The 72,089-nt window shown below is 41.5% G+C and overlaps 2 protein-coding genes and 1 pseudogene across 2 annotated transcripts; all 3 read left to right on the forward strand.

Moving 5' to 3' along the window:
* The first annotated feature begins 2,542 nt into the window (after positions 1-2,542).
* LOC147427989 (uncharacterized) lies at positions 2,543-7,707 on the forward strand. The gene is made up of 5 exons (XM_086496489.1): positions 2,543-3,301; positions 4,012-4,115; positions 4,225-4,401; positions 4,496-6,276; positions 6,350-7,707. Exons 1-5 carry the CDS (start codon positions 3,072-3,074, stop codon positions 6,512-6,514), a joined length of 2,457 nt encoding a protein of 818 aa, XP_086352615.1. The 5' UTR covers positions 2,543-3,071; the 3' UTR covers positions 6,515-7,707.
* A 17,616-nt stretch (positions 7,708-25,323) lies between these two features.
* LOC147427990 (uncharacterized) lies at positions 25,324-28,058 on the forward strand (annotated as a pseudogene).
* A 17,522-nt stretch (positions 28,059-45,580) lies between these two features.
* LOC147427991 (putative voltage-gated potassium channel subunit beta) lies at positions 45,581-48,406 on the forward strand. Its single transcript, XM_086497242.1, has 4 exons — positions 45,581-46,295; positions 47,199-47,342; positions 47,457-47,621; positions 48,070-48,406. Exons 1-4 carry the CDS (start codon positions 45,708-45,710, stop codon positions 48,181-48,183), a joined length of 1,011 nt encoding a protein of 336 aa, XP_086353368.1. The 5' UTR covers positions 45,581-45,707; the 3' UTR covers positions 48,184-48,406.
* The last annotated feature ends 23,683 nt before the right edge of the window (positions 48,407-72,089 follow it).

Here is a 72,089-nt window from a genome sequence, read left to right on the forward strand (position 1 = left end):
TAAAGTGATTGCTATTCCGTTAAAATATCATCTTCAAAATTGGATAAGTAAAGAGCAGAAGGGTTTCATAAAAGGAAGTACATTTTGGATGTCATCATTTCTTTTTGAGAAGGCATAGAACACACTGAGGAAACCAACCAAGATTTTGTTTATGCTAAGACCGATTTTGGCAAGGCATATGATCGAGTAGAATGGGACCTTATCATTTAATTTCTAAAGGATTTGGATCTACGTCCAAACTTGGTTACGGGTATTAAAACTTTGCTAAAAATTTCAAATTATGAAGTTTGTGTTAATGGTACATTAATCGAGCATATAGATCTCAAGAGGCTATTCGACATGGCTGTTTCCTTGGTCCTACTCCTCTTTTCTATTGTCACAGGTCTGAACAGTCTAGTGTAGGACATGTTCGACAAGGAAAGTTCAAAGGAATACTCCTTCCAAAAGGAGATCAAATGTGTTTGTAGATGTGTGTTGATGACACTACAAGATTCATACACAATGACAACCAATCCATAAAAGAGTTTTGGAAGTGTTTGGACTCATTTTGCATAGCTTCTAGATTGGTCGCTAATCACTCAAACATTGGGGTTTACTCTTCCATTCCAAATTGGCTCAAAGAACAAGGATTTTGATTGTTAAGTATCAAATGGGTTTTGAAATAAGCCTCAAACAAAGATGGATGTGGGTGATGAGCAGATTTGAAGTAAACCTTAAAATATGGGAGGGTTTCATGTCAAACCTTCCTAGTAGAGTTCAAGCAATTGATCACTACATTGTTTATGCTATTGCTAGAGGCTTCCAAAAACATCAATACAACAGGTTTAGAAATCAGGTAGAGGACCATGGAAGGCATGGAATAGATACAAAGAAATCATTTGTCTAGATATCAACAATAAGCATAATTGGGATAGTATAAAATTCGATCGTTTCTGGTGATCGGCCCTTAATATACCCAAGGTGGAGGACAGAAAAGCTCATAATCTGTATAAAAAGGGTTTTAGAACCAAGCAAGACATATGGGATAATAATAGTGTGAGATTCTTTTCAAAAGAAGGACTTATTACTAAGTTTGGCCTTTCTACTATTGACACAACTCTTATTCACTGGCACATTGTTCTCTTTCTAAAAGGGCATATATGGAAAATTGGCTATAAAGGGATCCTTGATCTACACTATCTTCAATGGCTGGGTGGGCTCCCCCTCTTAAAATTCCTTGACTACAAACACCCACGTTGTTCTCCCTTCATGGTAAGCTAAACACAAAAGGGGATTGGGTAGGGATAGAAGGCAATGGATTTGGAAATTCACCATGCTTGGGTCAAACCTTTAATTCCAAAGAAATTCTCCCTTCTTTTGCTTATTCTCCATAAAAGTGTGTGGATCGAGGATAAAGCCCAAAATTTAGGACTTGGTTTATAGGATCTGGCAACTATGCAAGAAAATATATTTTTCATCGATTTATTTTTTGTACAGATAAGAACCAGGACTTACAAATTCTAAATCATTTTGCAAGTATTAATTGTTTACAGCTGAGGTTGCAACAAATTCTCCTAGGGGATTTAATGGGCTTCCCAACCATTCTTTGGGATACCATTTGAGCTGGATATTTATGGCATGTTTGGATTAGAAGGTGTGATGGATTTTTTGCCAATAAATAGCCTAGTGGTAGTGGTAGTGGTTGGATTGGCTCAAAGTTGCAGAGAAATGTGGTGCACTACTCTCATCCGAAAAGATAGCTTAATACCTTGAAAAATGGAGGGATTAGTGTAGTGCTGATAGGGATCCGAGAAAGCAAGATGCGGACTATAAATAGTGGATTCATTACCTGATTTGTTCCATCTTCCCCCTGCTATCCTTGGGTGCAACCCGACCCTAAACCTCACTGGGTTAAACCACTGAAATATAGGTAAGAGACTGGTCACACGGACCTTAGTAATCTGTAACTGAGAACTAAGCAGTGCTATGCATCTACGCCCTATGCAAAAGCAAGTACGCCATGCTTCATGGTCACACACAGCCTTTGTTGTGTGAAAACCGCCACATGCAAGTCAAAACAAACTAGAAACCGGCACTCTAGTGGAAAGAGAGGAGAGAGAGAAAGATATGAGTTGCAAGCTAGATCAAACACAGTCGCTGCAGGCCTACCACGTCGTCCAAAAGTTGAAAAGCTACATGTTTTTTGCCCTTTTGCAAGTTCATTCATTCCTCTTGCCTTGCATAGTTTGGCAACTATGCCAAAATTGGCATAGTTGCAAACGATTGTGCATAATAGAACTATGGTGACTATTGTGCTTTCGCATGACCAACACTGGGACATCTTATTTGTCAGGGTTACAGATAACTAGACCTCGCGTGACCACTACCTAAGCCCACATCATGTCTCACACCATCATAGGGATCTTGTTTTTTGCCGTCGTCGAGCTCCCCTCTCTAGATCTTTACCACCTTGCCTTTATTTACTCGGTGCACTTTAGTGATGCGGTTACCTTAAGCGTGCTTGATGAGAGAAAAGAAAAGTCTTGGCTAGAGCTTCTCTCTCGCACTCACTCTCTCTCTCTCTCTCACACACACACACACACACACACACACACACACACGAGAGATTGAGAACCTGGCAGTGTTCGCCACATCATAGGAGCGAGCGCTCGGGATCGAGGACAAAGATGCTATCAGATGCTTTCTTCGTTTGATTGCGTAGCTGCTCCGCTCTTTTGAGACAACCTGAGAGAGAGAGAGAGAGAGAATTCTGCAACGGCGCTACCTCCATTTGGTTTCTCATTTTTCTGAACGTGATCGGAACCCATCTTTGATCAACGCTTTTCAGATTTTGGGTCGACGAGAAGTAAGGATTTAGCCCGAAGCAGGTCAAGCCCATCAAGAGAGTGAGAGAGAGTGCGTTGTGTGGCATACAAAATGTGCACACTTCCTGCAGGAGAGTCAGCATTGAAGAAGAGGCCGAAACATGGAAGTGATGAAGCTCCGTTTAACCGTTATCTTCTTTCACATCTGATGATCTGCTCAGCGCCTGTTACTTGCGCTTGCCTGGGAAAAACGCCCACTTTGGCTCCATGGTTCTCCTGCTGAGGTTGTCACCCCTTTCAAACATGCCTCCCAGCTCTCATGCTTCGGACTTCGACTCCGAGTCTCCTCGGTTCAGTGATGCGTCAGTCTCAGGATCTGATTGGCCAGCCGAGCCTCGCCTACGAGGTTTGCGCTGGCGTGTCATGCTTGGCGTGCTCCCTATTTGCCCTACCACGATCGAGTCCCTTCGTCGTGCAGCAGCCAATGGTCGACGAAGGTTCTCTTTTGCACTCTCTTCTCTCTTGGTAGAATCCTCATGTCAAATCTGTAGTTTTTCAGGGCATCAAAGTTAGCACCAAGAATTAGACTGGAATTAAATGTTGCCGAGATTTTGTGGATATGAGCTCTTGAAAGATTCACCGCACGAGCCTTGTGTGTGTGCCCTTGGATGCCTGAGTAAGATAGCACATATGCACAGTTTTTTCTTTACCATGGCTAGAAAAATATCAGAGAAATTGAGGTCAATGTAGTTTTTGGCCTCTCTAATTTTAGTTTCTGCCAATCTCTAAGGTATGCATTGATGCAAATGTATAAAGTGCAATGATTTCCTTCAATGATTTGATTGACTAGGTCAGGGTGGTACTTAATGCGGTCTGCTTAGTTTTGCATCCACAGCAATGTAGTTTTTGGCCTCTCTAATTTTAGTTTCTGCCAGTCTCTAAGGTATGCATTGATGCAAATGTATAAAGTGCAATGATTTCCTTCAATGATTTGATTGACTAGGTCAGGGTGGTACTTAATGCGGTCTGCTTAGTTTTGCATCCACAGCAAGATTGAAAGCTTATCTGTGGTTGTGTTGGTAGTCCCACCCTCAATGTAGCCAGGCTTCAGTCCATTGATCTATTTTGTATGAAGGACCCAGGCTTATGATCATTCAATGTTCATCACATTTCTTCATATGGTAATCTCTTCTCTTGATGTTTAAAGGTATGCAGAGCTGAGGAGGGGTCTGATTGTAGATCCTCATTCGTCGGAAGATGGTCAGAAAGGGGAAAACTTAAGTGTAAACAATCCTTTATCGCAAGATCCTGGTAAGTTTACTAACCAGCAATAGCTCAATGCTAGCTTTTTTTCTCAATGCTAGCTCAATGCTAGCTGTATTGGTCGTGATGACAACCTCTCATGTTGATTGTATTGTAGACAGCATTTGGGGACGCTATTTCAGAAATGCAGAGCTCGAGAAGATAATTGAGAGTGACCTTACACGACTGTATCCAGAGCATGGAAGCTTCTTTCAAAGCTATGGCTGTCAAGCTATGCTTAGAAGGATTCTGCTCGTATGGGTGCTGGTTCATCCTCAATACGGCTACAGACAAGGTCTATCCCTAGCTTATTTTATTAATGCTTGTGCATTTTTGCGCATGATCCAATGTGTGCTTTTCTTGAGCTTGACTGATGTTGCCATCAACAGGTATGCATGAGGTGCTTGCTCCCTTGGTTTATGTTCTCCATCTGGATGTTACCCATTTGTCGCAAGTACGCCAAAGGTATCAGGATCCGTTTGAAGATAGGTTTGACACTCCTAATGAAGACCGATTTTCTTTTTGTAAAGAAGCGAAACCTGCGGCACCCTCCTTGCTTCCTCGCTCTGCCTTACATGTTTCAAGTGAGGACATGTTTATTGGTGACGAGGATTGGCTCAGAAGGGTTCACCCGGACGACCTACCTTTGGTGGAAGCGGATGATTTTGGTTTTAATTTGGAGACTATGGTTCTGGGAAGCGACAGCTATGGTGCAGAAGGAGAATTGGGGGCTTTGCTTTCTGGCAGGTTTGTGGAACATGATGCTTATTGCATGTTTGATTCCTTGTTGAGAGGGCAAGGTGCAGCTGTCGTATTGGCAGACTATTTTTCTGCTGTGAATGATGGAGGCACAGGGCTTTCTCCTGTGCTTGAAGCCTCAGCTGACATTTATCATTCTCTTGCTGCCGTAGACATGTCGTTGTACCTACATCTTGTCGGACTGGGGGTGGAGCCTCAATTTTTTGCTTTACGATGGCTGCGTGTACTCTTTGGCAGGGAGTTTGATTTGGAAAAGCTGTTACTACTTTGGGATGCAATTCTTGGTGCGTCTAATAGTGGCAAAGAGAGTGAACATCTGAGTGGTGCACGCAGGAGCTCAGCCCGAGGCTCATTCATCACGAACTTTGCCGTGTCTATGATACTTTATTTGAGATCTAACTTGTTAGCGTCATCAAATGCTACAACTTGCTTGCAGAAACTCTTGAATTTTCCCAAGAATGTGGACATCAGGAACTTGATAGAAAATGCAAAGAGGTTGCAAACGCACTCAGAAGAGCTTTTGAAGACAACACCATCTCCGGGGTCAAAACATTCTTGGCTTTCTGAGCAACGCAGTAGGAACAGCAAGCTCAAGAGCTTCTCTCGTTCTCCTTCTTTCCAAACACAAATATTCTCCCCTCTAAAAGTCTTGCAGCAACGCTTTTCCGGGTCTCCTGAAATGATCAGGCCGCCTGTACCAGAGTCTTATTGGGAGGAGAGGTGGATGAACTCTGTTTTCCCCAAAGAGCAGCCGCAAACTGTGGATGCTGCTGGCGATGGCTCTGATGTGCCGAATGTACCGCGAAGTGTTAGTGCTCCAGAGGATGTGCTGGTGAATAGTAGCCTGGGAGGCACCGGAAGGGTGGAAGGCAACCATATAATTGAGGCTTCTCATTCAGATAGCGCAAAGCTGGTGACTACAAGCGGTGATTTGGTGTCAGGTCCTTCAGATATAGAGGTCAATACTAACAATTTTGTCACTGAAGCATCAAGCACGGAAGCAAACTCCAATGGAGATGTATGTTGTACAAAGATGAGCGAAACCGCCTCGACGGGACCTGCATGTAACACCTTGGAAAGAGACACCGGGAGGGAAGATAGTGGCGAACGTGTTTGCATCCATGCGCTTGATCTGAGTACAGGTACAAGCATGAATGGCCCTTCATCCTGCCGGCCAGGCGGAGCAGCATGTTTGTGCAACTCCTGTAATGAAGGTTCTCAGGAAGGGCTGCAGCGTAGTAGACGAAGACATAGTGCCAGTGAGCTTTTACTTCCAACCAATGAGGACAGTATTGATGATGGTCAGGTCAACGAAGGCAGTTTTATGAAGGGCGTCTCAAAAGCTTTCATGGGGAGGCATTCAAGATCTAGCTTGCAGGCACTTGGCCGTGCAATGGTTGAAAGCATTCAGGTTATCATCATTTTCCCTCAAATGTTGCCACTATAGTCGCCAATATCTGAACTTTTGTTTGTTTCACATTCAGGTACTTGAGAATGTTCTACCTAGCATATGCAAAGAAGGCGGAGCATCAAAAGCTCTTGGAGAAAGTATACAAGAGACTTCGCTTGAAAATGCCAAGGGCCAGCTAACGGCTGTAACAGCACTAACAGATTTGAGAAAAATAAGCAATATTCTTCTACAAATGTAAATAATGAGCCTGCAAGGTATGCTTTGCCTTACCTTTATTGGTGAGAAGACTTTTTCATCAAAGAGGGGATGTTCAGAGGGCATGCCCCCTAACACATTGTCGGGGATACCCGTGATGTGTTCGAGTTGTAAACAATTGTAGCATACATACACACAGGGCACATCATTTGTGTCTATGGTTGTGATGGCGCATCCCAAAGATAGAGGATGCCTTTACGTTGCATTTTGGATAATAAAACAATTAGGATGGAGCTTTTTGGGGGGGGGGGGGGGGAGGGGAGGAAGGAGAGATGGTGTTAGCTCAGTTGGCGGAATTGAGCACATCAGGGTGGGAGTTCAAGTGCTTGATTGTTGGATTTGTCATATCACAGGGACAAACCATCGTGTTGGGCCAAGTAGACTCTAATGAAGGACATTCAGTAGGGCCAGTGACATGAATTGGGTGAGAGATAAATGTTATCATTATGACCTATGGGACCAAATGAAACATGTCACATGGTCTATGTCAAGCTGATGAGTGACTATGCGCAAGGAATGTGGAGAGTAGCAATTGAGAATACTCTACGTGGTTGGAGGATAGGTATGTAAGGAGTGGTTTGGGCTGAAAACTTGAGGAAAGCAAGCTTGGATGTCATCAAAATCTGAGTACTCAAGTAAGGTATGCATGATGCTCGTACTCTTGAACTTGTTGGGGAGGTGTTCCCTATCGCCCAAACGCCTTGTCTTACTTGAAATGAGTCGGAGGTAAGCTTGATTGCTGCCACGGTGCTGATTGCAGATAAGGGGATAGTTGCAAGCATGGATTGGTGAGTACGGTTCTCTCTCATAGAAGAACTTACTTTTGTAATTGGGGGCAATGTTGGTGGTTTAATTTGTTAAATGCAAGCCTTAAGATGTTTGTCACATTGATACGTTGGCGTTGGAATAAGCTTCATTCATTGTAGAGCTTAGTGATGTGCCATGAAGTGTGTGTCGTGTGCCATCTTCCAAATCATTTTCTCAACATGTATTGGGGAAGGAATAGAGCCTCATTGACTTCAAAGTTGAGTGATGTATCATGTAACAAGTTTGTTGGGCCATCTTCCTTACCGATTTCTTGATATCTTCATCTATCCAGAGCTCAATGTTTTGCTCCTATGTGTCTTGAACATTTTTGCTCGCCTCCCTTGCAATTTTAGGAAGCCAATGTTTAAAGCTTTGGTGCGTCTATATAATGTACTCTGTAATTTTGTCCTGCCCATATAGCTTGATTGCGAGGAGCATATGTCACATTTGTGTCTTCTCTAGGAGAAAGTTTGTAGGAAATGTTTTGAACATTTCTTCTTATACTCATAACCAATATAGAATGCAGAAGTTGATAAAGTATTAAAGGGATTCTTGTAAAAATTGAACATTTCTTTCCTCAATGGTATTTTTCCTAATTCAGCATTGACTCTCTTCCGAACTTATTGCACATTAATGTCATTTGATTGGCTTAAGTCAAGGGACTTGAATCTTCCCACCACTTCGATTGGCTCTTTTTTTTCACAAGCATATCCTTATCTTTTAGGTATTTATCATCACTTCACTATGCAAAGAAAAGTTTTCAAGGTGCAATTTCTAGAGTATGAGCCAAAATCATCCACACACAACAAAAGCATGATTACAAACATTACCAATAGGTGTCTTCTTGGTACGTATACTCCAGTATCATGTGCACCATATATCAATGCATAGTTAAAACCGAGTTAATGGAAGTGGGCTCCCTTGCTAAACTCTTATAAAATTTCCTCTAAATGTATCAACATACCCCTTTCTAAGAAATCTTCGAGGCATCTCCAAAGATTCTCACAAGGAACTGTATTGAAAGCTTACTTAAGAGTTCATTAAGCTACAATTCAATTGTTTTCCTATTCTTCCTATGAGAAGAGTAGCGAGATGACTAACTTGTGATATGACCTTGGTGGATTGTGCTATGACATTGGTGGAAGCTTGCTTGCTAATGAGCACCTTTGTCATTTCCTTAAGCCTAGGCACTTGAGTTGTCTTGCATTACAATACCAAATAGGTTTGTCATTAGGGTTTAACCATTGAGCTTTGTTAGTTCTTTGCATTGTTTACATCTCCACCTTTTGGTAGAGGCTTAATCTGATCAAAGTTGTGATAATCAACTTTGATCAGATTGAAGTACAAGATTGAACATTTCACAAATCCAACCACATATATCCATTCCAATATTTCTTGGTTGTACCTTGGGGATCCTTTACATGGTTGTTGGGATTGATTATTTGATTGCTCTATTTATATCCTCAAATGTGGGTGAGAGACCAAAGCATGTTTCTATTTCTTGGTTGTACCTTGGGGATCCCCTACATGGTTGTTGGCATTGATTATTTGATTGCTCTATTTATATCCTCAATGGTAAAACGAAATGGTGTGCACAAAAGAGAAACATGCTTTGGTCTCTCACCCACATTTGATTAGAATAGTATTTTCTCCAATGTACATACATATATGTGAGAGTCAAGCCACCAATGCACATACATGCATGCGAGTCAAGTTACAAATATTCTTTATACACTTTCTTTTCAAGTTTCTTCAAAATTTGGAGAGAGAGAGAGAGAGAGAGAGAGAGATGACCTAAATTGGTTTTACTCAATAATGGAGGGCTGTAACACTAGTTTGGTACCACAATCAACGTTACCGTGTCCTTTTTGTATCATCTTGTAGAAAATACCAAGGCAAAATCATAATGAACTTTTACTAAATCACATGGTGTGTGACTTGTCCCTTGAGTATAGTACATAAGAAAAACACTACAAAGTTGTTTTGAGAGTCATTATTTAACTTCAAAAAAGAGTTATTTAACACCATGTCTACAAAAGTATGTGTAGATTCTAGTATGTGGTGCATAAATCATAGAAAAAAAATCAATTGGCTCTAAATTCCATGAATATGTGGTGTTTGTAAGTTTATAGAGTGGCACATAAAGTATTGTGACAAGCAAAATTCATTGGCCCAGGAAAAAAATCATACATTATGAGTGGGTAGGACAAAAACATGCAAAAACAAGGGACATTGATGTGTCCATTTAAATTGTAAAAATATTTTTATATATCGAAAATAGCTTGTTCTTGCATATTTAGATTTTCTCCATTGGTAGCTTTAAAAAATAAAATCCATTTGACATTGTTTGGAGCATAGAAATGACCTATGATTTTTTCCAAGTTTTAGGACATTATAATGTCCACGAAACATTTCAATGTCCAGGTACCAAACTAGTGTTAAGGTGACATGGTAAATTTCTAATTGGTTTCTGCTTCCTTGCTAGATACTATAAGATACATCTCTGTTGTCGTGAAGCTCCACGTCCACTAAGAGAAAAGAAAAAAAAAAAAGGTTTTTTTTGTAGCTTTTATGGTAGAAGAATTTTGTTTTCAAATGTTGCACATGGCAATGGTTTGGTTGATATGAAAGTCGATTGGGATATTCGATGATGCAGTGATTGATAATCATACCATATGTTGTGTTTTACAATGATTCTTTGGCAAATGTGTATGCCAAATATGGTAAACTTCGGAGGGCACAATAAGTGCTTAAGGAGCTTCTTGTTCGTAGAAGATGCAATGCTTTGGTAAATATGTATGCCATTTGTTGTGTTCGACAATCCTAATTTAGGATATGTTAAATTAGGATAAACTTTGGAAAAAATAAAACTCACCCTTTGGGCTTTAAACATTTCACCTCTTGTGTAATACCTTAGCACCATGCTCGCAGGTGCCGCCAAGTTGCTCCCAGAACTTGCTAAATTTAAACAATTTATGGCAAGTTAAAACTTCACCTTAAGGCTTCCAAGACTTTGTACTTGGTGTCTAAAGAGATATTTGATGACTTGAGCTTAGCATGTGCAATCACTTTTCATTTTAGACACCTATAATTGCTCTCGATCATCTCCTTTGTCCTGTACCTTTGCTCATGGCTACTCGGGATACAATTATTCTTCTTTAACCTGCTATGATTGAGATAATCAATTAGCAATTACCCTTGCTCTTTTATGGACTTTCCCCTTTTGGGTGCATTAGCACTTAATCAATTTCACTCTTTTTATTTTCCCTTGACTTAAGTGGCCAGTTTAAGTTGGAAAATAGTTTTAGAAGGTTAGAAATCAATATTCATGACATTATCTCTCCCTTGAAATCATAGTCGTCCTCGACTATGGGGTGGAAAAATAAAGTCCACCATCACCGGCATCATATACAGACCCTGTATCTGCATCTTCATCCGCTTGTTGCTCCACAAAAGCTTGACCTTCATCTAGGCTTTGCTCACTTTCTCCATCAGCTTCTAAGCTCTCATCATCTGCAACTTGATTGCACCCTGCTACCTTTTCATGTACAAGCTTTCCACAAGAACATGCTTTACCTCTTCAATCCGCTTTGGAACCTCAACATTTGCTACCGCTTTTGCACCCGGGTTCACTTCAACATAGGGCTTATCTTTGTCGACAAGCTCGTCCACCATCGGCATAGGCACATCACAAACCGAAAACCTCCAAGAAGCATAACCAACCATAGGCCTTACCTCAATAGGCTCTTCACTTCAAACAATTGGAACCGTCTTTGGTCGGATCAAAGAACACTCCACTATCGCTGCAACATATACATAATCTGCAGGCTTCAACAAGCCCATCTCTAGCTTTCATTTTACCTTTTTGCTCTTCATCTTGGCTAGATAGACCATGTCTTCATATGCATCCGCACCGCACTCAACCTTTTCTCTAATCCTCGGATGCAAGTGCTTTAACAAGTTTGAAAACTTCAAATACTGATTGCCTTTTACCTCGGTAGTAACCTCTAACTGTTTCCAACAGGCTTAGGAAAACGGAAAAATCTTTACTTACGTCCTGGCGTACTGCCTTCAACTTTGCAGCAGCTTCTTTTGGAGTAATCACTTTTTGAAATCTCTCCAAAAACCAACTCTGCAACTCCTGCCATGAAATTCAATCATTGCTCTTTAAACCATCGAACAAAATCCTGCCCGTCCGCGTATCAGTATCGGCATGTCTGTAACTTTTCTACATCCGTCAACATATGCATCGACAATAGCCATAACTCAAAATCTGCTAACCAATCCTCAGGGTCTTCAACACCCGTAAATATGGGGCCAAAACTTGGATCCACCATCTTTGTCAGCTTCAAACTCGACCAACAAACACTATTTGACTATCCGCCAACCGCTTTCTCGGCTACCAAATACCACTTCAGACTTCAAATAGGAGCATCAGACAGCTCCTCTATGGGGGCACCAAAAGTATGGGAGCTTGGTGTTGGGGTATAAAGCCCAATGTGGTCGCCCAGGTAAGTGGGCAGGCCGCCAGGTATGTACACATATTCTTTTGTTAAAACCTAATAAGAACTCACTATGCTCTACACACTACAGTAGAGCGAGTTCACCATATCGTCGTGCTCTTCTTCTCGCACTCTCTCTCGCGTCGCACTTCCGCTCGTACTCCTTCAACTGGTATCAGAGCTCAGATCGAGGCTCGGGGTAGCATTTGCAGGTAGCCAAAGTCACCTGCTCAGATTGGAGTGAGATTTGACAGGCGAAGACACGGCCCTAATTCCTGTGGGAAAACCCAAAGGGCTTGGTGTTCTCAGAATTTCATTATGAGGTCATCTCGGCCACCGTTCGGCTTCGACAAAGTTCTGAGCATGCCATTTTCGACTACGTGGTCTCGGCGGGTGCAGATCCGACTCTGCAAATTTGGGGTTTCGGCCTACGACTGCAGGTGCTGAGGATATCTGCACTTCTAGAGTGCTGATTTGTGGCTGTCTACACAACGAAGGACGGCTCACAGTTCTTGGAGGCGTGTCACATACGACACGGACGCACCTACACACAGACTGTAGGCGACATCCACTAGTTCATCAGGTAGCTTGTGTTTGTTGCTTGATATTCCAGATTTCATCCTGACATTGCACGTACTTCCACATGGGATGTATTGTCAGAGATGATGTATGTCTGTTGAGGGTTTGCTGGCTATGAGTCACGCAACAAACAACCGCCGCAGCGGTTACAGCATACAGTGGGAAATTTGTGGATGTATGACTTTGTGGGAAGTCTATGTACTGTCAGATTTACTGCAGCCTTTGTTGAGGGTCGAGTGAGGTTTTATTGAGCTGGGGATTCTCGAATGTTGAGATCCTTTCGGTGATACAGGTCTTGGAGCGATCCCTCGAGCACCCTTAGATATGCAGCTAGGATGTATTGACTGTGAGTTAGACAGTTGGGATTGCATCTTTGCTTTACTGCCGTTGAGGCATTGTCGCAGTCTATGCTTACAGGACAGTGAGAGACAGTACAGGTGCAGGATAGATTTACCCACAGCTTACAGTGTTAGAGAGACAGTGGTTTTTTGAGCTGTTTTTGGTCTATTTTTTTAGTACACCAGGGCCATTTTACAAAGGAGACTCTGCCGAAATTTCTGCAGAATCTGAAGCTTTCTTGGTTCATTTGACAGGTTGATATTGGTTCAGAGGTCAGTTTACAGGGAAAACTCTGCCGAATTTTTCCCAGGAAAGTAAACTACTGTGAAGCGTAGTTATGGCTGGATCACAGGACACTGCTCTTTACAATATCAAGAAGCTGGATGGAACCAATTTCCCATTGTGGAAGAAGCAGGTTTGGCACGTGTTGGTACAAAAGAAGCAGATAAAACCTATAAATCTCAAGGGGATAAAACCAGAAGATATGGACGAAGATGAATGGAGCGAAATGGATGAATTGGCACTTTCTACCATTATGCTGACTTTGACAGAAAGCGTTTACTTCAATGTAGCAGACTAGATGTCGGCTTATCAAGCATGGACAAAGCTAAGTGATCTTTATGAGAAGCAGAGTGCAGCTTCACAGGTATACTGGCTTAAGAAGCTTGTTGACTAGAAGATGAAAGAAGGGACACCTATGTCCAATCATCTGAATGAATTCAACACCATCTACAGTCAATTGTCAGCTCAAGGTGTCAAGTTTGATGAACCTGTTAGAGCTATGTTCCTGTTGATCACATTGCTGGAAAGTTGGGACACTTTTCGCACAACTTTCATTAATTCTGCACCTCCAGATGGTTTGACCATAGCAGGTGTAGAAGGCAGTCTGCTTACTGAAGAAACCAACAGAAAGACAATGGACAAAGGCAAAGGAACAACCTTAGTTGTCAGGGGAAGGACCAAAGAAAAGGACAAAGGTGGAAAGAGGAATCCGTCTCGTAGCAAGTCCCGCATTGCTAAAGGCAAGAGTGACATAGAATGCTACCATTGTGGCAAGAAGGGTCACATGAAAAGAGACTGCAGAGAATGGAAAGCAGAAAAAGGCAAAGAGAAAACTGAAGACCATGGTGAGAAGAACAAGTCCTCAGTGAAGATTCAAGAAATAAATGTGACAAACACTGTTGCAGAGGATGACAGTGTAGTGTCAGGAGACATCTATTTCTTGAAGAATACAATGGACTCATCTCTTCTTACAGCATCTGATGGAAATGCACTGAGTGACTGGATTATAGACTCAGGGGCATCACTTCATGTTTCTCCAAACAAGGAGTGGTTTACCTCTTATGTGACCACTAAAGATCATGTTCGGCTAGGCAATGGGCAGACATGTGAGATCTTAGGTGTTGGAGATGTTCAATTAAAGTTTCAGAATGGCTCTTCTTTCACGCTAAAGAATGTGAGACATGTTCCCACAATTACAAAGAGCTTGATCAACACAGGTTTACTTGATGATGCTGGCTACGTCACCACTTTTGGACAGAACATGTGGAAGATATCCAAGGGTTCTATGACAGTAGCACATGGAGTAAATTCTGGAGGACTTTACATGATTTATGTATCAAATGTCTCTAAAAATGTAATCAATGTAACCGAGCAACCCAACGTTTCTTTGTGGCATAGCCGGTTAGGACATATGGCCAAGAAGGGAATGGAAATCTTGTCTCGTTCTGGTTATTTGCCTGGCTTGTCATTTAATGATTTTGAATTCTGTGAACATTGTCTGTATGGTAAGCAAACACAACAGCCACATAAGCATACAAGCAGTAGAAGAGATACACAGTTGGCACTTGTTCATAGTGATTTGTGTGGACCTATGCCTAACCTATCTCTAGGGGGAGCTTCTTACTTTATGACATTTATAGATGATTACTCGAGGAAAGTATGGGTTTACTTTCCCAAGCACAAGGATGAAGCGTTTAGTGTTTTCAAAACATTTGTGACACTTGTGGAGAATCAGAGTGGCAAGAAGCTTAAATGCTTACGCACTGACAATGGTGGAGAGTATGTTTCAAAGGCCTTTTAGGACTTTTGTGAGTCAAAAGGTATAAAACGTGAACTTACTGCTCCTTACAATCCTCCTCAAAATGGTGTTGCTGAGAGGATGAATAGGACCATACAAGAGAAGGTCATAAGTATGTTGTCTAATGCACAACTGCCAAATGGGTTTTGGGCTGAAGTTGTATCAACAGCTGTTCATCTTATAAATAGATCTCCTAGCAATGTTTTGCAGAAGGATTCAGTGGGAGAGATGGTATGGTCAGGCAAGGTGCCCTCATACAAGCATCTCAGAGTCTTTGGCTGTGAGGCATATACTCACGTTCCAAAGGAATTTAGGAACAAACTTGAGCCAAAGAGTAGAGAGTGCATCTTTCTAGGCTATGGTAATTCTGGTGAGATGGGGTACAGACTTTGGGATCTTGAATCTAGAAAGGTTATCCGCAGCAATGATGTTCACTTTAATGAATCCAAATATCATTCTAAACCAGAGAGGGTTGAGGAGATTAGAAGAGTTGTCTTCCAAGAAGATGGACTTGCACGTGCAAGACAAAATGTCAGGGCTCAAGAGGAGCAAGGACAGGATAGAGTGGAACCACAGGTTGTGGCTGAGCCTGAGCCACCTATTTTGCGTAGATCTGGACGTATCACGCGACCTCCTGATAGGTTTGTTCCATCTATGAACTATGTCATGTTGACTGATTGCAATGAGCCTTCATGTTACAAGAAAGCAGTGCAAATGAAGGAGTCCGGGAATTGGCAATTGGCCATGCAGTCAGAGATGACAGCTCTGCATAAAAACCAGACATGGAAGCTAGTTAAATTACCACAAGGCAAAAAGGCTCTACCTTGTAAATGGGTTTACATGTATAAGATCACCGCTCATGATAGTCAGCTAAAGTACAAAGCAAGGCTTGTTGCCAAGGGCTTTAAGCAAGAACAAGGCATTGACTTTGATGAAGTCTTCTCTCCGGTGGTCAAGATGACTACATTGAGATGCTTTCTTGCATTGGTTGCCATATTAGATTTGGTGTTGCACCAAATGGATGTCAAGACAGCGTTCTTGCATGGTGATTTAGATGTGGAAATTTACATGCAGCAGCCATAAGGGTTTGTTGAGAAAGGCAAGGAAGATTTGGTATGCCAGTTGTTAAAGAGTCTGTATGGCTTAAAACAATCACCGAGGGCATGGTACCATAAGTTCCACAAGTTTATGCTTTCTCAAGGCTACAAACGTAGTGAGTTCGATCACTGTCTATATACAAAGAAGGCTAAGGATGGTAGTTGGCTGATCCTTATTTTGTATGTGGATGACATGTTGATTGCTGGCAAGCACTTGGAAGAAATTTCAGCTTTGAAGTCAAAGATGGCAAAATCGTTTGACATGAAAGACATGGGTGAGGCAAGTCATATACTTGGTATGCGCATTGAGAGAGACAAATCAAAGAAGTTGATTTGGTTATCTCAAATAGAGTATATTTACAAGGTTTTGCAACGTTTCAATATGGAGAAGGGAAAGGCATTGAGTGTTCCATTGCCACCATATGTGAAACTTAGCAAACAAGATTGTCTTGTGTTTGAGGAAGAACAAACTGAAATGGATAAGATTCCATATGCATCTGCAGTGGGTAGTTTGATGTATGCAATGATTGCTACTCGCCCAGACATTGCATTTGCAGTGGGAGTAGTAAGTCGATACATGTCAAACCCAGGCAAGAAACATTGGGAGGCAGTGAAAGAAATATTGAGATACCTGAAAGCTACAAAAAGTATGCGTATATGCTATGGGAGTTAGGAGCTAAGTGTAAAGGGTTTTACAGACTCGGATTATGCAGGTGACTTAGACAACCGAAGGTCTACGTCAGGGTATGTCTTTACATTGGCTTGTGCAGCAGTATCATGGCGTTCTAGATTACAAGATTGTGTTACTCAGTCTACTACAGAGGCTGAATATGTTGCAACATCAAAGGCATGCAAAGATTCCCATTTCGCTTAAATGGGAATCAAAGAAGAGATGCCTGTGTTATATTGTGATAGTCAGAGTGCTATACAATTGGCTCGCAATCCAGTTTATCACTCAAAGACAAAGCATGTGGATGTGAAGTATCATTTCATCAGGGAAATGCTCGAGGATAAGCAAATTGAGCTTGTCAAAGTTCACACCACAGAAAATCCTGCTGATTTACTTACAAAAGGACTTCCCTCAGAGAGCTTTGCGCATTTTCGCAAGCAGTTAGGTGTAGGGTAGTACATCACTTCTCCACATCTCTTGTATATTAGCTTGTATAGTAGCTTCTCTCACACTTAAAGTTCCACATTGGACTTTAAGTAGGAGGTTGTTGGGGTGTAAAGCCCAATGTGGTCGCCCAGGTAAGTGGGAAGGCCGCCAGGTATGTACACATATTCTTTTGTTAAAACCTAATAAGAACTCACTATGCTCTACACATTACAGTAGAGCGAGTTCACCATGTCGTCGTGCTCTTCTTCTCGCACTCTCTCTCGGGTCGCACTTCCGCTTGTACTCCTTCACTTGGGTCTTCCTTCAATTTCTTCAAAGGGTGACTTTCCTATAGAAGTATGGACAATTTTATTCTACACATACTCTACTAAGGGTAAATACTTTTCCCATTGATCTCTTTGATCTACTTCTGTCACATAGGCTTTAAGCATATCAATGATAATTGAAATTGCTATCTCACTTTGGCCATTTGTTTGTGGGTGATAGGCCGAAGAGAAATTCAACTTAGTACTACCCAAATTCTCAAAGAGACCCGATCAAAATTTAATGGTCATTCTTGGATCTCTATCGAATACTATAGACTTTGGTAGGCCATGGTACTTAAAGATCTATGTTGCCCATATCATTTGATTATCACTCAATTTAGTTTGTGTCAAAAATTATTTAAGACTTTGATGGTCTGTGCGTAAAACAAATGTAGTGCCTAGGAGATAATGCTTCCAAACATCCTAGGGTATGTAAGATAGCTAAAAGCTCTTTTTCATATATGCCTAGATTCTTTTCTTGGTCATCCAATCTCCTACTTTCCTATGCTATGGCATGCCTTTCGTGAAGAAAAATAGCTCCAAGGCATCACAATGGAACTCAAAAGGCTTTGAAAGGTCTGGTAATATTAGAACAGCTTGAGAGATAAGCTCTTGCCTTTAAATTTTCAAAAGCGCCATTCTCTTTTGCAATCCATAATTTAATGTTTTTCTTAGTCAAATCATACAATGGGCCTACTATGAATGAGAATTTTTCTATGCAGTGTTTGTGGTATGCACACATTCCTATAAAGCTTCTTATTTCGTGTATATTCATTGGGATAGGCCTTTCTTTTATTACCTCCAACTTTGCACGGTCCATTCGAATCCCTGCTTAAGAGATAAATGACCTAAATAATGAATATCTTTTATAAAAAAACACTTTTCTTTTGATCAATGTAAAGCTTATTGTCTCTCAAAACTTGAAATATTACCTGAAGATGCTGCTTATGCTCCTCAATAGTCTTTGAGTAGATGATAATGTCGTCAAAGAACACTCTTGTGAAGCTTCGATGAAGTTTGAAGAGCCTTTCCATCATTTGATTAAAGGTAGCCGGCACATTGGTAAGTCCAAAAGGGAGTACCAAGAATTCATATAGACCAAAAGTTGTTCAAAAGGCCGTCTTATGAATATCTTCAGGTACTATCCTTATTTGGTGATAGCCAATTTTGAGATCTATTCTACTAAAGTACGTAGAACCTAGTAGCTTATTGAATAGATATTCTATCTTGGGAACATGAAAATCTATTCTTTATCGTTATTCGATTAAGCGCCCAATAGTCCATACACATTCTATAAGTATCATCTTTCTTTTGTACTAGTAGAATGGGTGAATAGAATGGAGATGAACTAGGCATGACCATCCCTTTTTCCACAAGCTCGTTCACATGCCTCATAATTTGCTCTTGCTGAGCCGTTGAGGCTTGATAAGGAGGCTCATTAAGAGGTGAGCTACTGGGTAGACGTTTTGTGGAATGATCATCTTGTCCCCTTTTGGGAGGTAGCTCCCAAGGAATGTCATCCATAAACACATCTTGAAACTCATGTAGGAAATTAGAAAGTTCTAATCTTCTTTAATTTCATCTTTAACTTCATTAGGAACACGTGCATCTTTCTTAGACTCCTTGACAAAAACTATGTAGCAAGAAAGAGAGATTTTCATTACTTTGTCTAAAGTTTTAGTCTATATAAGAGGTATAGTGTTTCTTGCACTATTAACAAAAAATGCAACACCCTTGCCTTGATAAGAAAAAAGACTTTTCTCTCTGGAAACTTCATAGTGACAGCCATGTGATCAAACCATGGTGCTCCTAGGATAACATCTTCATGCTTGAGTGGAGAGACGAAGAAATCTTCTTACTCCACATAGCTTTTCAAATGGAGCCTTAGCTTTCCAATCAAGAGAGTGACTGAGACCTCTTTCCCTTTGAAAGCTCCATCTACTTGCACCACATCTTCCATCTCAAAGTCATGAATTCCTACCTTGGAAGCTAGATCAATAGAAATGAAGTTGTGGGTAGATCCAACGTCAAAAAATATGAAAGCATCATGCTCTCTTACTTTTCCCTAAGCATAAGAGAGTGGTGCTCCTTTGCAATGACCTTCCTCTTTTAGATCTTCCACCATGGTCGCTCTAAGAGGGTCATCACGTTCACTTCTCCTAGGACATGCACGTGAAATATGACCTTGCTCTTCACACTTGAAACACTTATTATCTTTACAATAACGTTCAACCTATTCAGGAGAAAGTTTATTTTTACCTTTGTAGCCTTTTCTTTTGCCTTTCCTTTGTTGTTTTTGTTGGGTTGTTTTTAGACTTAGAAGAATTCTCTTTTACAATGTTCTTTCCCTTTGGCTCAGTTGACTCCTTGGCTTATGTTGGCTTAGAAGAGCCTTAAAAGGGATCATCTTCATGTCCAGCTGAAAGGGGCGAATGGTGCCATCCCACTCCACAACCCCTTTGAGGTGCTGCATGAGAAGAGATCCCCTGACCCTGAGGAGCCTCCAGGTTCTCCTAGGGCCACAAATACGAGGACCGGGGATGAGTCAGATGTTGAAGAGTTTGTTCCTCTCTCCCAATGATGGAAGCCCTGGATATTCAGTCTTGGAACGTGAAAGGATTGAAGACCAAAAAGAAGCATGCCCTCTTCTGGGAGGAAGTTAGAAAGGAGAAGGAAGTGTGGTGTTGGGCCATTCAAGAACATCATCTTGATGGTCGCAACAAAAGAAAACAGGCTTTGGATAAGAAGTTGTTTTTCTATGGAGAGGGAGTCCTCTCCATTGTGGACAAGGACCTCGAGCCCAAAGTGGTCCCAAACCACCCATTTGAGAGTTTAGTGGAGTCCTCTCCATTGTGGACAAGGACCTCGAGCCCAAAGTGGTCCCAAACCACCCATTTGGGAGAGCCCTAGAAGTGAGAATTATGTGGGCAGATCAGCCTATTACTATAGTAAACAATTTATGGCCCTTGCAATATGGCCCTTGCAATGCAAAGGATAGAGCCAAATTATGGATGCACCTAAGGGACTCCCCTATTGAAGGAAAGTGGTTTCTGATCGGGGACTTTAATATAGTGGAGAAGAGCAACGATAGAATTGGATCAACCAGTTTGCTGGCAGACACTGAAAAAGCTAAATGGTTGGGTCTATGTGAGAAATGGGCTTTGATGGACCTATGGGAGGTGGGACCCTGGAACGACATGCTAGGCTTCACATACACAAGCCTTCAGTATGCCCGCACGGCTTCCCGCCTTGACAGGTGCTACTGCTCTCACCAGGCTGATTGGGTCCCGTCGCTACTTGAAATGAAGGTGGTACTAGCAAAGAGCATGTTGGACCATATACCATTACACTTGAAGCTACTTGTTATAGGGGCACACGTGCTCAAGGACCCTCTGTTTAGAAGTCTTACCAAGAAAGCCCTGAGCATAATACTCAATAAAGATGGTAATCTTGAAAGACCTAAAGCTTGGGACCTCTTTTCCTGAAGTATCCAAAAAGCAATCAAAATCTTGGGCCCTCAAATGAAAAAGGCTCGGGACGAGCAATGGAAGCAGCTTGAAGAGGAGGTTGCTAATCGGACTCTTAAAAAAGCTTCTGGACTAGCCTCTGAAGAAGAACACAAAAGTGGCTGGAAGAGAAAGCCAACCTGGCTAAGCAGAAACTCGAGGAGGTCAAGAGGGCGAGACTGATATCCCAAGAGACCTTCCTCCAGCCCGAGGCTACTAATCAAGCACATTTTTTAGGGCCGTGGCTAGGTTGATGCTTAATCACCTTAACCAAATCATTGGACAACCAGAGATAGGTTCTCAAGAGGTGGATGAATCCAGAGCAACTTTGCTTGAGAGTGTCAACAGAAAAGTCTCCCAACCTGAAGCCACTTGGCTTGAGATGGCCTTCTTTGAAGATGAATTCACGCTTACCGTTGCAAGCTCTTGGCAAGGAGAAATCACCTATTTGGGATGGTCTGACCACTGAGTTCTTCAGGGAGTTCTGGGAGGACCTCAAGGTCCCCGTCACATGTATGGCTAACGAGGCCCTAGTTAAGGGGTCCTTGGATCTCAATGTGAAAAGAGGACTTATCAAGCCTATCCCAAAATAGGTGTGTTGCTCGCAGCTTAAGCACTAGTGTCCCATAACCATGATGTCGGTTGCATAAAAAATCATTGCCAAGGTAGTCACTCTTAGAATGGCACCCCTCCTTGACAGAGTCATCTCCCCTCATTAGCACGGGTGTATTTATGACAACATATTGACAACCATGGTTGGCATTGAGTACGCAGCCTTTACGAAGCAAGAGTGCATTTTGCTGCAGCTAGATTTGGACAAGGCTTATGATAGGATTGTGTGGTCCTTCATTGAAGATGTCATGAAATCATTGGGCTTAAGGCCGCGCCTCTGCCAGCTTATAGACACTCTGGGTGAGGGTGGCCAATCGGAGCTCCTCTTCAATGATAGAATTGTAGGCTCCTTTGAGGTTAAAAGATCAATTAAGCAAGGATGCCCCTTGTCCCCACTTCTCTTTTCTATTGGATCACATCCTCTATTAACGATGCTCAATGCTGCTGTTGAGCGGGGGGAAATTCAAGGGTTACCTCTGCCCAGTAACAACTAGCTCCTGGCCAAGATGTCTACGGACGACTCCCTCCTCTTCTTGAAAGCCTACCCTTAGATGCTCAAGAAGGCCCTTGAGATTGTGCATACCTTTGCTGTGGCTTCTGGGTCAAAGTGTAATATTGAAAAGTCGAGACTGATCTCCCTGGACGGAAAACGACTCTTTTGACCCATTGGTTTGGTAGGGGGAGATTATGTCTAAAGGTAGGATATTTAGGCACTTGGGGCCCCCCTTAGGGGGGTGGATGTTATGCACAAGCAAAGGGTCTGTCTAGTGGGTCCTTGAGAAGATTTAGAGTAAAATGAGAAGATGGGAGTATGTGTTGCTCCCCTTCCAAAGTTGAGTCAGAGTGATTAACTCTTTTATGATTCCTTATATTGCCTTCACTGGCCCGCTCCTCAAAATAGCCAAATGCAAATGGAAGGAGTTTCTAAAACCAATTAAAAGATTCTTATGGAGGAACAACACTAAAACCTCGACGTCATGGCAATGGGAAAAGTGGGAAGGTATTGCTCGACTGGTGATCCAAGGTGGCCTTGGAATTCTCAACCCTAGTGTTCGTGTTGAAGCCTTGTGTGCCAAGTTTGTGGTCTCGATTGCAGATCACTATCATGACCAAGGATATGATTGACAAGGCCAAACTTATCTCTGAAGGTGGGCAATGGAAAGGGATTGAGATGCATATCAATTTTCTAGCCCTTGGGTGGGCTAGCTTAAGACTGAGGAGTATCATAGGAGAGCTGGTGTGAAAATGCAACCGAGCAACATGGGCACTGGAATGGGGTGAAGTTACTAGATACTTCCAGAACTCCATCTTGCACTGGTCCCTCTGGCTGTCTAAAGCTGTTGGAGTTTCCTTGAACCCTTATTGGAGTGAATTTGCAAGAAGGATTATTAATAAAAGAACTACAACGGCTAAGCCACTTATGGGATTGTAATAGCAAGTGATGGAAATCCTCAGCCCGGGTGGTTGCCCACTCAATGGAACTGAGCATCTACTTGCTAACAAGGTTGTAGAAGGCCTGGACCATGTTTTCATGTGGATATGTGAATCTACTTTTGAGTGGAAAGCTTGGAATGGCCAATGAGCAGCCGGTTTTCTAAGCGCCATACCAAGGGCATTTACCAAATGTTAATCCATGAGGCAGATTGGTTCGTCCCTTTAAACAAGCAGTGGAAGAAGCAATGGTTGGAGGCTCGATGGGTAGACGTCGCGAATAATATCTGGAATCTGCAATGGTCTCAGTTTATGAAGATATTTTTATGGAAAGTACTCTGGGGGCCTTGCTGATAGGCGTCAAGATCCAAGCGCGTGGTATCGAATCCAACAGATGTTTCGTGTGTAGATTAGCTAGCGAAGACCTTTTCCGCCTTTTCACGGAATACTTGGCTATTAGAGGCCTTGCAAGAAAGATGTGCAAATGGATACAAAGGACGTGGAAGATAGGGTTTTTCAAGAAGGATTTGTGCCTTGGTGACAAACAATTTCAAAGTTCTACACGACTTATTTGCACTCAAATTGTCAGATACTGCTTCTGTAGTAACATTTAGAAGTCGAGAAATGGTCGTGTCTTTGATAACGACCTATCGGAGGCTAGCTTCTCAGAGATTGTACAAGAAATCAAGGCGTTACTATATATGGTATGTAAAACATACAGCTCGGAGGATTGGCTTAGGGAATCCTACGCCATCCAGTCATGCCTTGCATAATACTAGGTTATTGTAGCTAAGCTCGGTTTTAAACCTCTATGCCTCAAGGCTTGGCCTGAGCTAGGGGCTGATTTGTAATCTATTGGTGATTCTTTAATACAATCACAATTGTGAATTTTGCAAAAAAAGAAAAGAATGTGTAACCAAATGGTGGTTAAAATTGAACATCACTCCTCATAGCTGGCCAAAATACTCCAAGTCTCAAGATCCGTCGCATAGTTTGATCTTCCGCAAAGTGAAGTCCTACTACAATAATATGTACTTGACTTAGGTATTGGGTTTTCTCCTCAGGATTAATGCACAATAGCAATATTCCATCTCGATTTCTTTTGTATAACCTTCTAGCTAGTAATTGATACATAGCCAACTGCTCAATTAATCCGATTGTAATAGGAAGTGGTATTTACAAATCCACTTGGGCTATGGTCATCAATGATACCATGTTTTCCGACCATCTAGGTATCATTTCTACAGAGAACAGATATGCATCTGGTAGATCATCGTCCACTCCCTTCAGTGGTTCTTTCGAAACAATCCTCGACAAATGATATGCTCTTTCATGAGTGGTACCCTTTTTCACAACTACAATGAAATCAAATTTTAGAAGAATGATGAACCATCTCACTATTCTTCTTGTGTTTCATGGCTTGTTGACCAAGTACAATAGGGCTTGGTGGTCCACAAAGAACACAAATTTGTTTGCCAATAGGTAATGTCTATACTTTTTTACGGCATAGAAATCCTTCCCTTTCGGTGGTGGTATAATTATTTTTCGCCATGTTCAACTGGCTAGCATAAGAAATAGGAAAATCAATTTTCCCATCTCCTGGTTGAGCTAGTTTACATCCGATGGCAAAATTGGAAGCATCTACATATATGTGGATTATCTTATTCCAATCTGGTGCTTTCAATATTGGAGCGAAAGTGAGAGCTTGCTTACGATTCATGAAGGATTCTTCACACTATCAGTCCATTCAAAGTGTGTGATCAAACTGTACATGGGTTTTGCAATTATAGCTTACATGTAAATGAACCGTCTATAATATCCACAATGTCCCATGAAAGCTTGAACCCCCTTGACTGTTGTCGATCTAGGCAAATCAACAATAACATAAATTTTCTCCATATCAGTAGCTATACCATTTTTAGACACTATATGTCCAAGAATTTTACCTTGTCTACCCATAAATGTGCACTTTAACACTAGGTTGGTAACAAGACAGATTTATGTCCTAGTACACTTTTATGTCATGTTAACTCGCAATTTTGCCCGAATTAATTCTAAAAATATAAATAGGACTAGTACATGGGACCAATCCTCAAATTTCTCAAAAGACTTGAAAAAACTTGGAATTAATTTCGAACCGGTTGCATGCCAGCAAGGTTGGGTAATTAACTCAATGAATAATTCAATTGATGGATTTTATGACAATTGGCTAATTGTCCATGGCATGTCGTGCAGGAAAAATGCTTCCATGCGCGTGCCTAGGCTCTAAATTGGGGGTGGATCTTGACCATAGGTTGAAGAGGGGATCCAAGGGTTGAGGGTGAAAGCCCCAAACCCCAAAATTGAGTGACCCCTTGAGCGGGGTCTGGCAAAAATCGATTTTGCCCCTCTTGGAGTTGCCGAAGTTTGCAGCGCAGATGACGTCAAATCAGAGATGTTATGCTGCAGAGGAAGTTGGTTGCAGACGTGTTGGACGCTACCCAAAGTTTTTGCAAGCCCAAGAAGGTGCACTCTTGCAGGTCCCGGCAGCTTGGTTTGGGCATCATGGGCTGAGCAAGAATTTGGAGAAAAGCATACATAGGTCTTCTTTTTTGGTGTCCTGCAAAAATACTCAGTTAAAAATCAGAAGTTCTCTTGCCGATTTGAGGGGGATTCAAAGGATTATTCAGCTTCATGGGATGATGTTGCAGAATTTGTTGTGCGGAGCTCTCAACGGGTGCATTCTCCTCATTGAAGAAACTGTGAGGTAAGACAAGAATCTACACCTCCACCTTCTTCATTTGGAATTGGTGGATCAAGTCATGCACCTATGCTATCAAAACGTAATTTGGGGGCTGCAAATGATTTTGATGCAATGCTTGTTGGGGGGGAAGAGAACATAACGCATGTTGAAGAAGAGGCTGAAGAGACTCCACTTGACCCAATCCCACTTGGTAGGCGTCCTGGAAGACCACCTAAATCACGTAATTGGGGTAGACCAAAAGCATCATGCATGCAAATGACACACCGGAAAATGTATCACCCAAATATAGTAAATCTGTATGTGGTGGCCGACCTAGAAAATATAAGCCTTCTCATGCAGGGGGAAGACCTGGCCCTTCAAGTAGCCCATTTGATGTTGCTAATGATGATGAAAGTGATGATGAGCATGCATCAGAAGGTGAGGGGGTTGAATGTGGTGACAATGAAGTATTGGAAGCGGAGGGTCCCGTACTTGATGACTCTCCTGATGGAGATGCACATTTTGTTGATGTGATTCCTCCACAGTGGAAGAGTGGTGATGAATTAGAGCAAGAGCCACATGATACATTTCGGGCTCTTCCACCTTTCAATGGTGTCAAGGGACCAGACTTGGGACATATGCCACGTGAATTTTGTGAGTTTCATTTGTTTTTTATGCTCTTTCCACTTGACCTTGTTGATCATGTTATTAGTGAGACTAATGCATATGCCGAGAAAGAGAGGCAAAGATGTGGCCGGTTGCATGACTCCATGCGAAGATGGGCTCCAATAGATCGTCATTCTTTCCTACGCTTCATGGGTGTAGCTTTGGGCATGGCACTACACTACATGCCATCAAAGCAACATTATTGGAAAGATGAGGTAAGAGGCTCCCTTCTATTTCCTAATTTTGGTGAAAAGATGACTCAAACTACATTCCAGCAAATCCAAAGGTTTTTGCATTTACGGGACAATGCACAAAGACCACCTCGGGGAACTAGAGAGCACAGGTTATGGCAATTGCTTGAGCTAGAGGAGAGGTTGAATTACACTTTTCAAAAGCATTATAATTTAGGTCGATGTGTGACTGTGGATGAACCCATAATTCCTTCTAAGTGTAAATTGAATCCGTGCAGGGTTTACAATCCCAAAAAGCCTCATAAATTTGGTATCCAGGTTTGGAATCTATGTGACTCCGCCATGGGGTATAATTTTGCATTTCAAATTTATGACAAGATGCCATATACTGAATTGTCTTTTTATGTTGTTGCAAATTTGGTGAAGACATTGCCAAGAAAAAGGCACCATGTATTCTTTGATAGGTACTTCACATCTGTGAAGCTTTTGGAGCACCTAAGAAGTGAAGGTCAAGGTGGCATTGGCACTTATGTATGTAACAGGAAGCACTTTCCCGCCACCCAAATGTTGCATTTGGGTAATAGAGCACAGGGTGCTTGTCGGTTTGCTTATTGTAAGAAGCAAGGTCTTGTTGCTTGTTCTTGATGGACAAAAAAGAGATTCTTTTTGCTTCTAATTGCTATGGTGTGCAAAAAGGTGAGGTGTTGCGCTTGGTTGGTGATAAGAGATTGCCTTTCCCATGTCTGGCACTTGCTGTGAAATATAATGCATGCAAGGCTGGTTGTGATGTCTTTGATAGCATGGTTCTTGGTAGTGGCTATAGCTAGCAAAGTACAATGCATGGTTTTAAGTGGTGGCATGCAGGTTTTTGGGGTCTCATGGATTCTGTTTTTACAAATTGCTAGATTATATGGAAGGAAATGTATGGCAAAAAGGATGTGTGTAGATTTGACTTTGTGCTCCATATGCATGAGCAGCTGGTGGACAATGAATTTTGGCCTTATGTGTGCAAGAGGCCAGTTGTTGAGGATGCATACAATGGTCACTTTCCTACGCGTTTGCATGATGTGGCCAGCAAGTACTATATCGTTTGTTTAGCGAAGCGAAAGAAGCTTCTTTCGGAACATAAGGAGGTTGATAGCTCAAAGCCATCATGCACCATTTGGGGGCGTGGTAAGTGTCAAAAGGTTATTTGTGCTGACCCTTGCTTCAAGGAATTCCATGCAAGGGTTGTTATCGACTTCTTTATGATGGGCGCTCAAGAGTCTCTAGACGACGTCATCCACCCTTATGTAACTTCTCTATATCACTCTCTCTTTATGTGTGGGTATTTTTTGCATACATGGCTGGTTTTTGTGCTCATTGACTCCCTTTTTTGTTTGTTTGCAGGAAAGCTTTTGCAGGTGGGAAGCTATTGGCTGGTTTTTGATGTAAAATGCTGGTTTTGGCTGCAGAATGCTGGTGTGTTTTGATACAGAACAGGTTTTGTGCTCATTGATCCTTTTTTTGTTTGTTTGTAGGAAAGGGTTTGCAGGTTTCAAGCTATTGGCTGATTTTTGCTGCAAAATCCTAGTTTTTGTTCATGGCTGGCGGTTGTTCATGGCTGGTGTTCGGAGATGGTTGGTTTTTGTTTATGGCTAGCTTCTTATCATGGCTGGGTTTAGGTATGTCTATTATACAAAAGCCTTTTGTATTAGCTTTCTTCTTGCTTGTATGGATGTATCATCATGGTTTTTTCCCACTTGTGATATGGTTATGGCATCATAAGCCTGCTCACCTCTGTGGCATGTTTATGGTATCTTGTAGGCAGCGGTTTATACCTTCCTTTTGGTAGCAACGGATACACATGTAGTGGCTAAAGCAACTATTACATGGAAGATTGTGTTTTGATTGCAGTGGTAGCAGATAGTGATGATAAACATTTTGGCCAGTTTTAGTGCGACATGGATATTATGTATCACCTATATGAGGCATTTTGCCAAGTCTTTTGTCACTTGGAATTGTGCTTTGCATTGCTGTTTCTACATCAGGCTCATGACATGCTTGGTTATGGAAGGGATTCTAAACTATCCCAGACTTGGTGATTAGGTTTCTTCATGTCTTTGCCTCGTCAAGTGTGTTTCACCACGTATATGTGTGCATCAAGTTTGTGAGGTGCTTTATGCGTATGTATTGAGATGATAATTTATCTTGCCATGTATTTTGAACATGGAATTGCAACATGTGCTAAGCTATGGTTATTATGGCTTTAGTCGTCTTGGTGCATAGCCCTATCAAATTGATCTTTGTTGGTTTAATTCTTTCTATCTAATGCGACCTGTTGATAGGTGCATAGCCCTATCAACTTTATCTTTGTTGGTTTAATTCTTTCTATCTAATGCTTTTGTTTTGTGCTAGGCTTGATCATGGCTGAGTCTGCCCTTCACCTCTAGAGCAAATGACAGAAACTCAGTTCGTAGAGTTTCGTATGGGTGTATGCTCATGGGTGCGTGCGTGTGGGGTGTGTGTTTGTGGGAGCATATGTTCATGCGTGGTTCTACACCCACTATTGGGCGCTGATGAAGTTAGTGGGGATGTCGTAGTATTTGTGGATACTATGCATGATGTAGCTAAACGGTTATATCGTCTTGTGGTTCACAACCATGAGCTTATAGCTGCACTTTTTTGTTATAGGTGAATTTGGTCTTTTCTTGGATTCATCTAGGTATATATTAGTCATCTTGATCTTTATCTTGCCTTGTATTTTTGTCGGCTGTTATGTTTTTGTTGAAACATGGAATTGGAACATGTGCCAAGTTATGGTTATTATGGCATTGTTTCCATGTTATGGCTAGGGCTATATTACAATGCAATGAATAGTTTTGAAGATGTTAGAATGCTTATTATGGCTACTGTTTTGGCCAATGTACATATGGTTCTTTTCCAAATGGTTGTATGCTATTGTTCATTAGGTCTGTCTATCCTTGCGACTATGTTCATTGTAACTTATGTTGGTTGAAGAGTGGTATGTGCAAGTTTGTGGAAGTGTGGTGGTAATACCAACAGGTTATGCATGTTGAGATGGAAGCATTTGTTTTTGGTTATAAGTTGGGACCTTGACATGTTATCTTTGTGTTACTTTGAACGGCTCTAATAAGAGATTGCTTTATCTTTGAGGAAGAAAATACTTTGTTCTATAATGTTTTTAAATTGCTATTGTGCATATTATTTTCATACCATCTCTTTTTCATTGTGTATTATATATACCTTATCATTAGAGCTTGATACAAGCCTCCAAATTTTTTCCTCTGCAATATAACCTACTAGTATTACAATGTTTTGTAGTTGGGAAATAGAATGTCGTGAATAATCTCCTTCTCATTATGAATGGAAAAGGCAAATAATTGGCTTCTTTGTGTCGATGACATCTAGGAAAGAGTTATAGTTCTCATGAAGTGGATGGTATACTAAATTGAACTCTCATTTAGGTATTTTTAGCCCGACATGTGCGTACACCCCAAACTGTCTAAAAACATGCTAATTTGGAGTAAAATGTAAACCATCTAGTAGAATTTTTGAGGTAGTGAGCACTCATTTATTTGAAAGCTATAATATTGTAGATCCCTAGAAAAATGTCAGAATGGCTAGACCAAATTTTATTTTAGAGTACCAAGCGATGTACTAATGAGATTCCCTGTTTTTTGCTGTTTTTTCAAATGCACTTACTTTGAGAGCTCGGTTCTCCCATTGAATTGTACATTTCATTATACTTATAATTTTTCCAAAAGCACATGGGTCTTGTGAATGTGCTCAATGAAGGGTTTTGTGAATGGAGTCATCTTCTAGGAATTGTAAAGTTTTTCTTAAACCCTGCAAAGGACACTTTTATGTCCTGTTAGGTTACCAACCTAGTGTTAAGCAAATCCTATGAAGTCTACACTTTTCAAATATCATTTTGAGGTGTTCAAAATGATCAGCCGGATTGATGAATGTATGCATAGATCATCTATATATACTTCCAAGAAATTCCTAAGATATTCTTTAAAAGCACGGCCCATCAATCTGTGAAAGGTGGCAGGAGCATTAGTTAACCCAAAAGGCATAACCCGATAGGCAAAAATACCCCATTCCGTTGCGAAGACAGTTTTATGCTGATCTTTGGGGTCAACCAAAAGTTGATTGTATCTCAAAAATCCATCTAAAAAGCTGTAATCTTCTTTACCTCTAACTCGTTCTAAAACATGCTCAGTGATTGGAAGAGGAAAGTTGTCTCTAATGGTAGCTGCATTCACTTTCTTAAGATTGACACACACCCGTAGTTTTCCATTTTTCTTGGGTACTACCACAATTGGAGACACCCAATCTGTATGTTCAATTCCATAAATGAATTCGGCCTCCTTTAGCTTTTTAATCTCTTCTTTGATCTTCCTGGCAAATATTTCATTATATGTGTATGGCCTTTGTCTACTTGGTTTCGCATCATCTCTCATGGGTATGGTATGTTGAGAGATTTCTGGTTCAACACCCTTGAGATCCTTATAAAACCAAGCAAAGATAGCTCGGTATTCTTTCAATAAGCTTAACAAAATCTCTTCTTCTTCTTTCGTAAGGTCATTTGCAATGTTGGTTGGTTTAGGCTCTTCTCCTGGTTCAGCCAAAACTATCTTTTTTGCATTTTTAGGACCTTCATAGGACTCGCCCTGTTTTCGTAGTTCCCTGACAGGTTGTTCGACTATGATTTTTTGATCTTGGAGAGTATATTTCTTGTAATGGGATGGAACGCTCATTACATCTGTACCATCCTCTTCTGTGGTTTCCATTTCTATCGTACATATCTCCTTTACAGCTTTTTTCAACTCTTGATACTTCTTTTCCGTTCAACTCGTGTCATGGTTGAACCCTGTCCTGGTTTTTTAGCTTTATTTGAGTTTCCTTTCTCGTTTTTCCCAATGTTTTCTTCATTTTATTTTCTTCATTTAAAGGATATCTACCAATGATTTTGTCCTTGACACAATCATGTGCATCTATCTGCATCAGGAACTGTGTTCTACTGGAGACTGATGGCATAGGTATAACTTTCACATTTCTGGTTTCTCTTTTTCATCTATACCATTTCTGTCTTCTCGGTTTCTGGTTTGGAAAGTAAAAAAACTTTTCCTCTCCTCCTTTCATGAGCAGTTTAGCTCTCACATGTTCTTTTTCTGACCCCAAATCATCTGAGGTAGCTGAATGTTCTTCTAACTCATCTGTTGCATCATAGTAGAGGTTTGAAAAGACTTGTTGAGCTTTTCATCAAGTCTTTGGGTTCATGAGTTTTGTCTTCAATGTGAAGGGTTGAAATCATTTGTATGGGAATTATGTCATAGCCATCCTCATTGCAAAATTGAATAGGCATAGACGTATTTACGCATATATCCATTGTTGCTAAGATTTGAGTTCACTCAAATGGCTCAAACAAATGCTCGAGAAAGGGTTCAGGTACATATAAGTCTTCATGTGTGCAATCCCTCTCTAAGATAAATTCTTTTCGTTTTGAAGCTCCGCACATCCAAATAGGAGTGGCTTTGTGCAACCAAGATGAAAGCTTAGTTTCAGCCGAAGAGACCGAATCAAATTCTTGTATGGGAGTTTTCATGACATATCTATAAGTGTGATCTTTTAGATCAACTCTTGTTATTGATCCCACTTGTTTCAAGTACAGGTAGTTTCCCCCAATCTTGGATGAGTTGTACTTGACGCATGAAAGGTCTTCCCAAGATGATTTTGTAATTGAGTTTCTTTCCAAAGTTCACTGTGGCAAGTGTGTTCATATTCAATCCACAGGAATTAACTATCACTTTTTCAAGCAGTCCTAAAGGCCTTTCGATGTGTCCATCAGCCAATTGCAATTTCATTCAAGTATGTCTAATGGATGGTTGTCCCCAAGATTCCCATACTGCTTTCGTGGCTATGGCTATGCCTGCCCTGCTATCCAGTATTTCCATGGTTTCTATGTCATTATATTTCACTAGAAGGGTAGTGTTTCCTTCTTCCCCTTCGTAGTATCCTTCAACTTTGTTCGTTGGAACAGATCTAATCTCTGATATTCAATTTGTGTTTCAATTTTTCCAAATTTTTTGAGATTAGCTCTGTTATTTCCACCTTCTTTAGAGTTTTCTGTAGATCATTCCATAAATATGGTCTGATTTTTAACAGTTCTCCTAAAGTAAGAATGCATTGGATGGGTGTAGACATGATTGAATGGATGTTGTCTACCTCTAGGGTTTGTTCTGCTCTTTTTACCTGAGTGGTTCTACACACTATGGATTCATCTTCGTTATCTCCCAAGTAAGAGGGTAATGTTTTCAAGGTCAATGGTTTAGACATTCCTGAAGCTTCAGATCCGCAATCCCCATACAAGGGTTGTACATTTATGTCCATATCAAGAGGTAGGTTGTCTAACCAAACTTCATCTATAGGAGCTGACTTTAGAGTTAGGCTCCCATCATTGATTTCTCTCACTTTTTCCTATAAGTGTCTTGGCCAGTCTTCTTGTACGAATGGAATTCTGTCTAAGACATTTTCGTTGTCCAACACAATAAGTTCTGGCTCTTTTGTTTCAAGGTGGGTTTCTACCACCATTTTGGATTTTTCTTTATTAGTTCCTGCCACAAGCTCCTTATGTTTTGCCATACTCTCGAGCTTGGGTTTTTGTTTTTCCAGCATCTCTTGCGCGATTCTTACCAAATTTTGATAAGCTTCAAGCTTAGATGCTTCCATGTCTGGAGAAAGATAGTTTTTCCATTTGTTTTCCATGTTTTGGCCTGCTTTAAGTCCCGCTTGGTAAGCTTCCAAGGCTACATTAATAGGCTCAAAAATTTTGTCAACCAAAATTGATCCTCCAGATTTCACGGTGGTTTCTTTGATTTCATTTCTAGTTTCTTTTACTTTTTCCTAGAATAGTTTCTTTGCTTTCTCCTCGATTTCAGCCCGTTGTTTCTATTTTCTCATCTCATACCTTTTGTTTCTGCTTCTTTTGGTCTTTTGAGAGGAAATTTTTGTATTCTCCGAATCATCAGAGGAGTTATGTTTCTTTTTCTTAGCCTAGGCTCTGGTGATTACCTTGATTGGAACAATTGGTTCTCTCTCAGATGAGCTACTAGGTATCACTTGGACTATGTTCACTACTATTTTACCCTTGTTTAAATAACTTTTAGGACAATCCTCTGGGAAGTGTCCTCCTTTTTTGCAACATTGTATGCAATAAGCTTCAACTGGCTTGAGGTTTTTGTCAGGCTCTGGGCATTCATATTTCCAATGATCATCTGCACCACAGTTATGGCAGTTTCTAGTTCTTGGCTTGATCATGGGTCTTACCATAGGAGGTCTAACACCTTGATTAGCCACATAATACATTGGTGCAAGCTCTGGTGGAGTATAAGTCACAGATTCTTCCATTGGTGGTGGATGTGAATTATACCAATCTCCTTCTACCATTACTGTAGATGGACTAGGCTCAGCATAGGGTGTAAGAGGCACTAGTGCTTGTTCATCTATGACTCCCTCTAGATGTATCTACTTTACGAGCACTGCATTATGTCTTGGATATGGAGGTTGTTGGCCCAATACGGGTTGAGGTCTTTCCATACCCATCGGTGGTCTTTGAACTGGGGCCATGAACTGGGGCCATATTAGGCTGATATCTGTACATGGGTTTTCCTTGTGGTCTCATAGGCACGTAATGAACATTCCCATCATAGGTCAGTAATAGCACTCATAGGTCTCATGGTTGATTCATTTACCCTCGATTGCACACCATCTTTGTGGCCTAATTGGTTGTCCCTGTTGAGGTATCCCTTGTCCTAGTCCCTGCATAGGTGCTTTTTTCATGTTATTCATCATGTCATTCATTCTTTTGAGCATGTCTTTTATGACTGAAAAGCGGTGCTGTAGTAGCCGCTCTCACTTGTGCTGTTTGGTGAATGTTGTTTTCTTGATTTGGTTATCCTGAGGGACATCTTCTTCGTTAAAAATATCACAATTGTCTCTTAAGTCAATAGCATCTGACACACACTCTTCTAGGGTCGTATGCTTCTTGCTATATAGTATAGGATGAAGTTCTTTGTTTAGCAGCCCCTCTAGAAACAATGATACTAGTCTTTCTTCTGCAGGTATCTCTAGCTCTGGGCATCTTGCAATGTATTGTTTCATCCGAGTTGCACAATCCCTAACAAACTCACCTTGTTTCTGTTTAAAGCTGTAGATTTGAGCTACCGTATTGTGTTTGATCCCCGTTTTGGAACAAGCAGCTACAAATCCTTGAGCTAATGTATTCAAGTCTATGATTGACCTTGGTGGAATGTTTTGGGACCATGTCAATGCTTTTCCTTCTAATGTCATTCCGAACCCCTCAAATTGAGTATGGAAATCAAATATGCGTTCTTCTCTTAGCACTTGCTTAAAGCTTGCTAAGTGGTCATATGGATCCCCAGATCCACTGTATTTTCTGACCCATTTCTGAAAATCAACTGGTTTGACATGTCTATTTGGTTCAACTCCCGATCTCTCGGCAGTTGGTCCCGTTCCGAGTCCTTCAAACCAGTCTGTTGGAAATAGTGACTCATGTAGCTGTGAACTGGCTTTAGTGTCACCCGGTTTTCTTCGTGATGAGGTGGTTTCTAGTTTCTTAACATTTCTCTTAGAAGATCTCTCATGGTGTTCATCTCTTGGAATAGTTTCTGGTCCTTGGCCCAATATCCAATCCCTTATAGAGTACCCTTGGTATTTGGTTTGTTCCACCTCCTCAGGAGTCATCATAACAAATTTGTTCTTATAACAATCTCTAAACAGGTAGGTTGGTAGATTTGATGAACCTTATCTTTGATCTTGAAGATATAGATGATCTTCATGTAGACATGTAGTAGTGTTAGTGTGTATATGCACTTCACCAGGGGCACTTTTCTCCCACTAATTTTTTCCCCCTGGACATCTGGTGTGAAAGGACACCTTATCTCTTAGGGTCTCATATAAGCTTTGTAGCTCTAAGTTTGTAAATACTCTATTATTCTAATATAGAGAGATAGACTACAGAGATCTCGTACGCAAGCTCTGTGTCTTCTCCTTCTCCATCTTCTTCCTACTCTGAGTTGCTATCTTCCTTCTATTTCCTGTTTCATCATCTTCAACAATTGGTATCCGAGCAAGGTGATTTCCAGAGCCTCTACTTGCGTTTTCGTGTCCGCGCGCGCAATCGCAGTTTTTAGGCAGTTTTCGGAAAATTTGCTCGTGGGATCATCCTCGACGTTCCGGGAGTATTCTCAGTAGGTGACCTGTGGTTTTACCCCCCTTTTGAAGCCGTTCGAGCCCTCAGCATTTTGTTCTGAGCAGCATAGCAGAAGTTACTTTTCGGAGGCGTTTAGATCAAGAGGGTGTGCTTTTTGACAGATTTTCTTCAGGTAAACAGTTCTTTTGGGAAGCAGCTTGTCTTAGCTTTGTGCTGAGATTTTGTGTAGAGTTTTGCTTGCATTGGAGAGGACATTTTTGAATCTCTTGGAGGTTATTTTGCTCTCTTGTGTGCATCCACATTATGGCTCAATCTACGGACAAAGAGATTTTTATTGCGTTTACATCCGAAGACAAATTGGATGGTACCAACTATTCTCTTTGGTCTTTTATGGCCAAAAATGTTTTGGTTGGTAAAGGATTGTGGGATTATGTATCTGGAGATGAAGTTCGTCCAGGTAGCATTGCACCTGCCACGCTTGGTCGTGGTACAGCTGTTGGTGCATGACCCTCACAAGTCACTCCAGAGCAAAAGAAATGGGATACTAAAGATGCACAAGCTATGGCTGTGATTGCCTTAACCATAAAGAGGACAATTACACCACATATCAGATCTTGCAGAACTTCTGAGAATGCTTGGGACACTCTGCAAGATATGTTTGGAGGAAGAAACGCTGCCAGAATAGAGTTTTTGAAGAAACAACTTAACAAAATACAGATGGACGAAGGTGACGATATCGTCGAGCATCTTACAAAAATTAGGGATCTTAAAGAGAAATTGCTTAGCATTGATGAAGTGATTCCAGAGAAGGACTTGGTTTCCAAAACACTCAATTCACTACCACCATCTTATTTGACTTTTCAGACTTCTTTGACTCTGTCTTTGTGAGCTAATCCCGAGCCTCTTCGTTTTGAAGAGTTAGTGGCTTTGCTATTGCAAGAGGATCAATCACGTAAGAACAAGTCTTTACAGGTGGATGGTATGGATCATGCTCTTGTTGTACAGAACAAAAACAACGGTAAAGAGAGTGCTCATCACTCTAAGTCCTGGTGCAGGACAGTCTTCAGAGAAGTCTAAAGGTGATTCCGACAAGTCCAAGAAGAAAGGTAAATGTCACTACTGCAAGAAACCTGGTCACTACATTAGCGAGTGTAAAAAGCAAATTTCTAAAGAAAAGAAGAAAGAGTCAAGTTTGGTTGTTTCAGCTTCTGGTGATTCTTCTACAGCTAAAGAAGAGTCTGCAAACTTTGTGCAGGATTCTTATGCTTTCTTAGTATGTTCATATTTTTCTGCTTACAACGTTGACGATACACAAATGATTTGGTACTTTGATAGTGGTGCATCCAGGCATATTACTTCAAGGAAGGATTTGTTTTGTTCATTGGATGCAGCTCCAGCAGGAAAGAAGGTGACATGTGCAAATAATGCTTCTTATCCAATTAAAGGAGTTGGTAAGATTTTGATTACCATTTCAGATGGTTCAGATGTATGCTTGCCTGATGTCTTATATGTTCCAGGCATCAAGAAGAATTTGTTGTCTGTATCCTCTCTTGCAAAAAATGGTCTTCGGGTCATTTTTGAGGATGACAGATGTGTTGTACGAGATCGAGAGAATGGTTATTCTCTTATCACTACAGGTACGCTGGAAAATGGACTATTTGTGCTAGATCGTTATGAAAAGCAGATTCAGGTATGTATTGCAGAAACAAAGACTCAGGCCATGCAGGATGCTAAGTTGTTGCATGCTAGATTTGGGCATGTTGGTTATGGCAGTTTGATGACTTTACAACGTCATAATATGGTGCATGATTTGTCTTTATTGGAGATGCCACCAAGACATGTATGTGAAGGTTGCGTTCTTGGAAAGATGCACAGATTTGCATTTTCGCAGGATGGTTCAGTTAGAGGGACATGAAAGTTGCAGCTTGTACACAGTGATGTATGTGGTCCTATGAGGACGCCATCTATGGGAAACAGCCTTTATTTTGTGACCTTCATTGATGACTTTTCCAGGTTTTGTTGGGTGTATCCACTCAAAGCAAAGTCAGATGTGTTTGCAATTTTTCAACATTATGTCGCCATGGTTGAAAATGAAACAAGTTGCAAAGTACAGACTCTTCGTACCGATCGAGGAGGTGAATACATGTCAGGTGCATTTAAGGATTTTTTGGGAAAGAAAGGCATTAAACACCAATGCACTATGCCATACACACTACAACAGAATGGTGTTGCAGAAAGGAAGAACATGTCTTTAATGGAGACTGCTAGATATATGCTCAAGGCTAAGAGTTTTCCTCATAAGCTATGGATGGAGGCAGTTGCTTGTGCAGCACATGTTTTGAACAGGTGTCCTACTCGTGCCTTGAAGACCATTACTCCATATGAAGCTTGGTATGACAGAAAACCTTCAGTCAGTTATCTTCGTGTTTTTGGTTGTCTTGCTTATGCTCACATCCCTCAGTAGTTACGTGGGAAGCTTGATGATAAGGCAATCAAATGTATATTTGTGGGATACAATAGTGGAAGTAAAGATTATAGACTTTACAATCCTGCTACAAACAAGATTTTTGAAAGTCGTGATGTAATTTTTGCAGAAACTACTGCTTAACCTATGGTTGCTTTTGATGTACCTCATATGCAGACACATGATGTATTTGAAGGTTTACTTCCTTCTTTTGTGGAGAATCAGGAATCACAACAGGTTGATAATCTTGATCAATCTTTTGATCAGCATGTGACACCTCATGATGTAGAGGAAATTGTGCGTGAAGAGCAAGAAGTTCTCAGGGAAGAAAGAACCTTGCCTAAATGGGTTCAAAAAACTTTGCAGGATAGCAAGTTGGATGCACCATTGCCACGAAAAACACGTGCTGGTACTACTTTTGGCAGAGAGCAAGTAGATTTGGCTTGCTTTAGCACTCTTTGTGATGCAGATGAGCATGATTCATTTGAACAAGCTTTAGAGTGTGTTCGGTGGAAAGATGCTATGCAGCAAGAAATTGATTCTATTCATAAGAATCATACATGGGATCTAGTGGACTTGCCTACAAGTAAAAAGCCTATTGGTACAAAGTGGGTTTTTAAGGTAAAAAGGAAACAAGATGGTACTGTTGACAGGTACAAAGCAAGGCTTGTGGCAAAAGGCTATGCTCAACAGAAAGGCATAGATTATGATGAAACCTTTGCTCCTACTTCTCGTGCGTCCACAATTAGATCACTAGTTGCAATTGCTACTCATCATGGTTGGAAAGTGCATCAATTGGATATCAAAACTGCTTTTTTGAATGGTGATTTGCAGGAAGTTTATGTAAGTCAACCAAGTGGTTTTGTTGTAAAAGGTCAAGAGCAAAAGGTATATAGATTGCGTAAAGCTTTGTATGGTCTCAAATAGGCTCCAAGAGCATGGTATGAGAAGATACATACTTATTTGATTGGCCAGGGATTTCAAAATAGTCCAACAGAAAGTACTTTGTATGTCAAAAAGAGAGATGGAGTTCTCATTATGCTAACACTTTATGTGGATGATATGCTTCTTACAGGCAATACTGCAAATGAAATTGAAGCGTTTAAAGATGCTTTGAGAAAAACCTTTGAGATGTCTGATGTTGGTTTGCTACATTATTACTTGGGTATTCAGTTTGTGCAATCAGAGGATGGCATATACATGTTGCAGGCAAAATATTTGCATAAAATTTTGGACAAGTTTGGTATGCAAAATTGTAAACCAATCTCTACACCTGTAGAAACTGGATCAAAGTTGAGCATGCACGATGCTGGAGAACCTTTTGATGTACATACTTATGCAGCAGCGGTTGGTTGCTTGATATATTTAGCAGGTAACACTCGTCCAGACATTCAATTTGGGGTTTCACAAGCAATCAGATTTATGCACAGCCCAGGTATGCATCATTGGCAGGCTGTGAAGCGCATACTTCGTTACCTTTCAGGTACCCCTAATCTTTTCATGTTCTTTCCAAGGGGGGATATGTATGGAAAGCACAGTTCTATGCAGCTTCTTGGTTACAACGATTCAGATTGGGCTGGTGATTTTGACACACGACATTCCACAAGTGGGAATTGTTTTTTCTTGGGAAATGCATGTATATCTTGGCTAAGCAAGAAGCAACCCACAGTGGCTACATCAACTTGTGAAGCTGACTACAGGGTAGCATTCACGGCAACAGTTGATTGTGTATGGATACGCAGGTTATTGGCAGATCTTTGTGAGTGTCAACAGGCACCCACTACCATTTTCACTGACAGTCAGAGTGCTATGGCAGTTGCAAGGAATCTAGTATTTCATGCAAGAACAAAGCACATAGAGGTTCACTACCACTATGTCAGGGAAAGGCTACATGCAGGGGAGATCACACTAACTTACTGTCCTACACAGGATAACATTGCAGATCTATTTACGAAGGCGTTATCACGAGAAAAGTTTGAAGCTTTCCGAAAAGCTTTGGGCTTACTCTCATACACATGATGATCTGCTACCTTGTACGGATTCACACTATCACTACAGGGGGGATTTGTAGACATGTAGTAGTGTTAGTGTGTATACGCGCTTCACCAGGGGCACATTTCTCCCACTGGTTTTTTCCCCTTGGACATCTGGTGTGAAAGGACACCTTATCTCTTAGGGTCTCATATAAGCTTTGTAGCTCTGAGTTTGTAAATACTCTATTATTCTAATATAGAGAGATAGACTACAAAGATCTCGTATGCAAGCTCCGTGTCTTCTCCTTCTCCATCTTCTTCCTACTCTGAGTTGCTATCTTCCTTCTGTTTCCTGTTTCATCATCTTCAACACTTCATGGGTGTTAGTTGTCTTGATTTGGCATGCGAAGTCCATAGAAGATCTTTGAAGTTTCTATCCTCCCACCAATAGACTCCAATCCTAAGATTATCCTTACTAAGCCGTTTCAAAGGCTTCCCTCGAATTCTAAAGTAGGTGGTCCTTCTTTTGCTGCCATATCTGGAACTATGGTATTTACTTCTAACCCCCATTTTTCTATCACGTCAGGGTTTTCAACTTGGAAATACTGAGTTCCGTTTCTATCCATGTACATTTTCCTTGTTTGTTTGCTCTGATCCCTCTTCAAACTCTATACCATGGTCATCAATGTGGATAGCATACTCTTCGTTAGGATCCAGGTAAACCTAAGCTCCATGACAAATAGTCTTATAAAAAGAGAGTATATGCTTATAGTGCACTGTCGTTCTGGTTTCTAAGTGAGTCGAATAGGAAGACATTTTAGATGTTGAATCTGAAAAAGTATTTGAGACTTCCTCAAGGATAGTGTGCAAGGAATTGCCCTGATTCACACTCTCTTCGGTGGATACTCTACTGGAGGTTTCTCCAAATATGCCTTGGTTTCCTAGTACACGACCAGATCTAAGGTTCATAAAGGCTTGTGATGCCACGGACAGAGTACTTACCGTCGGATTGACTTGTTGTCAATTTCTTCCACTTGACTTGATTGCAACTTCCGTCAAGCTGCCAATTCCTTGTCTGCAACTTGATTCCTGTATCAATTTTAATCTAGCTAGCTATTCTTTCACAAAGGCTCTATAGTTTTTGCTAACTATTGTGACTAGTCTATGTGTATCACTTCAATTCGAGCTAAGTGAGTCAGTAGTTGAGACTTTCAGATTCTACTTTTGCAAAAGTCAAAGGATAAATCTGCAATTTGGAAACTGAGTGAACATGTACCACTTTGGATTCGATTGAACCCAAAATTGCCCGGTGGCCTTGTATTATGTTGGTCTAACATTGTACAAGTTCAAAAGTCAAAATTCGTGTCCTTGTGTAGCAGTAGCAAATAATCACGATTACTTACTTTTCTCAGTTTTTTGCACTTTTTGGCTTGATATGCCAAGTATACAACCTATTAATGTCTCTGGACAAGTTTTACTAAGTTTGGATAAAATTTGTTCAAGTTTAGAAACTGTTTTGTGTTCGCAAATTCAGTTTTCAAGAATTTGGCTTAAGTTTCACTTTTGTGATCCAAATTTCACCAAAATTGATTTGTGTGGTCTACTTGATGTGCTTGACCTGGTGGTATACTCAAATGTGCAAGATTATCAATCTTGTAGCAAATGTAAATAATCGCAATTATTTACTCCTACTATGTTTTTGCAAGTTTTTGTCCCAATCTTGACACAGATCTGTTAAGCACCTCAACTTAAGCTCCCTAGCCAAGTTTCATCAAGTTTGGACAATTTTTTATTCAAATGGTCATCAGTTTTGTGTCCGCAGACCGTCTTTGCAAATTTGGTCACAATTTCCAATCCAATGATCCAAATCTTACCAAATTTGGTATGTGGGCTTAATACAACATGGTAAGGCTAGTGGTATTGCTAACTTGGTCAAAAAAGTTGAAAAATGGGAGATATGTAAATAATCACGATTATTTACTTCTGGTAAATTTTTGCATCTTTTTGGTCAACTGAGCATATACACATGTCTATCACATCAATATCAAGTTTCATTAAGTTTGAATAAATTTTTTTCCAATTTACACTCAAGTTCTCAAAAGTCTGTACAGACTTTAGTTTTTACTCAATTTTTGCTCAATTTGGTGATCCAAATCCTATGGTCCTTTACAAAAGTTGTTTGTACACATGCATAGAGTCTCTGGTATCAACCTTGGTCAATTTTGGACTAAAAGTAAATAATTGCGATTACTTATTAGGTCTAAAATGAACAGTTTTTTGAACTTTTTCACTGGAAGTCTTTGCATGAGCTATTTTAAGCCTTGGAATCAAGTCAAAACTTAATTTGGCCTAAAATGTCAAGAAAAAGTAAATAATCTGAGTTTTTGCGAACTCATGAATTTTTTACCTCAATGTGTCCTTGAGCTTACCCACTGGTTCATACAACTTTTAAGCATACTCTCCAGTCGGATTGAGTGGTTGGCAGTCTTTTCGTGCTATTTCTGGCCGTAGACCTGAAATTTTACAACTTCAAATAACAACTAAAGAGCAATGTTTAGAAATTCACCTCGGATTCTACTTACCCTAGTCCTACGTTCTACTGCAATGGGGCTGTGGAAAGTGTCCACAAACACTCGTTTTCTTGTTTTTTATGGTTTTCTAAGCCTTGCTCTTGAGACTTGTCTCGCCCATCAATCATTCTCAAAACCTTAGTCTAATTCTACAATCCTACAATCATAAAGGTACTCAGCAAGTACGATTACTTCCAAGCTACCTCTACACAGTAAAAGACGACAATCTTAAGCTATGCGGTTTCTAAAAGAAAGTTTTTACTCTAAGAGAGGAAGTTAAAGGATAACTTCACAAGACGCTCGTGTTTTCCCCTAGTTTAGATCTCTTCAATCCCCGGCAGCGGCGCCAAATGTGGGACGGGTGTCGAACCTCACTTCTATCTTATTGCAGATGTAGCGAGAACCACGATTAAATTGTCAATCTATGGGACGAAGCTGACTTGACTAGTACATTGAGGCTACAAGAGGTTGTCAATCTCTTGGAAAACAACAAACAACTTGCATCTAACTCAAGCTACATTCAAATGACAGAAAGCACCAAAAGCCAATCACTCATCGACAAACAAATCACATTCGTTACAGCATCATGACATCCACACATAACGAAACTTCTAGGACATGTTTATAAGACCTAAGCACACATGCTTATGGTCTCAAATCCCACTTTAGGTCAAGTGCAAAAATCGCGATTATTAACAGCAGTGGATTTTTGACCTAGTCGTTTTCGACCCAGAATGCATCTAATTGCTTAGCAATAATGCTCCAATACCCCGCCTATGCTTAGTTTTTGATTTTGAAGTGTAAATTCCTACTTATGATGAAATTAGGCCGCAGGTTGGCGACGCCAAAAGCTACGAAATACTGTGAAATGCTTACGTCAATGCATAGAGCTCTTACCTGCGGTTGTAAATGCAACAGACACTACTGCAATGTGACAATCGAGGAGGGAGTAGGAAGTGCGAGAAGGAGAGAAGTGAGCGCCGTTAGCTCACGCTGTATATTTCATTATCCAAAACTTAATAATAACTTACAAAAATTGGTTTTTGGTGGTCAAAACTAATAATCTGGGAGCTCTAACTAAAGACAGGTTGATACGAACTGGAAGCTTGTAGCCCCGGCTCATCGATTACAAAGTTTATCCAGAAAATAGGAGCTATAATATTCCCGATTCATCAAAATAATAATTGTTTTTACAATGAGAGCTCTAAAAAATGGTGTCTGGGTTAGCTTGTTGCTAACACGTACACACATCACGACACATTTATGCACACTCCTCTCGTTCTCTATCGCTAACACGACATCTACAAAACTCACCATAGCTTCCACCTGCAGCAGTTCACAGTCAAGATGGAGACTCTGGACAAGATTTACCATGAATGCTCTCTCTCTCTCTCTCTCGCATGTAGAGGGCCTACTAAGAGCACAATAGGCCTGTGTGTTGATTGGGCATGAGAGCATATGCGCTCCCCCCCTCCGCCCCCCTCCCCTCACACCCGTGTTGTGATTAGAAGAGGAAGGGAGAGCAGCTGCATGCATGTCAATGTCGGTGCTTGTGAGGTCGACAGGTGCATGCGTCAGGGTTCAAGGCCGTAGGGTGTTTCTCAGTGCAGATCCAACCACGAAACGACTCAATAGCTGTGAGCTTTTGGTGAGGTGGAGTGAAACATGAGGCAGGCCATGATCATATGCAAGTAAGGCAGATCGAGACAGTGCTCTCTCTTTCGAGCAGCAAAGATGGAGGCCGTGCGTCGTGTGCTAGAAGAAAAGGTTGAAGCCCACCATGGCTCTGCCTGTGGCTATGCAGCGACATGCTCGTGTGATAGGTCTCCATGGCGGTCGGGGGGTGACGTGGTGTGGCACGTCACCCCCATCCAAAAACTTGAACTCGGGACACCTCGCACACCACGTCACCCCCATCCAAAAACTTGAACTCGGGACACCTCGCTTGGTAGTCCGATGCCCTAACCACTCACCCATGCGTGCTTCTTGAAAATAGCATTATAAATTCAGGTCTCAAATCCACGATCCCACACCCCCACCCTTGATCCACTCAACATTCATGGCGTGTCATATAGAGAGGAGGGGGCTCACCCCTAAGAATGTAGAAAAACTAAGATGCACTCATCGTCAAGTTAGCTTCCAGAGGCCTGCATATTCACCTTGTAAAGCTAGTTCACTTTGGATGGTCTATGTGAAGGCCATTTAATATCCCTCATAACGGAGTGTTCAGTTCGGATCTCTAAACCTTGCCTCTTGTTCACACCATTATAACATAAAAGCTAACTAAATATGGCGGAGTAAAGGGAAGGGCTATGAGTTTCTTCGTTGTAAGACATGGGAGTAGCAACGAGAACGATTTTAGTCTTTAGACAAATCCATTCGAGTGTTTGGTGGATCCAGGAAGCACCTTCAGTTTTTTTGTTTTTGGAGTCGGGTAGGGCACGACCGGCCGCTCCCATCATACATCAAAAAAGTATACAAGAAGAACGACCAGGACTATGCACCCAGAATCCGAAGGCAGACGCTTTTGTCACTAGTTTCCTCTCGACTACGAGAGGCCAGAATTATCTACACTCTTAGGGCCATGACTAATCCCTTGAGAGATCCATTTCGCCAACTTGATTTGGGCGTGATAGCGACCAAGCACCTTCAGATTAGCCGCGGTAGATGCACAAGTGACGTCCCGGCACAAGCTATGTGAACCCAGCCCAAGTCTCACATTTCAGGTGCCATTGTAGGTCCTATGGACAAATTTAAATTTGAAAGGCACTCTGCGCTTTCTGAAAGAGCCATGTGGAAGAAAACTACCTTTACTTACAAAGTGCATTTTTCCTCATTGCGCACCCCTTCAAGCGCTCTCTCTCTCTCTCTCTCTCTCTCTCTCTCTCTCTCTGCATTTCGCAGTTGCTCGCGAGACCTCCATAGCTACGCAGAGCTTCGAGCACGCCAGCGTGCCCTCTGCGTGCAGAAGACGATGAGGAATGTGACGACCCATTCCATGCAATACCGACATCTCGGCCGAACAGGCCTCAAGGTAAGCCTGCTCTCCTATGGCGCATGGGTGAGCTTCGGCAACCAGGTCGATGTGAAGGAGGCGAAGGTTCTGCTGTCACGTTGCCGGGAGTGCGGCGTCAATTTCTTCGACAACGCTGAGGTCTATGCGAATGGGCGTGCAGAAGAGATCATGGGGCAAGCTATCAAAGAGCTTGGATGGAAGAGATCAGATGTTGTCATCTCTACCAAGATTTTCTGGGGGGGGCCTGGTCCGAATGATAAGGGCCTCTCTAGAAAGCACATCATTGAGGGTCTGCGAGCGTCACTCAAGCGCCTGGATATGGAGTATGTGGACATCGTGTTTTGCCATAGGCCTGATGTGAGTACTCCTATTGAGGAGACGGTACGCGCCATGAACCATGTGATTCAACAAGGATGGGCTTTCTATTGGGGTACTAGTGAGTGGAATGCTACTCAAATTACTGAAGCTTGGGAAGTCTGCAATCGGCTTGGCCTCATTGGACCCGCGGCTGAGCAGCCCGAGTACAACCTCTTTGCAAGAGATAAGGTAAGCTACATACATCTACAATTTGGCCACTTGTTCCGTCTGTTGTGGGTGTAAAATGCTGAGAATGCTTTGCGTTGTTGCTTTCGATTGAAGCTTGGGATGTTCTGAGAGGTTCTTGTGGGCTATGGTGATGATGGCTAAGCCATAGCCACAAGTAATTTAGGAAAAAAGGTTTTACATAGGGAGTTTTGGATAAAGCCGTTGCACACACAAGGGCAGATTTACATGCAAAGTGCTTGTACACACACGTATATATGTGACTTGTTGTTTACTTTCACACATTTAGTGTACACACATAATATGCCTTGTTGATGTAGAAAATAGGTGTTTCTTATTGTAGCAATGACCTTCAGCTTCATATTGATTTTGTTACCAAATGCATATGGTCTCGCATGATAGAGAAATCAGTGTGTGCCCTTCCATTTCTGAAAGCGGGGGTTGGTGTTTTTTCATGCAACTAGGGTTGATTTTCCACGGGCATTTTACTGTTTTTTGGGCATTTCACCCCTCTTTTTTACGGGCAAAAATGTGAGCTACTCTTAAAAAAAGGCACTAAATCAGCCAAAAATATGTAAAATCTTCGAAATTTGGAGGGCAATGGTGCTTATAAAAAATCAATCCTGCGTGCAAACCACCTTCACAGAGGGGTGCTTCTTGATATGACGAAGCTTGTGCTTTGACGGGCATTTTACTTGTTTTTTGGGTATTCTGTTCCCCCTCTCTTTACAGGTAAAAATGTTTGCTGCCCTTCAAATAATAATAAAAATGCAATAAATCAGCCTAAAATATGTAAAATTGTCGAAATTTGGAGGGCAATGGTGCTCATAAAAAAGCAACCCTGCATTCAAATCATCTTCACAGGCTGGTGCTGCTGTTCCTTGGTATGATTAAACTCTTGTGCAGGTAGAAATCGAGTTTTCACCCCTTTGCCAGAAATATGGGCTTGGTTTAGCTACTTGGAGCCCTCTTGCATCTGGAGTGTTGACTGGAAAATACACAAAAGACAACATTCCCACCGACAGCCGTTTTGCCTTGGAAAACTACAAGGTGATATGTTTATGGCTTCATCGACGAGAAATGACTCTCAATTTTTGTCATTCATTGTTTAATCTCTCTTTTGATTCATAACTAAAATTAGTATGAACTTTTGTTGTTTCACAGAATCTGGCAAGCAGGTCTTTAATCCACGAGGTTTTGATTAAGGTGAAAAATCTGCAATCCATCGCAGTAGAGCTCGGCGTGCCATTACCCCAGCTAGTCATCGCATGGTGTGCATCTAATCCCAATGTCAGTAGTGTTATTACCGGGGCTACCAAAGAGTATCAGGTATGAAAAGTTTCAAGGTTCTATCAATACGCACATTGCATGCTCGACTTTAGATTTGTTATGTATATATGTGCGTACATGTGTGCATATATTTGTATATATGTGTATATGTATGCATAGCTATCCTGATGGCAGAGCGGCACGTTACATGTGCGTAAATATGTGTATATACTTGTATATGTGTATATATGTATGCATAGGTATCCTGATGGCAGAGTGGCAGGCTACATGTGTGTATACATGTGTATTATGTATGTATATAGGTATATACTTGTATATATGTGTATATGTATATGTATGCATAGGTATCCTGATGGCAAGGCGGCAAGCGAGGATGCTTGCGGAAAATCCATATGGCTTTTGGGTGTGTCCGAGAGTGTATTGCCAACACCTTTATTATTGATGTTTGGACCTTCAAATTGTCTTGATTATTGTTTCTGGTGGATAGATTTTGGAGAATATGAAGTCACTCGACGTAATCCCATTGCTGACGCCCGAAGTGCTTGAAAGAATTGAGGCGGTTGTGCAAAGCAAGCCCAAGCAGCCTGATGTCTATAGGTGAAGCTGAGGTCAAGGAGTGGGAATTTGACAGTGGTGACCTCTTAACATGTACGGCTTTGTTTATATGCTGAGTTGCAAGGATGTCAAGGCATCCGTGGAAACAAACTTTGGCTCCTTTTTTTCCCACTCTTCGATTGGCATTTTCTGTATAAAGTTTTCTATAATTCTTGTGAAGATGACAATTTCAGAGAGTTTGCAAAGCAAAAAGTATCTTCTTGTGGAAACATGAGAATTTAGAGAGTTTACAAAGCAATTTGTGCATTAATTAATGGTGAGTACATATGTGTGTACATGGATATGTGTGTATGTATGTATAATATACATACACATACATATATGTATGTACACACACACACACACACACACACACACACACACATATTATGTTTACTTTTGCTAATTATGACTCACAAAAGCAAATTCTTCACCCAGCCTGATTTAAGGCTTGCCACACATTGCTCATAATTCTTGAGAGGAAGGCTTGTTTGTGCTCTCTTGAGAATCCCTTAAAAATGTGGGATTGCCATTAGATTTAGCCCTCACTTTTTTTAATTCCCCTTGTAGGATGGCCCTACAGGGTGGGATTCCTGAATTGCCCTCATCCTAGGGCTTTGCTACTAGAATTGCTCCCATCCCAAGGCTTTGTTACCCCTAAATTGTGACTACTTTTTCTTGAAAAGGGTTGCTTCCTTTGATTCTTGCTTCGTGATACTTTTATTTTTGATATGGCTAATCTTGAGGCACTCCTTTTTGAAAGGTATGGCTATGCTTGTAGTGGATATCAAATTGTCGAGGATGTTGGGCTTCTCTCCTCTGTTTGTGACTACAAAGCACCCTTGTATTGGTACATGCCTTTGTGTATGCACAATTGGACCAATGAGGCAGGCAAACCAATGTTCGTGTGTTTCCCACCTGTGGGACCTTATGTCCCTAATTGGTTTGCCAAATGAGGTGGATCCTCCCCGAAACATTCATGCACTAACTATGCTTGATCCTTGAATTGATGATTAGTGGTAGTGTGGAAAATCATTCTCTCTCTCTCTCTCTCTCTCTCTCTCTCTCTCTCCACCTGCCTCCTTTGTAGGTCTCAATCGCACTATCTTCCCTTTGTTTTCCAAATCGGCTTGGCTTGGTTTCTCCTCCCCCTTTGTCTATTGACATAGCATTGCAATGAACCTATTATCTCCATCAACCTTTGATGCACCGAGTGAAATGTTGTCCAATATGCCAATTGACTCACAATCCTAGCAACTTGCTGGATTAATCTATTGTCAACATTCGAATCTTTGATGGGTTGGACACTTCTTCCCTCGTATTCGTTGAAGGTAAGCCTCATGATACTCTTGAAGATCATGCCTTTGTTCAATAACATTGTGTCCCTACTAACCTAGTATTAGTTTTGTTGATGCACTTGGTTTATGCCAATTGACTAGATGGTAGATGAACTAGCTATGCAATGAAGAGGTGGTAGTTGTTGCTAGTTGCCACAAACCTTGCATCTATATAAAGGTGAGGGATTTCTATCCCTCGCTTTATTTTGGGTTGCTTGTAGGTTTTTCTTCTTTTTTTCAAGCTAGAGAGAGTGAGGTCTGTGACGGTGTTATGTATTGATCATTGACAATCGTAGGCTTTACTCCACCTAACCCTTGGGGCTTGTTGAGGGTGCATCAATTTCATAGGTTCATTACTATTCCTCTAAAGTTTGTTTGGTGGTACTATGCTGTTCATCGCCTTGTGAAGGTTTCTTTATACTGATACCCATGTTTCAATAATAGGACCTTGTTGGGCTCGGTTAACCTTGGTTGGAATTGTTGAAGGGTTCACCTCGTGATGACTGGCTTTGCCTATCTTGTCTTTTTTTATATGTTCCTTTGCCTTGACATTGAACACTTTTGTCAAACTTTGCTAGATCTTAACATTGGATTACTTAGGATATGCTTAAATTGTCACTAAAAGTGATGTTTTTAAAGGAGGTCATTTACATAATGATGAGTGGCATTGCCCTACCTCAGACTTAGAATCTCCTTTAAAGTAAATGACTAGGGAAAACAAAGGCAGGAATATTTGATTTTCTTTACAAACAAATTCTGACTTGGATTTTTCAACCTTGTTATTATTTTTTGCTAATTATTTATCTATTTATATTATTGGGTGTGAGAAAGCACTTGTAATGATCTTGAAATTTTTGGTTGCTTAGGAAAATCTCTCTTACCCTAGCTCTACTACACTCTTTGACCTTAACTTGTGAAGCTTTAAGGTATCACTAACTGTTGGGTGCATTGAGTATCTCTACTTTGAGTTGTTGACATTGGTATTGTTTGAATATTTTACAACACTTGGATTGGTTTGGGTCTTTGTTCTTGATTGAGAAATCAAAGAAAGCCTTTGGTGGAGATTTCATCTGGCAAATTTATATGGCTAGTTGTTTTTTGGTAAATTATGGGGAGCAATTGATCTTTTTTCAATTGAAATTCGGTTTGAGAACAACATGGTAATAAGTGATCATTAGCTTCCTAGTTGAATGTTGGCTATTCTTTTGTAGCTTGAAAATTCTCCTTGTTCTATAAGCACTGATAGGGTATGCTGAAAAATGCTTTGCCTATTCCGTATTCTTGAGTCATTATGGATGGCATCTTACAATGAGAGGATAAAAGATTTTTAACTCTGGATATGGAATACTATTGATATGCCTAACTAGCTAAGGAAAGTTTTGTTTTTGTAGTAGCCTAGGCATGCATTCATGTGCACAAAAGAAGATGGGGAAGCTTGTATCCTTGCTACCGCAGATCTATGTCCTCATTTAGTCTGACTGGTTGGTTGGTTGTAATGACTAGTAAGACAAGGAATATAATTATCTAGTAAAAAGTCTATTGGGTTTGCTTCAATCTTATACATACTACTAATTTTGATCACTTTATAGTGCATAGTGGTTTTGTTAAATTTGTCTTCGATGCTTACGTTGGTTTTTTTTCTTTTAGCTTGGAACACTTGTTTTAGACTAAGGCTCTCTTTAGTTCCATAGCTGATTGGTGTGCAAACCTGTTAAAACATAGGAGGTTAACAAATCAAGATTGACAGTACAAGCATCCCCCTGTTAACTTAACCTATAAATAATTGTACAAAGCATTGCCTCTCGTGGCTCCTGTGCTGAGTTCGATGATTTTTTCCCAAAAGAAAATATTTTGATCCACAGAGCACCCTTGTGTTGGTTATTGTCGTTTGTTTCCACTTGTGGGAACCCATGAGGATGACCTCGTCCCTAATTGGTTTGCCAAATGGGGTGGGATCCTTCCCTAAACATTCATGCACTAACTATCCTTGATCCTTGAGTTGATGATTAGCGGTAGCGTGGAAAATTGTACATTCTTTACGTCTCTCTCTCTCTCTCTCTCTCTCTCTCTCTCTCTCTCTCTCTCTCTCTCTCTCTCTGTGCATGCCTCAATCGCACTATCTACCCTCTGTTTTCTGACGTGACTCGCCGACTTGGTTTCTTCTCCCCCTTGCGTACTGACACAGCATCGCAATGAACCTATTATATCCATTGACCTATGATGTACCAACTGACTTGCTGTTTAATACGTCGATTGACTCGCGATCTTGGAAACTTGCTGGACTACACTACTATCACCATTACAATCTTAAACTAGAGTGCTTCGTTAGATTTGTTCGGATCGAATTAAGATTGAGCAAACTATTGGAAACTATATATGCCATTTCAATACTTCTCAAGTGAAAAAATTCAGGAAAGGATGAGAGAGAGAGAGAGAGAGAGAGAGAGAGAGAGAGAGGCTACCGATGCCGTGGTTCAGAGGTGTACCTCTCAAAAATGAGATACCGATCGTAGTGCTTCAGAGAGGTGAAAAAATTCACGAAAGGATGAGAGAGAGAGAGAGAGAGAGAGAGAGAGAGAGAGGCTACCGATGCCGTGGTTCAGAGGTGTACCTCGTAAGAATGAGATACTGATCGTAGTGCTTCAGAGGGGTACCTTGTAAGAAACCACGAGCAGGGTTAGAGGTTTGTCAAGCTCAATGTTTGTAATCATACAAGTTGTCAATGTAATTGATTGTTTGTTGTTCTATTTTTATGTTTCAAAAAAAAAAACAAAACATGCAAGTTTCCTTGCATGGGGGAGTTTGCACAGTCCTCCCCAATTTTTATAATACGAGGGAACGTGCCATTCTCACGACAGCGCACAAGTTTCAGTGTGTTCATTAACTGTGTTCGTAGTGTCAAAAATGTCAAAAATCACAAAATGATAATGGTTACTCACCGCGCGATTGAATGTCTGTCGTCAATGCACCTTGCATCAACGATGTTGGGCATCTCCTGCTCTTAACCCGGTGCAAGAGATGACATCCCATGGAGGATGAAGGAGATAGGCTTGTGACTATTTGAGTGGAGGAACTTTAGGAAGAAGCGGGTCTTTGCATATGGATAAGATAGCCCAAAGCCTCCTTGCTAGAGCCATGTATCTCATATTCAGCAATCAACGCACTATGAAGGCGACATTTTGCATAGAAAGCTCATTGGTCTTGTCCTTTAATACGGAAACCTCATCTGGCACACATATGGATCAAAGCATTTCCTGAATGTTTATGCAACAGCCCTTGACTTGCAACCACAACATGAATTCTTTCACCCATTCAAAGATCTTGTATAAGGCCACAAGCCTTCTAGGTGGAAGCATAGGTGATTGCGATTAGAGACAAAACATCCCTTCGCATCTTATAAAAAGGTAGTGCCAAGCACGACATCTTTTTCCAAGAGCCTCTGACTAACAATATAATTGTGAATTTTTTTGTTAGTATCACCGTCGAAAAGCATACAAGCATGACTTCTTTTTTCAACAGCCCTTGACTGAAAATATTATCAATAATTCTTTTTCCCATATCAGCGTCTTGCGTAACGCCACATGCCTTCAAGATGCATTCAGTGCGTTCCAAGAGACGACATTCCGAACAGAAAGCTCCTCAAGCAGTCTTTGGTGCTTTCCCAAGAACAACACATTTCGCATACGTGATCATTACTCCTACGTAGTGCCACATGCTTTCAAGATGCAAGCATAGGTGATTACATCAAGAGAAATGTCCTCGCTTTGCATCTTGAAAATAGCCAGCCAGCCAGGGCTCCCTGGTCCTGTCACTGTTGGGCATATCCTGCAATTAGATGCACTTGAAGACACGACATTCCGGACATCAAGGCAGTGTCACATGCCTTCAAGATGAAAGCGTCGGTGATTGCATTTGGAGAGGTGCCCTCACTTTGCTTCTATTAGAAACAGCCTCGGGCTCCATGGCGTCCCACATTTGGCATACATGTTGACCAAGTGCATCACAACACATATGAGCCAAAGAATTGGCAAGCACAACATGTTTCCAAGAGCCGTTGAGCAACAATCCATGCAATGAGCACACTGAGACACACAATTGTTGTGGGGAATTGCTCTCGTGTTCCATCCCAACAGAAACACTTCTGAGCTTCCTCGGTCAACCCTTGTTGGGCATATCCTCTTATAAGAGCACTCCAAGAGACCTGTCACCTCATTTAGTGAGAAACCTCACTTCGTGTCTAATTAAAATAGCTTAGAGCTTCCTTGCATCAGCATCTTGTGTAGAGAGACATGCATTCAAGATGCATGCGTAGGTGATTGCAACTGGGGAGACGCCCTCGCTTCGCATATGCGAAAAGCAGATAAGAGCTTTCTGGCCCCGCCCCTATCTGGAAAATCTTCCAATCAATGCATTCAAGAGTCCACACTCCGGACAAGAATCTCTTCGAGCACTTGCATAGAGCCACATGCCTTCAAGATGTAAGTAGAGCCTTCAAGATGAAAGTACAGGTGACTGAATTTGGAGAGATACACTTGCTTTGCATCAGCTAATAATAGCTTCGAGGCTTTTGCCCTGCTTGTTGCGCACATTCTGCAATCAGTGTATTCCAAGAGGCAACATTCGGACATAATGCTCCTTAAGCACATTTTGGTGCTTTCTCAAGTACACCACATCTCGCATACATGATCATTGCTTCTATGTAGTGCCACATGCTTTTAAGATGCAAGCATCAGTGATTACATCAGGAGAAATGTCCTTGCTTTGCATTATGAAAACAGCCAGCAAGAGCTTCCTGGTAGAGATGACATTCTTGACATCAAGGAAGTGCCACATGCCTTCAAGACAAAGCATAGGTGATTGCATCTAGAGAGATGCCCTCGCTTTGCATCTGTGGGAAACAGCCCAGCCCAGGGCTCTGTGGCCCTGCCACATTTGGCATACATGACCAAGGCAGTGCCAAGCATTACATTTTGTAAAAGGGAACCACAATATTGATCAAACCACCGCCAAGCATGACATTGTATAACAGCCCCCGAGTAGCAATCACATCGTGGATTTCGATACCCATGCGATAGGCATATTGGGCATATCTTGCAACCAACATGTTGCACCCCCGACTAGCAATCACATCGTGGATTCTGATATCCTTGCGATAGGCATATCTGAGCTTTCTGACCCTGCTCTTGTTGCATGTATCCATGCACTCCAAGAGACCTCCTCACACACGTTTTGTGCTTCCTGTAATCACCACATCTCGCATTCATGTCATCAGCCACATGCCTCCAAGATGCACACGTAGAGAATTGCCCTTGCTTCACACCTATTGAAAACAGCGAGAGCTTCCATGCCCAACCCTTGTCGGGCATATCCTGCAATCAGTGCGTTCCAAAAGACGACATCCGACAGCAACATATGTGATTGCATCTAGAGAGAGGCCCTCGCTTTGCATCTGTGGAAAACAACCAAAATCTTTCTGACCAAAAGCATAGGTGATTGCATCTAGAGAGATGCCCTCGCTTTGCATCTGTGGGAAACAGCCCAGCCCAGGGCTCTGTGGCCCTGCCACATTTGGCATACATGACCAAGGCAGTGCCAAGCATTACATTTTGTAAAAGGGAACCACAATATTGATCAAACCACCGCCAAGCATGACATTGTATAACAGCCCCCGAGTAGCAATCACATCGTGGATTTCGATACCCATGCGATAGGCATATTGGGCATATCTTGCAACCAACATGTTGCACCCCCGACTAGCAATCACATCGTGGATTCTGATATCCTTGCGATAGGCATATCTGAGCTTTCTGACCCTGCTCTTGTTGCATGTATCCATGCACTCCAAGAGACCTCCTCACACACGTTTTGTGCTTCCTGTAATCACCACATCTCGCATTCATGTCATCAGCCACATGCCTCCAAGATGCACACGTAGAGAATTGCCCTTGCTTCACACCTATTGAAAACAGCGAGAGCTTCCATGCCCAACCCTTGTCGGGCATATCCTGCAATCAGTGCGTTCCAAAAGACGACATCCGACAGCAACATATGTGATTGCATCTAGAGAGAGGCCCTCGCTTTGCATCTGTGGAAAACAACCAAAATCTTTCTGGCCATGCTCTCGTCGCGCGTATTCTGCATTTGTTCAAAATAGTCGAGGGCTTTTGCCCATTTCTGCTTGTCGCAAATTGTGACATGCCTTCAAGATGCTGCATCCATAGAGATGCGCTCGCTTCATGTGGAGAGCTATCGTACTGTTAGATATGGATGCAAAGTGCGACATGTTTGGAAAAGCTCGAGAAGCCTTTGGCCAGCTCACAACTCAAAATGGGGTCTCATGGACAACCCTAATTGGAGGATATGCTCAACAAGGGTATTGTCGAGAAGATTTGATTCATTTTGGAGGCCTTTTTCCAAATGCAGTCACCTTTGTATTTGCTTTGAAAGCTTGTGGCACATCCCACAATCAGTGTGTTTGAAGAGGCAGCATTCCGCATAGGAAGCTCCTCGAGCGCTTTTCGTGCGTTCTGAAGATCACCATATGTGACGTACACATAGTCCCAGGCAAAGACAAGCACTTCTTTCCTGTATCGCTCATTGGACTTGCTCTTCTTGCGCACATCCCACATTGAGTGCATTCAAGGAGTCCACACTGCAGATAGAAAGATGAAAACAACCTAGAGCTTTCCGAGCTTCATCACCTGTCCTTGCTAGCTGGATATAAAAGAACTCCAAGGACTTCGGCGGGTGAGAAGCCGTCACTTTTGTGAAGCGCAACACACGTGCCATACTTATTGACCAAGATTGTGCCAAGCGCGACATCTTTTTTCAACAGCCTCTGAACAACAATAAAAAGCTGATTTTTTTGTGCCCGTATCAACCTCTTGCGTAGAGACACATGCCTGCAATGTGGACACGTAGGTGATACCATATGGAGAGACACCCACATCAGCATCTTGTGTACATACATATGCCTTCAAGATGCACGCGTATGTGATTGCATCTTGAAAGAGGTCCTCGGTTCAGATCCGCTAGAAACATCAGAGAGCTTTCTATCCGTGCTCTTGTTTTGCGTATCTTGCAATTAATGCACTCCAAGAGACGGCATCAGGGATATGAAGCTCCTCGGGCAGGTTTTGTGCTTTCTGAAGTGCACCACATTCATCATACGTATTGACCAAGGCATTGCTAAGAACGACAATTTCTTGGAACAGTCTTTGCTAAAGTGTCCCACATTTGGCACGCATATCGACCAAGACAGTGCCTAGAACGCCATCTCTTTTCGAGAGCAATTTGCATAGAGACACATGCCTGCAAGATGCACACGTAGGTGATAGCGTCTGGAGAAAGGTTGGAGAAAAGCCCTCGCTTTGCATGTGCTAAAAAAAGCACACGTAGGTGATAGCGTATGGAGAAAGGTTGAAGAAAGGCCCTCGCTTTGCATGTGCTAAAAAAAGCCCAGACCTTGCTAGCCCGGCCATTGTTGTGCATACCCTGCAATCAGTGCGTTCCAAAAGACGACATCCCGCACAGGAGCACCACATCTGGCATACATATCGACCAAGGCATTGTCAAGCATGGAAATTGTTTGCAACAACCCCTTACTAACAATCCACCAAGCCATTGCCAAGCACAACAATTTTATTAAAAAGCCATACTGAAAGTGTCCCACATTTGGCGTACATGTCAACAAAGGCAGTGCCAAGCACGCCATCTCAGCCTCTTGCATAGAGCCACATGTTTGCAAGATGCGTGTGTAGGTGATAGCATCTGGAAAAGGCCCTCACTTTGCAAATGTTGAAAACAGCCCATAGCTTCTTGGCCCGCCCGACCGTTATCGAGCATATCTTGCAATCAATGCATTTCAAAAGACAACATTCCGCACAAGAGCACCACATTTGGCGTGCATATCAAAACGAAGGCATTGCCAGGCACAACGGTTTTGTGCAGCAACCCATGACCAAGAACATCAGAGTGAATTTTTAAGCCCATATGAGCATCTTGCGTATAGACACATGCCTTGTAGATGAACACGTATGTGATTGCATTTGGAGAGAGGCCCTCGCTTTGGATCCGATGAAAACAGCCGTGAGCTTTCTATCCCACATTTGGCATACATATCGATCGAGGTATTGCCAAGCACTCCATCTCTTTTTTAGATCAATTTGCATAGAGCCACATGCCTGCAAGATGCACACGTAGGTGATAGCGTCTAGAGAAAGGCCTTCGCTTTGCACCTACTGAAAACAGTCCAGAGCTTGCCGGCCAGGTTGTTGTTGGGCATATCCTGCAATCTGTACGTTCCAAAAGACGGCATTCCGCACAGGAGCACCACATCTAGCATAGATATCGGCCAAGGCATTGCCAAGCATAGCAGTTTTTTTCAACAACCCCTTACTACCAATATCGGAGTGAATTTTTAAGCCCACAACAACGTGTAGTGTGCCTTGAACATGCACGCTTATGTGATTGCATCTAGAGAGAGGCCCTCGCTCTGCATCCGCTAAAAACAGTTGAGAGATTTCCGGCCCTACTCTGTTGCGTGTATCCAACAATCAATGCACTCCAAGAGCTTTTCAGTGCTGGGCTTTTGACGGCGTAGTTTTTTAGAGGCTGGAGCCACGTGGGCTAACAGGCAAGGGATTGCGAAATGCCCACTACGCTAACGAAGTTAAAAAAAAAAAAGCAAAACTCACAATTGTGAGCGAATTATACTAAACAACCTCAATAATTACAAGGTCTTGTCATGCTCGTGTTGAGCCATGACATCATCCAGGGACCAAAATTACACCGACCCTTATCCTTGATAATAAGGTCCATTATCATGTTCTTCTAAGATATTTTAATTATCGAAAGGCAAGATTTTCCCCCGTCCTAGGCATACCCTCTGCTGACCACAAGTCACAAGTAGTCTTAGACCAATCCTCCGAGTGTTGCTTGCACCCGAGAATCCATATTAGCACTTTGCTTTCTTGTATAATTTCTGCGAAGCTTGCCACCTCAAGACCTCCTTCAAACACACGGCGGTTCCTTGTCTGTCATACATTATGTAAGAAGAAGTACCTGATGATTTGTGTGCTGGTGAGGATGGCAGGACCACCTGAATTCTTCCATCCAAGGAATAGATCAGTCTTGTAAAAACCAAATTTCCATGTTCTTTGGACCCACTTGCATATTTTCCCTGCGAGGCCTTTGATAGTTGGGCAATCCATGAAGAGGTGGGCCAGATCTTCACTAGCCAACCTGCACCCCAAGCATCGATCTGACCCAATCCCTCTTTCCTGAATCTTCACCCCCGTCGGTAGAGCACCCCAAATTACCTTCCATAAAAATACCTTCATGTGCTGCGGCACCTTTGGCTTCCAGATGTTCTCCATTACTTGCTCCCCGGCCATTGTTTTTTCCATATCTTGTTAAGGGGGCTAGACCAATTCTTCTTATGCATCATTGTATGGTAAATGTCTGTAGGATGGGGTTTACATAAGAGACTGCTTCCGGGCCATTTCCAGGTGTTCTAGTCAAACTCTGAATCACATATAGGCATCACTATGTTGTCAAGCTCTTTCCTCACTTTGTGGACCAGCAAGACCTCTAAGCTATTCAGTTGGTACTGAATAACCAGAAGGTTGATGGTTTTCTAACTCTTGTTGTCATTGTCCTAGAAGTGCCCCAGTCGATTCAGACCCTTATTATTGAGCTTCCTGGCTGTCTCTATCCAATAGGGAATTTGTGGCAGATCTACAACTTTGGAAAGCCTGGGGGACCAATGCAAAATGGAGTTCTTGAAGTATCTAGTTTTTTCCCCCACTTTAAGACTCCTGCTGCTCTATTGCATTTTCTCACCAATTCTCCTGAGCTGCCCCCCAGTTTTAGGGTAGTCCACGTCGGGGCTAACAGCTTGTCATGAACCTCCACCCCACTCCATTATCCACCTTTCAAGGAAAGTTTAGCTGCTTCTATCATATCTTTGATCATGACAGCCCAAACTTGATCCTGTTTAGCCAAGAAAACAACAAATTTGGCGCAACAAGCTTCTGCATGGGCCACAGGGTTCAGAATTCCGAGGCCTCCTTGATTCCCCGGCCGAGCAACTGATTCCCAACGGGCCCATTGCCATGGCCTGGATGATTTTGTGTTGTTTTTCCATAAAAACCTTTTCACTAGTTTTAAGGACTCTTTCCAGTGACACTTAGCCATTTTGAGAAGCGGGCTAGTGAAGGCAATATAAAGAATCATAAAGGCATTTATCAATTTTATCCGACTTGGGAACGGGAGAAGAGCATACTCCCACCTACTCATTTTTGTTTTGGTTTTTTCAAACACCCACTTTAATCTTTGCTTGTGAGTTATGTCCATCCCCAAGGGGGCTCCCAGATGATCACCATTGTAATCTTTAGAGGGGGTGGCCACTTCTTCTCTCATACTAAGCCTTACAAGAAGTTTTGGACAAATTCTCACAAATAATTCCCATGACTTACCTCAACATCATGAGCTTCCGTGAGAGAGGCACCACACACCTAGCTAGGTGCGATTGGGGGTAGGGGACCCTGCCGGCCCGGTGAGGGGGCCGGTGGTCCCCTGCCCCCAATCGTACCTAGCTACGTATGCGGTGCCTCTCGACCAGAAGCTCATGATGTTATGCATTATATGAAAAACGTTGAAAAAGACTCCGTTTTCCTGCATGAGAAAAATTCTAAATCTTCTTGTGTTAGGATACTCTTACTAATCATGCCTTTGTTCAATAGCATTGTGTCCCTTCTAACTTAGTATTTTTTTTGGTTGATTTATTGGTTTTTTGCCAATTGAATAGTAGATGGTAGTGAGCTAGCTATGCAATGAAGAGGTGGTAGCTGTTGCTAGCTGCCACGCCAAGACCAAACCTTTCATCTATATAAAGGTGAGGGATTCCTATCCCTCACTTAGTCTTGGGATTCTTGTTGGTTTTTATTCATTTTTTCAAGCTAGAAAGAGTGAGTATGAGAGTGTGAGCTTTGTGGCGGTGTTATGTTACCGATCATTGATAATTGTAGAATTTACTCCACCTTGTAACCCTTGGGGATTGTTTCAGGGTGCATCAATTTCACATGTTCATTACTATTTCTCTAAACTTTACTTGGAGGTCATTATGTTGCTCATTACCTTGTGAAGGCTTCTTTATACTGATACCCCTATTTCAATAAAAGGACATTTCTAGGCTTGGTTCACCTTGGCTAGATTTGTTGACTGAAAGTGTTCACCTCTTGGTGATTGGATTTGCATATCTTGTCTTTTTTAATGTTCCTTTGCCTTGACATTCATTGAAAGCGATTTTTTTAAGGATCATTTGTATAATGACAAGTGGGTCGCCCTACTTCAGACTTAGATACTCCTTTAAGTAGCTGGCTGGCGAAGAAAACCCATAAATAGTTGATTCTTCACATACTAATTTTGATATGGATGCTTCAACATTGTTATGAATTTTTGCTCATTCTCTATCTAGCTACATCATGTTGGGTTAAAGGCCTAAATAACCCCTTTTTGTACATTTTTATACCTTGTCCAGGTTCATATTGAACCTGGACACATTTTTTAAAGGTTTCTTATAATAAAAGTGGGAAAACCCAAAACTCACTTATTGAGTTTTCCCCAAAAACGTGAGCCCTCTCTCTCTCCCTCATCATTCTGCTAGCGCTTCCTCTCCTGCTGGCTTTCGCCACCCCTCTCTGTACACACACTGCACTTCCTCGCGTGCTCTTTCACTTGCACACACCGCCGCGCGCTCAACAACTGGTATCAAAGCCAGATTAGGGTTCAAAAGCTTTGCGTAGGTGGTTGGACAGTAGGCGAAAGGCTTCTCTCATTTCAAATTTCCGCTTTCATCGCGAAGCCCCTTGCTTCCGGTGTCACCTAGGGTGATTAGGGTTTCCAAAACAGCCTAAAACAAACTGAAATTAGGTCAAAACCAAAAAATCACAGGTTAAAACAGCAAAACGCAGGTGTTCTAAATCGATTCCCGTGAATGTCCCTTGCTTTTCCCACTCAAAACAGGTCCATTTGATGCAAATTGATGCGCCAAAACTATAAATTTGCAGAAAATTCAGAATTGGACTATTTTTATGTACACAAATTGAGGTTTATGTACGCCTTTTGTGGGTTTATGCAAGTACGCATTGGGGATACTTGTTAATTGTTGAAATTTTCAGCACATTGTATGCAACGTGCGGTACATTGTGATCACTGAAAATTTTCAGATTTTGTGTAGACACTTTCTGCTACATTTTTATCCGTGCAAATGGCCTCTACTTCCTCATCGTCTGATGCCAAGAGCTTGATGGAAATCAAGCGATTTGACGGTACAGGTTTTGACCTATGACAGGACAGGATGCAGGGGATTTTGTTCCTCAAGGATTGTGAGCCTGAGGATATGCCGGATGAGGATTGGGCCAAGCTCAACAAGAGGGCAAAGGCCTACATCAAAATGGCTGTGATCGATGACATTCTGGTGGACATAAAGGGCTTGGATAATGCACATGAAATTTGTCATAAGTTGAAGGCCACTTATGAGAATGCCACCCGTGTGAATCAGGTGCATTTGATGCGCAAACTGGTGAACATGATGCTTGATGAAGCCAAGTCGGCTTCTGAGCACTTAAGTGCTTTCACCAGTGTTATGAATCAGCTACAGGATACTGGGCTTCAACCTTTTGATGACAAGTTGAAAGCCATATTTTTGTTGATGACTTTGCCAGACTCTTGGGAAACGCTTGTGGTTTCTTTGAGTAATAGCCCCAACCTCACATATGATGGAGTGCGAGGCTCCATCTTAAATGAGGAAATTAGACGCAAGTCTAGTGGTGGGGAAGGTGGCAGTTCTGCTTACAATGCGAAAGGCAGAAGTCAGAAGCAAAATACATGTACCAAGACTCAAAACAGGAGCAAAAGCAAGTCTAGGGATAAGGATGTGACTTGTTACCAGTGTGGCAGAAAAGGCCAGAAGAAGCCAAATTGCAGGTATTCAAGAAAGAGCAGGAAAGAAAGAAGGAATCACAGGAGAAGAAGAAGACAGAGGATAAGAAAGGGGAAAAATCAGCAGGTACCTCCTCCAAGGATTCGGAGATTGTCAATGTATCCTCTAGTGTGGTTATCACAGAGTTATCCGACAGTGAGGAGATCTTGGTTACAGCTTCATGCCCCTCAGATTTTGTTGTAGCAAATACAGAAGACATGCTTATCTCACGTAGAGATGTCATTGATGCATTGCTAAGTGCAAATGATGGCCTTACATAGTCTTGGATAGTAGACTCGGGTGCCTCATTTCATGTGACTCCATCTGTGGAGTGTTTTGCTTATTATCATGCAGGCAAGTATGGCAAGGTTTACCTTGGGGATAACCATGCTTGTGACATTGAAGGAATGGGCACTGTGCGCTTGGCATTAAACAATGGCCAAGAGTTTATGCTTAAAGATGTAAGGTATGTACCAGGCATCAAGAAGAGTCTATTGTCTGTTGGCCAGATGGATGCACAGGGTTATACAACCATTTTTGTTGAGGGTTCATGGAAGTTGCTTAAGCGATCAATGCTCATTGTCAAGGGATGCAAGAGTGGTACATTGTACTATTTACATGGCAAAGCTTTTCCTGGCAAGTTTCTTGCAGTGGCCGAAGTTGCTTCTCATTTGGAGTTGTGGCACAAAAGACTTGGCCATATGAGCCAGAAGGGACTTGATGTGCTCTCCTCTTTGAAGAGGGTTGATGTAAAGGGCACCAAGTTAGATTTTTGTAATGACTGTTTGTATGGTAAACAAAAGAAGTCTTCTTATTATTCTGGTGTCTCGCGCAAAGCTAATGCTCTTGATTTAATTCACTCCGATGTATGTTCAATGCATGTTAAGTCTTTTGGTGGTGCATCATACTTTGTTACATTCATTGATGATTGCACTAGGAAAGGCTGGGCATATTTGTTAAAGAATAAGAGTGAGACATTTAATGCATTTAAGAGGTTTCATGCTTTTGTGACCACGCAAAAGGGTAGTAAGCTTAAATGTCTGAGATCTAACAATGGGGGGGAGTACACGTCTGCTGAATTTCAGCGTTATTGCGAAGAATATGGGATTAAAAGGGAGTTGACAGCCCCTTGTAATCCATCTTCTAATGGTGTGGTTGAGAGGTATAACCGTACTTTATGTGAGAGAGTGCATTGCATGTTGTCCACGGCTAATCTCCCTCATGGGTTTTGGGGAGAGGCTTTGAAAACTGCAGTTCATGTATGCAATCGCTCTCCTAATAGTACGCTAAAAAATGACATTCCAGAGGAGGTTTGGTCTGGAAAACCTTCCTCTTATGATCATTTGAGAGTGTTTGGTTGCGAGGCTTTTGTCCATGTTCGTAATGACTTGAGGACAAAGCTAGATGCCAAGTCCATCCAAGGACTCTTCCTAGGTTATGGGGAAGAGGGTGAAATGGGCTACAAGATATGGTTGCCTCAGTTTAAGAGGGTAGTACGCAACTGAGATGTAGTGTTCAATGAGGCTAAATTGCTGAAAAATGCTACATCTTCTGAAATTGACAAGAAATCGGTCAAATTTCAGCCTCTCTTGCCACCTATTGATGTTGAAAAAGAGCCTCAGGATGCATTACCGCAAGCTGAAATTGATAACCAGCCGGTTAACCTTGAGCCAGAAGAGGTAGGACATGATTTAGATGCTCCAAATGAGGATGGACAACCACCTGTCATGGCTGAAAGTGATTTTCATCAGCCTCCTAATGTAGAACCTGTGCCTGAGAATGTAGATCATTGGGTACGCAGGTCTACTCGTGTCAGAAGGTTGATACAACACTTTGACCCCTCTTTGCATCATGTTATGTTGACAGATGAGGGAGAGTCTCTTACATATAAAGAGGCAAAGACATGTGAGTCAAGCAGTAAGTGGGAGCTTGCAATGCAAGAGGAAATGAAATCCTTGTATGCAAATGATACTTGGGATCTTGTGCCATTGCCTAAAGGGAGAAAGGCTCTTCCTAACAAATGGGTATACAAGATTAAGATTGTGGATGAAAAACCCAAGTACAAGGCAAGATTGGTTGCAAAAGGATATGCACAGAAAGAAGGAATTGATTTTCAAGAAATCTTTTCTCCCATTGTAAAGCTTACAACTTTACGTGTCCTTTTTGCTCTCGCTGCAGTGCTTGACTTAGAATTGAATCAAATGGATGTAAAAACAGCTTTTCTTCATGGTGACATTGATGAAGATATCTACATGAAGCAACCTGAGGGTTTTGTAGTTCCTGATAGAAAGGAACTTGTATGCAAACTAAGAAGGGCATTGTATGGTTTGAGGCAATCATCACGTCAGTGGTACAAAAATTTTGATACTTTTATGCTGTCTCAAGGCTTTAAATGCAACCATTCAGACCATTGTTTGTATACAAAGAAGGATAATGATGGAAGTCCTATAATCCTTGTGCTATATGTAGATGATATGTTGATTGCTGGGAAGCATAAGTCTACCATTGATGCTCTTAAACGTCAGCTGAATTCAGCTTTTGCAATGAAGGATTTAGGTGATGCTGAGCACATCTTGGGCATGAGAATCAAGAGAGATAGAAAGCTGAAATTGCTCTTCTTATCTCAAGAAAAGTACATTGCTAAAGTACTTGACATGTTTAAGATGGCTGAAGCTAAGTCACTTGGAGTACCTTTACCTCCACACACAAAACTTAGTAAAGCCAATTTCCCAAAGGATGACGTGGCAGTGAATGCTATGAAGGGAATCCCTTATGCATCAGCTTGTGGTTCTCTTATGTATGCTATGGTTGCCACTCGTCCTGACATTGCCCATGCGGTGGGAGTTGTTAGTAGATACATGTCCAATCTCGGCAAAGCACATTGGAAAGCTGTCAAATGCATTCTAAGATATTTGAAAGGTACACAATCAAAGTGTATCTGTTATGGCAAAAGTGACTTAAAGTTGCAGGGATAGTGTGATTCAGACATGGCAGGTGACATGGATACCAGGAAATCTACCAGTGGATATGTATTTGCCATTGCTGGTGGTGCAGTCTCTTGGTGTTCACGACTGCAGAAAATTGTGGCATTGAGTACTACTGAGGCTGAATATATTTCAGCCACTGAGGCTTCTAAAGAGGCCATATGGTTGGGCAGACTTGTCAAAGAGCTTGGTATGCCTGCTAGTACTCTTGTCTTGGGATGTGATAGCCAAAGTGCTATCTATTTGGCCAAGAATGCCATGTTTCATGCACGGACAAAGCACATTGATGTGCGATACCACTTCATACGACAGGTATTGGAGGATGGTCTAGTCACCTTGACTAAGATTCACACACAGGATAACCCTGCAGATGTTCTCACCAAGAGTCTTGCTAAGGCTCAACATGAGCATTGCATACAGCTGGTGGGAGTTGGTTAACTTAAAGGCGTCATTTATGCCTTTAAGTGGGACGTTGTTGGGTTAAAGGACTAAATAACCCCTTTTTTTACATTTTTATACTTTGTACAGGTTCATATTGAACCTGGACACATTTTTTAAAGGTCACTTATAATAAAAGTGGGAAAACCCAAAACTCACTTATTGAGTTTTCCCCAAAAACGTGAGCCCTCTCTCTCTCCCTCATCGTTCTGCTAGTGCACAAATTTGCATCATGACAGAGGGACTCATGCAAAGACTAGGCATGCACATCCATGAGACACCTGAAGTCAAAGTGAAAATGGAAAACAATAGCAAGGCTAGGTGTGTAGGCATTTGTAAAAATGTTTTTGTGGAGGCCTTTGGCATTAAGAAGGCAGTGGATTTCTATGTCATGTCTACCAAAGGAAGTGGTTACCCATTTATCCTAGGAAGACCATGGCTAATGAAAATGCGAGCTTTGCAGGATTGGGAGAGTGGAAAGCTTATTTTCAGGAATGACAATCATAAGAAGGTTGTCTTTGACATGAAGGAGCAACGCCAAGAGGAGCTCCATGAAGAATCATCTCAATGTGAGACGGAGGAAGGCTGGACCGATAGCACTTCAGAAGGAGAAAGTAGCGACAGCATTACTGAAGAGGATTCTTCCATCAAAGTCATGGGGGTAAGGTTTAATCCAAACAACCAAGAGACCTCTTGCCCAGGTTTGGAAGAGGTAGGTTCCCAAGAGAACCATGATGTGCAAGATGAAGGAATGTTAGAAGGTATGTTGTCTACAACACTTACAAAGGATGAAAGAGAGGAGTTCAAATGTGTGCTAAGGAAATTTCCTAGGCTTTTTGCTAAAGACTACACCAATGTGCGTGGAGTAGATGCTGTTCAACACAAAATTGAGTTGAAGCTAGAGGCCACACCTAAGGCTCAGAAGCTACGAAGGCTAGGAGTCATCAAGGAGCAGGCTTTACTCAAGGAGGTAAGAAAGCTTCTAGCAACAGGTTTCATTTATCCAGTGGAGAATTCAGAGTGGGTCTCTCCCGTTGTTGTCACTCCTAAGAAAAATTGCAAGTGGAGGGTGTGCGTGGATTACCTTCCACTCAATGAGGCAACAAAAAGAGATCACTTTCCCCTCCCATTTCAAGATGAGATACTAAATGAGGTAGCTGGTCATGAGAAGTACACTGTGTGTGATGGCTACTCGGGTTACTTTCAAATAGGTATCGCATTGGAAGATCAGTTGAAAACAACCTTTATCACTCCTTGGGGTTGTTATGCTTTTAGAGTCATGCCATTTGGTCTGACAAATGCTCCTGCAACATTTCAACGTTTCATGAACATGGTGTTTCAAGCATTCTTTGGAAAGTCAATTAGGGTGTTCATTGATGATTTCTGCATTTATAGCTCAAAATCATTGCATCTACAAAGGGTAGAAGAAGGTTTAAAGAAGCTCTATGACATGGGAGGTCAACTCAACCCCGACAAGTGTCATGTAGGTGAGGATGAAGTGATCTTGCTTGGTCACAAGGTTTCCTATAAAGGCATTGAGGTGGATCCTTCAAAGGCCACAAAGGCTCTTATTGAGCTCCCATCACCCAATAATCTCAAAGAGGTCATCTCATTCATTCAAAAGGTGAAGTATATGTCACGCTTTATTCACTTAGCTTTGGAGTTGCTTCATCCTTTGCAAAAGTTGACACAACAAGTAGAATTTGCATGGTCTTATGAACTTGAAGAGTACTTTTGTAACATTAAATTCATTTTGTCAGAGCTACCAATACTCATGCCTCCTTGTTGGGAGTACACATTCTTTGTTAGCTCTAGTGTTGGGAAGGAAACAATTGTTGCAGTTTTACTACAACAAGATCCCCATAGTACCAGGATGCGACCCATCTATTTTGCTAGTAGGGTCATGAATGCTTTGGAGAGAGGCTACACGGAGGCAGAACTCATGATGCTTTCTCTCATGTTTGGGGTGAGAAAGTTTAGATCCTACTTGCTACCAAAACCTTTTGTAATTCTCACTGCAGAAAATTTGTTTCCTTGGGTGTCATCTCAAATGAATCTTAGCACTAGGATCTCAAAGTGGATTATGGAATTGCAAGAGTTCTAATACTCTTTCAAGGTAGAAGATAGTGTGCGTGCACAATTGGCAGGGATCCTTACTTATAAGGTACATGAGAAGGAGATTAAGGTCCCTGAAGTAAAGACCCTACCATTGCCACCACCTAAAAGTATTCCTAATGCTTTTACCTTGTTCTTTGATGGAGCTTTTCGACGAGCCATAGGAAAAGTAGGGGGAGGGCTAGTGTTGCTCAACCCAAGTGGGGAGGTGGTCATGAAAGAGAAGGTCAATCTACCAGGTTCAACTAGCAACAATGAAGTAGAATACGACACACTACTTCATGGTTTAAAGATATGCATTGGCCAAGGTATACAACGTCTCATGCTAAAAGGGGATGCACTTCTCATTGTGAAGCAAATTTTAGGTATTTGGGCATGCAAGAATGAAAGCCTAAGGACAAAAGTTCATGCCATTCGTAGATTGTTTAATCAATTTGAAGAAGTGCAACTATATCATATTCCTAGGAAATAGAATGAAGATGCCGATTTACTTGCACAACAAGCAGTTACATGTGTTGAGAAAGAAGTGCAGGTCATCATGGTGACAGCAACTGTCAAGCAACCGAGATACCAGGGATTGGAGTCATTGACTCCCATTATTAGCTACATTTTGGAGGGTGAGTTTCCACAAGACTTCACGAAGGCTCAGAAGAGGAGACTCATGAAGAAGGCAAGCACGTATCTCTTCCTAGAAGGATCCCTCTACCAAAGAGGGAAGGATCAAGCGTGCAGAAGAGTACCAACTATTGAGGAAATCCTAGCCATTCTAAAAGGTTTGCATGAGGAAGCGTGTGGTGGTCATTTTTCACAAGAACTCACTGCAAAAAAGATTTTGCTTGCCGGATATGTTTGGCCAAGCTTGCACATTGATGTTCAACATTGGTGTAAAAGCTGTCACAATTGTCAGATTAATGGAAACAAGCGTTTGTTACATGGTCCACGTCAGTTAGTCCTTGCAAATGGTCCATTTGAAAAATGGGGCATTGATGCTATGGGTCCATTGCCTAGGACTAAAAATGGGAAATCGTATATCTTGGTGGCCATAGACTACATGACGAGATGGGTAGAAGCACAAAGTGTGGCAAAGGTAAATGAGAGGACAATGAGCAAATTTGTCTACACTCACATTTGTTGTAGATTTGGCACACCTTTGGAGATTGTTTCTGATAATGGTCCAGGGTTTAGAAAGGGCTTGCTTACAGAAGTCTGTGAAGAACTTCACATTCTACATCGTCATAGTACACCCTACTATCCCCAATCCAATGGTCTGGTAGAAAAAGCTAATGGTGTCATTGCAGGCATCATTAGAAAGATGGTGAGAAACAAGACAAAGTTGTGGGATGACTTCTTGGATGGAACCTTGTGGGCGTATCGAACCACATATAGGGAAGCCACGGAGTTCACACCATTTCACTTGGTCTATGGTCAAGAGGCTTTACAACCAATTGAGCTCAACATTCCAACAATGCGACTTCATGGCAAAGCAGCACAAGATGATCAAGAAGCATGGATGGATCGACTTCTTACCTTAGCTGAGCTTGAGTGGAAAAGAGAAGCAGCATACGAGTGCTACAAGAGGAAAGCTACGCAGGCGAAGGAGAAGCTCGACAAGAAACTAAAGGACAAAGGCATCAATGAAGGAGATCTTGTGCTAAGGTATGACAATCGACTCGATAATCGTTTTGATGCCAAATTTGAAACTAGATGGTAGGGGCCATACATAGTTAAGAAGGCTTTCAATTCAAGTTACTATCAACTTATGGACTTGAATGGGAAAGAGCACTCTAGGAAGGTAAATGGTTATTGCTTGAAGCCCTATTTGAGACGCCTTCTACCAAAGGATCTACCAAAGATATGTCAAAAGGCAGCTATCTCATGTAAGTATTGTTCCGTGAAGCATGAGTGTAACTCAAACCAAAATTCCAAGGGGCCAAACAATGAAGATCTTGTCAAGGACTCTGAAGCACTCTCTTGGGAAAAGATGCTTTATGATGGTACATGAATATACCATCATCTTGGGGGAGGGCTAATGATAGACGTTTTTCGGCTCTCTGTAATTTCCATAGCGAGCTACCTCACCTTATCAAATCACTCAAACATTTTGGTTATCCCTACCATTTCACTGTACATAGGCGTGTGTGAGTTAGGGACTTTCTCCATATTTTCTTAAAGACCCTCAATTAGCTAGTCACTGTGCTAGTTGAGCCAAAAAAAATAAAAAAATAAAAACATATAACTATATTAGGGCCCATTTGTGTGTAAATATTTCATTGTATATAGGGCCTAAATAAAAAGATTTTTCATAATTATTTTGGTATTTATTTAAATATTTCTACCTATGGTGTGTTATTTATGCTATGTACATTGACTCACCATTACCATATTTTTTCTTACCATTTTGCATACTCTTTATTCCATATAAAAATAATTTCATGCAAGCTTCTCTTATTTTTGGTGTAACTCCATCCCAACAAAAATCCAAAAAAACTAGTTCTATTTATGTATATATTTTTTCACTATTGTGATTTTTTCCTTCCTACATCTATTCTCTATTACTCTCATAAATTATACCACCAAAAATATTCATCTTTTTATGGTAGACTTATAATGAGAGAGATTTATTTTGACCCCTTTATATTTCTTCCACCTATATTATTTATATTTGACATGTACATATTGTTTTAGACCCCTCAATATTTGATTTTCTTAGTTTTACTATTCACTTATATCATGATCTCAACAATATCTTCAATTATAAACCTACCAAATAAGGTCAAGGGTATGTGGCATGCATGCATGCACCATGGGGGGCTCACTCTTGGAGGTATTCAAAAGAATCATCCAAAGAAGGACCTCAAAGGACTTTGTGCAGTGGAAAAAACAGTCGGTTTTGCTGAATTTTTAAAGATCACATGCTCCCCGAATTTGAAAATGTGATACAAACAAAAGTTGTAGCTCGTGAGCTGAACTTTTACCTCAAATTTTTTCATATTTTTTTGAGGTACGAGCTGTGAGCTATGATTTTATTGGTGGACCCCAGTTTGCCCATGCTATGCAGCCACACTCCCTCTTCCACTTTATCATTTTCCTCTTTAACACACACTTCTCCACTCATCATCCCTACCTCTCTCACCACTCCTCTCTGCACCCTACTCACCTTCTTCTCAACCTTGAAGAATAAGAGAAACCATGGTGAACTCATGTCTCCTACACACACTTCCATTCCAAAATTGACCACCTAGTCTCATTTTTCCTCCTCCATATTACCCATATCTATAAAAAAAACCACAAAGTTCAGCCTCTTCTCTTGAAAGACAGCATCATGGTGATTGATTACTCATGTTCACTTACCTTGGCTTCCAAGGAAGGTCAAGAGTGGAGAAAAAACGTACCGTCAAAGCTAGTGGACCGTCAACAAGCGTCAAAATTGACCCTACTCAAGACACTTGGAGCATCAACATTGTAAGAAATCCATATTTTCTTACCTATTAAGAGTTTTTTCTTCCTTATTTGTATCCTATTTGGATACTTCCATTGTAAATATCCAATTCCATTTGTAAATTAATAAAAATACTAACTCTACTAATTTACTAACACTAACCTACTATGAGAAGTCCTATCACCTCTACTTCTCTCCTCTCTCTCTTCTTCATCTATCCACACCAACTTCTTGATAATTCCAAGCAAAAGAAATTAGATAAGTGCTGAAAATCTAACCCAACCATGGTTAGAGTAGTAACCCTAGCCCCCAAAATTGCTATAAAAGGAGGGTGTAGCTAGCACAAAAGGGGGGAGCCATAAGCAAGAGCACTTTGCTATAGCTTGAGAATCCAAGCTCAACCTCTCTAGAAGGAGCCCTTGAGTGGAAGCTCATTGTCTTATGCATATGCATGTGTTGTATTAGGGGTGATTAGCAAGGGAATTCTATGCCATTGTAAGAGAGAGTGATCATTCAATTGAGAGTAGGAAATCTATCATTTCTTCTACTAGTGTAAGCCCAACATTTGCTGAATCAAGGAGGGTGGATTTGGAGTAAGCTTGGATACTTTGTCTC

Source organism: Adiantum capillus-veneris, chromosome 23 (assembly GCF_014529385.1).
Source record: "Adiantum capillus-veneris isolate H3 chromosome 23, ASM1452938v2, whole genome shotgun sequence".
NCBI lineage: Eukaryota > Viridiplantae > Streptophyta > Polypodiopsida > Polypodiales > Pteridaceae > Adiantum > Adiantum capillus-veneris.

Excerpts from the sequence above, each read along its gene's own strand:
- LOC147427989 (XM_086496489.1), top strand. The coding sequence starts at position 3,072 with ATGGTTCTCCTGCTGAGGTTGTCACCCCTTTCAAACATGCCTCCCAGC. Across the intron at positions 3,302-4,011 it reads GCAGCCAATGGTCGACGAAG|GTATGCAGAGCTGAGGAGGG; the intron begins GTTCTCTTTTGC and ends TGATGTTTAAAG. Across the intron at positions 4,116-4,224 it reads TCCTTTATCGCAAGATCCTG|ACAGCATTTGGGGACGCTAT; the intron begins GTAAGTTTACTA and ends ATTGTATTGTAG.
- LOC147427991 (XM_086497242.1), top strand. The coding sequence starts at position 45,708 with ATGAGGAATGTGACGACCCATTCCATGCAATACCGACATCTCGGCCGA. Across the intron at positions 46,296-47,198 it reads ACCTCTTTGCAAGAGATAAG|GTAGAAATCGAGTTTTCACC; the intron begins GTAAGCTACATA and ends ACTCTTGTGCAG. Across the intron at positions 47,343-47,456 it reads TTGCCTTGGAAAACTACAAG|AATCTGGCAAGCAGGTCTTT; the intron begins GTGATATGTTTA and ends GTTGTTTCACAG.